The 72,089-nt window shown below is 38.9% G+C and overlaps 2 protein-coding genes across 2 annotated transcripts; both read left to right on the forward strand.

Annotated features, from left to right (window-relative positions):
• Positions 1–901: 901 nt before the first annotated feature.
• LOC116408313 (protein TASOR-like) lies at positions 902–6,384 on the forward strand. The gene is made up of 8 exons (XM_031895093.1): positions 902–1,057; positions 1,544–1,615; positions 2,029–2,194; positions 2,882–3,113; positions 4,054–4,191; positions 4,952–5,102; positions 5,791–5,956; positions 6,035–6,384. The coding sequence occupies exons 1-8, from the start codon at positions 1,033–1,035 to the stop codon at positions 6,132–6,134; spliced, it is 1,050 nt and encodes a 349-aa protein (XP_031750953.1). The 5' UTR covers positions 902–1,032; the 3' UTR covers positions 6,135–6,384.
• Positions 6,385–9,610: 3,226 nt separating this feature from the next.
• LOC105945872 (COP1-interactive protein 1-like) lies at positions 9,611–29,186 on the forward strand. Its single transcript, XM_031904400.1, has 14 exons — positions 9,611–9,951; positions 12,032–12,120; positions 13,637–13,886; positions 15,482–15,618; positions 16,183–16,306; positions 20,058–20,246; positions 21,351–21,574; positions 23,173–23,338; positions 23,744–23,811; positions 24,067–24,152; positions 26,275–26,357; positions 27,095–27,193; positions 28,367–28,489; positions 28,792–29,186. Exons 1-14 carry the CDS (start codon positions 9,949–9,951, stop codon positions 28,927–28,929), a joined length of 1,779 nt encoding a protein of 592 aa, XP_031760260.1. The 5' UTR covers positions 9,611–9,948; the 3' UTR covers positions 28,930–29,186.
• The last annotated feature ends 42,903 nt before the right edge of the window (positions 29,187–72,089 follow it).

Genomic DNA, 72,089 nt, shown 5'->3' on the forward strand with positions numbered 1-72,089 from the left:
ATGGATTCGAAACCTATGGCATAAGTTGCGCGATTAAACGCCCCATGTGTCTTCGCCCTAATTCACTAATATACCATTATTTTAATAATAATAAATTATTATTAGGGTTGAGATCTGCTGGAGTTATTAAAACACTTGGGCCATGGAGTTAATGGCTACGTTCAACAGAATTGCTGCACCAGGGTCATTATACATGACTAATGGAGTGTGATGTGTAACTCTCATGCTTGATTAGATTATAGATAGATAGATAGATAGATAGATAGATAGATAGATAGATAGACAGACAGATGATAGATAGATAGATGATAGATAGATAGATAGATGATAGATAGTGTATATATCTACTAAAACTTGTAATCTAAATGTGCTCACCTGTGCCTCTTCTATAGATACTTGAATCTAGTGCAAACAATACAAATAAATACTGTATATAAATATACATTTGCTCTTCTGTTCATCACCTTTGAGACAGATAGATAGATATACCTCAGTCAAACCATTAAAATCGTATATTTTACTTCCTTTATTTTTAATAGACACTTAAACCTATAGACTGATTTGTCAACGATCAAACCGAGGAATCCAGAATGAGTCCAAGACATGCGAATGAACCAGTTTAATTTTAATGTATCAAAAAAAACTTCCCCACGCCACTTTCTGCATTTGGGAAATGTTGGTTTTGATTTTGTAATGAAGTTATGTTATTCACAGCATCGCAGCTCTCTGGTTTATAGATTTGACTGTTACCTGATTATGGTCCACCTGTACGAATAAATAAGGAACAGAAAGGTCATTATATGCGCAGGTTAGTGTCCGTCGTATGCGATAAAATAGGGGCGATAAAATAGGGGCGTGGCCGGGCTTGTATCGGGGAAGCCGATTGGCCGGCATTATGATAGCTGCGGTACGGGACACGGAACCGATATAACGCAGACCAATGCTTTGAATCAATAGCGCGGTCATTTTTGAACACTACACCCACCTAGAGGCAAATAAATAAAATTACAGGTACTTGCTGGTACAACCGCAATGGAAACATCTGAGCAGTTTAAAGGTGGGTAGGTAACAATAACCCTACAGAGGCTTTTGGTAAAATAAGTTTTATACTTATTTTGTTAATTTATTCTTTCCCCTGGGGGTCCCTGATGCTTGCACTTATCCGGGTCCCTACATTGAGTAATGTGCAAAGTAAAATTGACATTGTATTTGTGTGTGCCCAATTTCAGCTCCAGCTGGAATTTCTATTAGTGGTCTTTTGAGGCACAGACCATAAGTTTGCTGGTGGGGTAGGGGGCAATATAATGCCAGTGGAACAGGCTAAGATTAACTTGAAGATGTATTGCAGACACACCTATGTGCCCCCCACCTTTCCAATTCTTTTTGAATGTGGAGTCTTAGAATGTGTTCAAAGCATGTCGCCTATGGAATTGGCTTATTATAGATTACTGAAATGTGATAAGACTGCTCTAAGTTGAAAGTTGCTATTTTTCCCTCTTATGCCATATTTCAGTGTATAGCTAAAACTACTGTTTTATTGCAGATAAAATGGAGGATAAATGGAAGTCCCTAAAAAGCTATGTCATTCCTAAAGTTAAAACAGCAGCTGAAAGAGGTACTTATTGAATTTGTAAATTTATTGATAATTGCTTCTAAAAATGTTAATATAATTTACAAAAGGCATTAGTATTCTGTAAATTGTATCCTTATAAAAGGTGCTTAGTGATGTAGTGATTTGTGTTACATGGCTATATGGGGATAATAAAAGTCACCTGGGAGTACCTTGGTGACTTATAATATCCTTATATTTTATAATAGGGTGTACATTATTCCCAATACAGTTGTGTATAATGTGTGTGCAAATTATGTATTTGGTACTGGGTCCTATAATTACATCTTTTAAGGCACTTCAAAACCTTGAGGCCTTGTTTCACATATATTTTTTCAAATTGTACATCAGCTAGCTATTTTCTGACACTATAGATGTGTATAAATATTGTAAAAGTGATGTACTTTATGTATTTACAGGATATCTTGCTCGTGACATGACCAGTGAGAGGGAATATTATGATTTTCTAGATATTCTTAATAAAGCAAGACTGAATACACTTTGTGAGCTAAAGTCATCATGGGACTTTGGGGAGCCCAAGATGATCTGCAATCCAGATTTGGAAAAAAAGTATTTTGAAAAGAGGTAGTGGTCAAAATGTTTTTTTTTTTTATTTAACTAAACAGCCTTTCTAACAACTAGTTTAATCTAAATTTAGCCTATAATATGTTCATAAGTGTTGTTTTACTAATCCCTATCCACTTTTATATTGTATAGAAATAGGTTTGGGGCAAGGACAAAAACAAATTCTGCCCATATGTATGTATATCTTTATTTTTTTATCCAGAATACTAATAGTAAATTACTCTTTGTAGGCCTTTGGAGTTAAAAGTGTTTTAAAATTGACATGTACTTGAAACACACAGTACATACTACAAATTGTGGAGGACACAAAAAAAATGCATTTACACACATAAAAACAATGAACAGTTATAACAAGTCCTGATACACGCATAGATACTGCCCTAGACCCTGAATAGACAATATAAGAATACAAATGGTAGACAGTATCATGCATGAAACATTTATTTCATGCACAAAGCAATCACATTTTCCAAAATTCACATGGTCCCTGAGCTCCTCCCTCCTAACGTCTTTTACATCATTGGATGCTTCATCATACATAAATAATATGCAACAATTTGCTTTTCCATATAAAGAGACAAAATATGCTTTCATTGCGTCCGTACATGTTTGATGTATAAATATCTGCACAGAAACCTAGATTTTTGTTGTAAAATCCTAGTTTTAAATTTTATTTTGATGTTTCAGGTCAGAGATTCGAGAATATGGGAAAAATTATTTAAAGGAACAGTTTTGCTTTCTTGTACTAACAAAAGCAGCCACAGTGGACATATGGCAAAATGGTTTAAGCATTAACAGTTCATCTTTTAATAAGCTTGGCAACCCTCAGCTTGGAGTATATGTTTTCAGGCACATTGACGTGGCCCTGATCTGGGCACAAATTAATTCTAAAAATTCAGATGTTGTTATAGTTTTCAAGGTAAGGATCATTCGTATACATTTATATTTGATACAATAAAATCTAACTACTAAACTTTTAGTGTAGATGATTATAAATTTTAATAATTTCCTTCCACTGTCTTTATGGTCTTCATTCAGCATTGTCTCTTAGGGCTCTGGCACACGGGGAGATTAGTCACCCGCGACAAAACTCCCTGTTCGCGGGCGACTAATCTCCCCGGATTGCCATCCCACCGGCGAAAATGTAAATCACTGGTGGGATGGCATACGCGTCGGCGCTATTTCACTGAAATCGCACAAGTTGCCTTAAGAGGAAACTTGCGCGATTTCAGTGAAATTGCGCCGCCACGCTTGCCATCCCACCGGCGATTTACATTTTCGCCGGTGGGCTGGCATTTGAGGGAGATTAGACGCCCGAGACACAGGAGATTTGTCGCGGGCGACGTTGTTTAGTGTCAGTAGCACTTTAGGTAACTGTTCCAAACCATATTATTACATTAAAAGGGTGCATATTTTTTATACGTGTTTACTTTTTAAACGTGTTTACTTTTTAAAATGTTTAAGTTGTATTTGGGTGGAGTTCTTATTTAATTACATGTTTTGCTATTATCCCTGGATAACCTAGGATCAATTTTTTTTTTAAAAAACCAAAGCAATAGCTTTTCCTTCAATATAATTGTCTTTAGCTTTAGGTCACTTAAGCAGTAGTGACATTCAGACTTCTGCAGTTGTTTACTGGAGAAATATAGCTATTAAAGTGAGTGACAAATGAAAGTTTAGGTGGCTTAATTACATCAAAATGGTATATGAAAACATGTATTGGTCAGTTTTTGTGCTTATATGGGCAGCACATTTTTGTTCTGTGTTTTTTTTTCTTGTTAAAACCATCAGCTTAGTGTTTCTCTCTGGCATGTATTCTATCATGGCATTTGGTAAGATATGATTTATTCTTTAATAAGGTGCTGTTTGGTAGAGTTAAAAAAATCCAGAAGATTGGGGAAACTGATCTGAAACCAACGTCAGAATTTGATAGTCACGTATCCAGCAATATACCTACTTGGAGTGATTCCTTTGATGCACAAATATCTAACTCATTGGTATGCTCCATTTTATCTCTGTTTTGTTTCTACATTTATGGTTTGACATTTTGTTCTGTACAGATCCATGTGGAATGAAAACTTTGATAGGCCTTAGGTAGCTTTTGCAACCTACTATTTCATAATTAAATGGCATCCTTTCTTAAGTGGGAGATTTGGGCAGTTCCCAGCTGAGCAGATCCATCCTATGTAGCCCATCTGCCAAGTCCCCTAGTGCCACTTAGCAGAGGGTCTCAAGGGTGCATGTAATGGGCAGAAGGCAATGTTCTAATTACCGAAGAGAGCACATCACAATAACCTTCAGAAGTAGGCACCTACTTTTAAAATCACCCTCATGTTGTAGGGAATTATTAATATATGGCTTCTGATTTCAATTTGGGCTAAAAAGGACCACCACCTTAAAGAATGACACCTTTATTGGGACTCTTCATAGATTTTCTGTGGTCCTGATTTGTTACAAATGGGTATTGGGTATGTCCTAATAGTCATTGCCAAGAAGCATAGTAACATGTGATTAGTAAGTCACAGCTCTGGTCTCATATGGGGAAAAATAGGCTGCAGTTTTCTGGTAGGTCTATTTATACTACCACATTTTGGGCAAAATATGTAATATTGTGCCACATTGAGTCCTACACTGCCTGTTGGTATATTAAATCTGTAGTACATATAAATCATTAGTGTATAATAATGCCTCATTTTTGCCACAGATTCGCTGTTTGAGTAGTAATTATCGGACATGATGTGTTTTTCTTCCTCATAGGTATATTTATATGAACATGATATCAATTGCAAGCCAGTGGACAAACCCAGGCATTGCCTTCCCTATGCTTCAGTATCTGTCAGATTTCTTGGACAGAAAACTGGGACAGATCTTGTTCACACACATGTAGCAAGACTAAAACTGAAGTCTGGTATGATCAAATTTCTTTTATGTTCAAAACAGGAAAATTGCACATATAGTATGGGAAGCCATCTTACACTATTACCTTGCAACCGGGACATTTTGGCTTTGCTGTACTTGGCCAATAAATATTGCTTCTGCCTATAAAAATTGTGCTGTTTCTTATATAATCAGAATTAAATGGTTATTAAATAGTGCACTATTGCATGCAAGTTGCATCCACAACAAGTTATGTATCTTGTGGCAGGACCATGGGCCCCTCAATGGCAAACAATTTAATGGGTACCAAAAGAAGGAAGCTGTACTGTACCAATTATACTCTTGCCACACTGGACTGATTATCAGCCTGCATATAAACACAGGCCAAGAATCATCCATTCCACTGGCCTTTGCTGGCTCCTGTGTCTGCACTCACAGATACTGCGTTGACCTGGGTGCAGACACATGGAGTGGATTTTGGTGTAAATATGCATACTCGTGTGTCCGCACTGCAATCCAGTTTGTGTGTCTCTGCCCAGGCCAACACAGTGCATATGCAGGCCAAGAATTAGCCTCATGTGGCAGTAGCGATAGCATGGTTTCTTGCAATAGATTTATATGCTTAAGTGCAATTAAAACACTGGCGCTAGGTGCAAGATAGGCATAAGAACATAATGCATGGTGTTGAAGATTAAAATTAACATGGTTACTTTTCACAGAAAGTGAAAGAGAATCAGAAACAAAGCAGACGTCCTTCAAGCATATTTCTAAAAGGAAATTCAGTTTACAACAATATGAGAAAAGTGGGGTACCCCTACCAAAGAAAAGGTCAACTGTGTATTGCAAAGATTACTTCTTCTCAACGAGAACAACAGGGATAAAAGGGTAAGTACCGTGTATCTCAAATTCCAGATTATTGTAAACATTTTGTGCATTTGCTAATAGCACTGTTTTATTTAACAGACCATTAAGTAATATATTATCCAGTCCTGAGAATGCAGAAGACGGTGTTGTGCCAAAGGAATTCCACCCAAGGGAAGTGATTGATCCCTCTCTAAATTAATGTTGCAATCTGAATACAAGATCATTAACCCTTATGCCCGCTGCAATATTCAGCTTGCATAAAAGGCATAGAAACCCTGGCCACAGAATAGGGATTGTTAGTGAGTATGAAAGCAACCATCAAAAGTAGACAGGGTGATAACCCTTTATTAATCATGGTCTTTGCCTCACTGAAGACACTTTTTTCACATTTTTGATAAATGTATCTACATATTTATAATAAATATTAATAAACCATAAAAACAATGTCACTTTATGGCATTTCTGTTTATATGTGTTTGCAACAAAGTCAATCTTTAATTTAAAAGAAAAGAAGAAAGAAAAATATTAGCAGTATTAATGTGAATGTATGCTAAATGCAGAGCATATATTCGGTTCTGGCCTGGTTCTAGGTTCTGGTTCTGGTTCACACTGTAGAGAAAATGATACATGTGTAGAGAAAATGATACATGTTTGCAGCTCCAGAATGTAAACAATATTGCCAACTTATATTTATTGCATTTTGAGCCTAAAACAGTGGCCAATGTTTAGTAACTATAAGTGTGCTGGGCAGTAACCCATAGCAACCAATCAGTGATTAGCTGCAAGTAGAACAGTAAAAGTAAACATGATTTGTTGCCATGGGTTACTGCCGGTGCAAATTTGCCCAGTGTATTTTGGGAGTTTATTTGCCTTGGTTCATGCTAGTTTGAAGGACACAACTGAGTTGAGAACCTTTAGATTTTTGTGTTGCTTGCATTCACAGTAAAGACTATCCAACCAATAAAGTCTCTTTGTGAAAATGTAAAGTATCAAGCAAGGGGGTCAAAATTTTATTGCACACTATTAAATTGGTAATATATTTTTCATTGTTTTGGCAATTGAGGGTAGGGAAAATGCAGCTGTAAGAAGATCTTAGGTCTCTAGTAGAATTAAGTCTAAAAACAACTGGACTTTTCTGAGTTTTTCTTGAAAACGTTTCACCACTCATCCGAGTGGTTTCTTCAGTTCAAATGACTGGTAGGGAATTCCCCGGTATTTAAACCTTGATGGTAGTACAGTCACAGACATCCAATCACAATGGTTCCATTGAACTTATTCAGTTAAGTGTTAGCTGAAACTGACAGGTGTAAGAAGGTGCAATGGTACCATACCATGATTCTCATTTATGCAGGTGTTAATCCTTCAAACTACATGACTGGAAGTGTGAACTGTTGTGAAACTGCCGGGGTAAGGATGTCAAAGCGGCATTGTATGTTGATGACAAGCGGTGTCGCAGGCCCCCTCCTCTGTTCAGGGATGGTTTTTCCAGGATGGCATAAATGGCCTCTTTCACACCTCTTTCAAACCATCTGTCCTCTCGGTCCAAAATATGCACGTTACTGTCCTCAAAAGAGTGTCCTTTTTCTTTGAGGTGTAGATAGACTGCTGAGTCTTGGCTTGGAGGACTTCGCCCGCCTATGTTTAAAGTGACAGGGTGTCTTATTTAGATGTATCTCAAGGCAGTTTTGGAAATGCTGAAATGAGTGACCCACCCTGACCAAAGCTCAAGAAAAGGAAAAAAGTCATACATGATGAAACCCAATTTATAGGGATAAAGTGCTCCAACATCTTGCCCAGAACAAAGATCTTTTATATCATGTTAATAGGAGGTGGAAGATGTGACACACAGACATGTACTTTAAAGTCATGTTGCTTCATAAAAACCAGAGAAAAAATCCTCCAGATGTTTTGGGCCTGGGTATTATGAAGATGTTAAGCAATAATGCAACTTTTCAGCTGACTGTTAAAGTCAGTTGTCAGTTCTCCTTACTGTCACTAAAGTCCCATTTGAGCTGGTTACCATGAGGTAGGTTACTTAATGAACACTGCTAGGGGCATCAAGTTGTGAGTGTGAGTTGAGAGTTACCAGGGCAAAAAGCTGCTTCAGGTAACTTTAAGAGTCAAAATTCTGATTTTTAAATTTCTGTTGCAATTGCACTTGTACAATATACTGAGGGGAGCACTCACCAGAGCTTCCAGCTGTAAATGGTTCCCGTGCTGCAACGTCTCCTGCGCTCCCGATCCAGACGCACTCCAATGGTCAGAAACAAAAATGCAGACAGAGCACTGGGACCATTTCTTCATTTAAAATATCACATTTATTGTTAGCATTAAAAGCATGGCAATCCTATGTAGCACGCTTAATGCGTTTTGTGGCCTCGTGCCACTTCATCAGAAGCTGCTACGGTGTCCCTTTTCCACCATTCTTAAATACACCCAAGTGCCCCCGCCCAGTTGTATATTAACCCCATATACACCAAATGAATAAAACAGTAGTTAAAAACATCACTATCAAGAAGCCATAATATGCATTAAGCAAGAAATAGAACTCCACATATATGATTTATAACGGTATCGTCCTAAATGCATGATAATCATTTAGTAAATTATACATAAAATACAATAATTATAATTATAATAAGTTAATACAAACCCCCCCATCCATCAAGTAATTGGTTCATACAGGAATGTCAACAAATGCCCCATCATCAATTTGTTGGACAGAAAAAGGTAAACAATTAATAAAATCTGTTGCAATTGCACTCTCTGCACTAGCAATTTGCCCCCCTCCCCTTGCACCTCTGCGGCACATTGGGTGCAAGGAGGGGAAGCATCTGAAAGGCCACCTCAGGGTGGCAAAAAACCCAGAAACGTCCCTGACATCAATGCATACTGGTAATATTAGGTTTTTTCACTCATATTCTAAAACTGTACATTAAAAAATACTGCAGCATAATGTTAGCCAAAGATCTTGTACAGCTTTCCAGAGTGGGAAATCCAGTAGAGATCGTGACTCATCAGGGTAAAATATCAATCTCAGAAATAGTGAAAGAGCTGTGTCCTTTCCTATGTATAAATCACTTGTGCACTTACATCTACCACCCTTAAACTGATGGCTTGGGGGAAAGATTAAAATCGCTAAAGCCATGTTGAAAAAATTGTGGTCTGAGATGAAAATAATGCAACTTTTTATCCATGGTCAGAGAGGCCCCCAAAGCCTCAACAGGGTTCTTATCATCTGAGTTACTGTATAGTAGATACCCCAAGGGTTTCCTGATGGGGCTAAGTAGACTTAACAACAGAGGATTATCTCACCTGTCTTTGCTGTAGTCAAGGGACACACTTTCCAAGCTCTGGAGGCCAAAAGTATGATATACAATATGTCTGCAACAGTAACAGTGAGAAGGGCTTGGCGTTAATATATGTCATAGTAAATTCCTGACCAGGTGTCAGGTTTCCCTGGAAGTAAATGACAAGGCAGAAAAATGAAAAATAACACACAACACCCTAATAATAAAATTAAAAAAAGCCATCCAGGTATATCAGGTAATTTTACTAAAGCATTTTTCTTTACATTTCTACATATTTCTAAGGTTCATTATTTCATTATGATATGATTGGAAGCCTGGTTGCTAATCCAACAAGAAACAGGAATACCTTTGATGCATATAATCTTTGTCTCTGTGTGCCTGTATGCATGTGTAGAGGAAGTTTGATTGCCAAGCAAATATTCTCAGCACTATTATTAAAAGCAATCATTCTGTACAATGTTTAACTGTGCCAACTGTGTTTGTAAGGCTTGAATGGCTCTCCCTTTAATCTCATCTTGTGTTTATGGGTGGAGTGTTTCTCTGGGAGACAAGGATTTTCTCAAACCAAATGAAATTAGACCTGAAGGCATTCACAGCAGTCTATGGAACAAGTAATTACAGACTATGCCATGAAAAGAGATTGCTTCAGCATAAGAACACTGAATATATTGTAATTTTTGCTTTGGGACAAAGATTTTCAGCATGGTAAGTTGATCAATGCAAAACAGATGTAAGGGTGAAGACACACGCAGCTACTAGTAGCAACTACTTGTCACTGCTACTAAAATAGACAATGCTTATCATTTACTGATAATGGTCTCTACATGTGTTTTAGCAGAGACAGTTCTCAGTATTATCTATGGCAGGGTATTTTCTGGCATTTAGTAGCCGTGACAAGTAGCTGCTACTAAGTAGCTCTGTGTGTCTTCACCCCAATTGTTATATGTGATAGGGAGATTTTGGATAGGTTACATAGCATAGTGGGATTCCAACTACAGGCCATGTGTCACATAGTGTAACAGGCTTCTCTCTTTGTTGCAGGGTTGGGCTAACTGTGGGCCTCCAGTTGTTAGTAAACTACAACTTTCACCATCCCTCACAGCAAATTCTGTTCCATTGTGTAATGCACAGCCATCTTCAATTTTTTTGTTTACTGATTCGGAGGCATGAGGCAGAGAAAGAGACAGCGTTGGGGTAACGTTTGTGATATTCTACTTGAATGAGGTGATGCTTTTGATCTATTCATTTTTGAGTGATCTTACTGGCAAGTTTGGGGATAATGGGATAATATCTTCAATGATTTTAATGTCATGAAATGCTGGTGCCGCAGTGTGTCATGGAATGCTTAGGGCTATGATATGAAATGGTTGGTGCCACTTTGTCTGTATTCTGGTGCACTTCCAGTGTGGCCATGACAAATGTTGAAAAGGGTGTGTTTTGGTTAAATGCGCATGGCATTTGGGGTGTGGCCACAAAGTGTGGTTTTGTCAGAAGTTTGGCCAGGTGCTCTAAGCAAAGAAAGTTTAGATAATTCAACTTAATTAAAGGAGTCAACTGTTCTGGGCAAAATTATAAAAATCTTCTGTTTGACTGCTCCCATAGAATAGTATGTGTTGGACTCCTGTTACCCTCTGGTAACACTGGTGGCACTTTGGGGAAAAAGTCCCCAAATTTTGAAAAACAATGCCTAGTGTGTCAGGTTCAGAAAGAAATTAGGAAACAAAAATTAAGGAAATGCCTGAAGGATTTTTAGATTACTAACCTTGCAAACAGAAGATGTATTAACTCTTGAGAGTAAAAAGCTGGAAGACGCAGTATGTGTAACTGTTCCCTTAAAAATGAGTGTGATGCTTTAAAAATATGTTGGGGCTTTATAGATACGTGTTAATAACTCAGTTTTTGTAGATGATGCTGAATCCATCTTAGAGGGATTTCTGATGGGAATTGATAATGCCAGAGTGAAGGGTTACAGGATGTGTTGTGAGAATGGCCCCTTTAATGTAAAGTGATTCTTTTTTTTAATAGTTTGAAACAAGGTGGATAAATTACACTTTGGGGGAAAACATGTCTGCATGCCCTGAAAAAGTCAGTTGAGGAGCTGTGAACGAAAGTGTAAAAGTACTTTGAATAGACTAATAACTGATTTTGTGCTCTGTGCCTTTTAGGGGGTATGTGTATAGTGAGAGAATGTAGTACTCAGATGGGCAGAAGTTATTTTTTGTATTTTGGGTATGGTGTCTGACAAGAAACTTTGAACAGCCTGTGCTGCTTCTGACCTGTAAATAAAGAGATGTCCTGTTACATGGCAATTTTGGTGTGCACATTAAAATCCTTACAGTGCTTTCACTTTCAGTCTGATGTGGGATTAGTGGCTCTTATTTATGAAATGGCAACAAATGATTGATCCTTAAATATAGTATTACAGGATTATTGCATAATTTAAGTTTATTCATTAAACGTATATTTACTGATAATATTTACAGTAACAAGGTGCTCTATGCCAAAATACCAGTTTCATTCAGGCTTGTGCCCATGTGATTTTTTTCCACTTGAGAATGCCTTATAAACTAGAATCTAATTTAGCAATATCTTCAGAAAGGGTCCTCATTGAGTAATGCGTATATTGCTTTGGGTTATCATCAGTGCAGTAAGTAAGAACTGACCAACATTTGAACTGAATTCATTGCAAAGCTTGTCATGTACTATGAAAAAAATGAACTATATAAATGCAAAAGGTGTATAATTAAGTTACATACTTAAAATGTTTTTTCTTTTCTTCATTCAGAGTTTGTTTGACCCAACAAGATACAGTCCTTTAGAACAGAGAAGTAATTACAGGTATAACACAAGAGAGGCAGACAGTGGTTTCCTAAGGTAATTGTGCAATTATTATGGTTGATCACCTGCTAAAGTGCATATTTCCTTTACATATCTATTGACAGTATAACAACGTATAACAGGCATTAACATATTTGTTTTCACAGTTTGGCAATATTAATCACAAAATGACAAGCTGCTGGTTGATAGCAGTACATAAAATGCTTGTGGGAATGCCTTTGTTGTAGTTAAATGGTCTGTTTCACATTTTGTTAAATGAAATTAAACTACTGGGCTCTTCCAAATTATTATAATGAAGTGGTATGATTATGTTAAACAGGGCATATCACCCTAAGAAATAGGGTTGCCATCAGTTTGGCTTTTCAAGGGGCTGTCCGGGTAAAAACCTTCTGCCTAGTTTTCAACATTCTTTCAACATTCAACATAACAGTGTCATAATACCAGTGCAAAAATGAAAGTGAAAGGAAATGCAGTGCCTTAGGCATAACAGTGGGGAATGCAATATATAATTGACATCTAAGATTCAATGTGAGTTTATAACAGATGTTTTACAAAATCATGTTTAATTTGAAAAAGACTTTTATTATACATTTGTTTCAGTCTGGATGACAGATCCTCTTAAGGGAGAACTAAAGCGTAACTAAAGAAGTAGGACAGAAATGTTGCACATTATGTTTTGGGGATTCTGTACCAGCCCAAGGCAACCAAAGCCCTTTAGCAGGGAAGATCTGTGCTTCCAAAGATTCCCCAGTAGCTCCCCATCTTCTTTTCTGCTGATTCACTGCACATGCTCAGTGCTGCTGTCAGTTACTGAGTTTAGGGATCTATGCACAATATACTGTATATGCAAAATATAAATGTTGCGATATATGGCAGATTAGTAATTTATTAAGATTTCCATTACGTGGTAGCTCTGAAACTAGTGCAGTTAGCACAGAATTTAGTAATCAGCCCTCTAAACTTATATTACAGACAAACCTTATTTTCTCTACAGCTGACCAGAGCCCACTGAGCATGTGAGTGTCGCAGACACTTCCCAAGATGTCATAGACCAAGAGGTCTATGACATGACAATTTATAAATGTTTTTAGTATCTATTGATATAAATGTTTTTAAGGGACCTTTCTAATAAAAATTCTTTGTCTTTAGTGGAGATTTTTTTCTTGTGGTGACTCTGTTTGATGAACACGTTATTCGCTACTATGGCGGTTGGTCCACAGTTAGTATCTAGACATCACAAACCATTTCTTTTTTGTCTCACATATTATATTTAACTGCATCTATTGTAGTATAGTAAAGCAGCCCTGGTTAGACCTTTTTTCATTTTTTTTTTTACTAAATAAAATAGGTTTCAGATAAATTGATAGCTTAAAACAGAATTGGTGGCTGAATTATACTTTTCCCTAAATGACCAATGTAAATTCTCCTTGATTTCTGAATTTTTGACTTAAACCTAGCTAGGTGCATAACTTAAATACAGAAATTTTGTTTACACCGCTTAATACGTATGGCATAATCAGTTTACCATTTTTCTTTTAAATACCCTTGTCAGTTTAAACAGCAGCGCATCTAACTTTTATGCGTCTCAGAGTAAAACTGGCCAGTGGTCTTCAAATTGCCTGCTTTTAAAGGACGATTTGACCTTCAAGCTATTAAGATCTGAGAACAGAAGATTGGCCCTTGATGAAAGCCTCCGGCGAGCATACAGTGCTCTGGAGCACCAGAGGAGGTATTTACAGGATTACAATTATGGCCTGCAAACCAGTGATACAAGAATTGAGTCACTTCTTCAGAGACAAAAGGTATTGTCTTTTGTACTGTTCTGTAGGTTCTGATGAAATTTGTTAAATTCTATCGCATGCTAATTATATGCATTTACATTTTTTTTCATTATGACTTTATTAGGATAATGTGGAATACAACTGAATGAGCTGGGGAGGTAGGTTTGTTTAAGAATGTCCAGTAAAGCCAGAGCTGGGTTTAGAAAAAAGGATAGTTAGGATGCCCAATTCAAACCAAAACCCCAATATCTTGGGGCATAAGTTGGTGGCAAAACTGGGGGAGTATGTTTTTTCAACTGCAGCTTTTTGCCAGCCCTGGTAATTTCTGAGGCAAGTTTGTTCAACTGGCATTATGGAAGCAGCACCCCTGTGTAGAAGATGTTCCTATTCAGTAAATTGATCCCAATCTGTACAGCTGGCATTACTCTATAACAAGTAGTTCATATACAGTTAATAGTTAAAATCAATAATTTATGTGCTTATAAATAAGTCAGTTCAAGTTTTTTAAATCATTGGAGGTCAGTGGAGTTTGCCCTTACCTGCCCCTGTCAAGCTTCTCTGTTTTGTCTTTTGCTTGATACGTAACTTACGCAAGTTTCTCGGCAAGTTCCGTATGTTTCTAGGCAGTTTTTGTGGAAGTTACATAAATTGCATAAGTTTTGACATTACTTTATATGTAATTTACACAAATTTGCAAATAACGCAGCCAGGCCACTTTTTGAACAAACATTTCACCATACCTGACACAACAGTACCCCCTCTCAGGCCATGATGGTGGCCCTTAATATAATCCATGAAATTAATAGATAAGGTATATTTTGGGCTTTGTACATGCCACACACTTACATATACCTATGCATAACAGGAATCAAACCACTGGCATTTTGGATTCAGGAAAATCTGTACTTTCAAAAAAAGTGTACTTTGCAAAATACAGTATATATGGTTTCCTGCGGGTAAACCTAGTGTTAGTTATTTGTCACCTTGAGATTTAAACCATGCTGATTCGTGGAGCCAAGCTATGGAAATTTGATAGCATACTGCTGGGAATTTTAGACCTTTACAAGTCTAAAACCTTACTAAAACTGTACACATAAAATAAAATGTTTTTGATCTGTGTCTTCTCCCACCCTCATGAAAATGCCCCTAAATTGAAACACCATAAAATGTTTAAAAATGGTCTGTCAGTGAAATGTTTAAAAAGTAAAACTGTTTTATTTACATTTAAAGTTTGTATCTGTTAATCCAGCTCCTACAAACAAACAATTTCTTGGCGACAAATGTCCATTTTATATCAGAGAGGTTTTTAGCCTGTAGTCCTGTAGAGAGCCATAACATCTGACCCCCTGTTTATCTTCTTGTGTAAGAACTTAGCCCACTGTATTCTACATAGTTTGTCTGTAATCTGCTCTGTTGATTCATTTTGCCTTATTAAGTTTTAATGGCTGCCCCCATGACTAAACAGCAGTTTATTGATATAATTAATAATGTTTATGAAGCAATAATGTTGCTGAACGCCAATGGTGGGAAACAGTATATTGTTTTTAAATGTATATAAAACACTTTAATATTTTGGTTTTGCTGATTCTTTAACACTTTATGTTACATTTGTATAGCTTTTGGAATCAAACGTTTCAAACCTTCAAACTAAGAACATCTACAGCAATGGCATAATACTAAATAAAATTAATCAGGATGAGGATCAGGGTTTTCAAAAACAGTTCTCAACCAGTCAAGAAAACCATAACAGCAGGTAAGGCATCTAATTATATAAGGGACAATATATTTTTGTTTAGTATTGGTATTTAATGTGGATTATATTGTCAGTGCTGTATAGATCTCCCTTTGTTTCTGTAGTTCCCTGGGTTAGAGCAGGCTGCTTCAGTCCCATCCTGGTTTAAAAGCAATGCATTTTTTTAGTATGATTTTTATTTATTTTGGATATGAAGAAATAAGATAACAAATAAAAAAAGAACATATAAAGTAAGCAATGCAAATAGTCTGTATCATACACTTGGTTAAAATTTTAACCAGTATGCCCAACAGGGTGGTACAGGGATCTCTATCCCTAACTTGTGCTTCTGCCACAAAAGTGGAGAATTTGTCACAATAGTGCATTTGGGATTTCCCCAGTTATTATTAAAAGTGATGATGACATTTAATATGTGACATTTGTTTATATTTGCACTCTATATAGCACCCAAGGACATAACAAATAGGACTTGTGCTTTATTTTTCCATGGCGTTGTCCAACAGCCAATTTGCTGTTCTTTGACAACTGGTATTCTGTTTGTGATGACAAATCTTTATATTTTAGAATTGCTGCTCTGGAAAGAGAAATTAATAACATGAAGAAACTGGTAAACTATGTTCCTACAAAGACAAATAGTGATTTATTTGGATTTGGACAGTGGGCAGAACAAAAAGATTACATGAAAGAGGTATGAAATAAAACACAAATCTTAGCAATAACTGAATGTTGTGCACAAGAGTAAATAATAATGCCAAATCCCTATTACCCCCTCTAGACAGAGGTGGGTCAACATAAATTTAAACATTGGCAGAAAATGGTTATTCTCTTGCCCACATAACAGAGGCCACACGAGCAAACAGTAATATTTACCACATAATAAGAAGTACATAAAAGTCTATGTGAAATCTTAAAATGTGTTCCCATGTGAGGATAGGGAAGGTCAGGAACACATAACAAACATCTTCATGTTAAGCAGTTAGGAGTTGGACACCAATAGCAACCCATTTTTTTGTGGTGAGCCAATTCTGGGCTTTCTCATTATGGATTCCATAGTTAGTTTTTACTAAAAGCCATGTTGATAGCCTTTCATGGGTTGTGGAGCCTTATGTCATCCATATTGATCATAGCCCAATTATTGAAAATTCCCTTAGCTCAACTCATAGTCATCAAAAGAGGATTTTAAATATTTGAAGCTTGATCAGTGTTGGTGTCCCCTTGCAGCAAATATCTTGTGCAAATTGTGTTGCATGTTGTAATTGTTGTCCAAGTGCTCCTTATCCAGAAACCTCTGAATGTGTCTTCCAGTTGAATTTTATGAAATTCTGAGTATGGAATGCTTGGGAGAGTGGAAAGGGGTGGTTAATGGCAGCATGCAAAAGAGTATTATGATCAGTGGATTTGCAGAAGTGCCTAGAGCGTAATCTGTTTGCTGTTCTAAAGATATGTAGATCTAGGTGTTGGTCTGATAGGACTGGCAAGATGATTAAGATTATAATAAAAGGCAGTTAAAGAGTCCACATCTCCATTCCAAATCAGATGCTGCTTTTGGTATCAATACATTTCATAATTGACTATAAAATTACTTCACTTACTATAGTCATCCTGGACAATTATAGGAAGAAACTATTTTCAAAATGGAATTCATTTCTAGTAAGTGCCAAATATTGTAAATCAATCAAAAATGTTTTTGGTACCAATTTGTCAGGCCTACACCCCAATGCAAGTCTACATGCTTGCATTCCCATTTCATGGAGAATCGCAGCATACAGACTGCCTACGTCCTTCATGGCCAAAATACATTCCTAGGGTAGATCAGGAAAATACCTCAGCATGTTCATTACATGGGTAGAGCCCCTTGTAAAGGATGACATATTGCTCACACAGGGCTGGAGAAAAAACTCATTATAAGTGGCCAAATGTTGTAAAAGAGAACTAGAATAAGTATTTCCTTTTTATCTCTAAAATTACTTTGTGTCCAGAATAACATACCTTTCTCCCAGTGCATTCAGTCTAAAGACCAGAGTCTAAAGACCCTTCCAAGTGAACTCAGCACACACAAACCTATACTGATTATATCTATACACTCACATACATAAACTATACCTACATCAATACTAACTGTAGATTTTAATATCACAATAGCCCTGGCTTGTTCAAGAAATCACCCAAGCCCCTCATAAAGTGATACTGACACCCATGCCACTTAAATAAAAAAAAAAAACTGGCATTGTGTTTTTATTGTTAAAGGACAAGGAAAGGTTAATATAAATTAAAAGTAAGTCTAAAGGCATTCTTTTTAAGTACTTACTGCATATCTAAATTCCCAGATCCCTGCTTGCTTCTCTGAGATATGGTGCCGGCAGCCTACAGCAGTGTGAAGACTACAGTGACATCACTGAAATCTCTCTCCCCTTCCTGTAGGCTGCCAGCGGCAGCCTTCCTATTCTCTGAGCATGTGTGTAACTTGATCCTGTCTCCTGTTCTGAGCTACACATGCCCACTAGCCAATCAGAAGCAGATCTGCCAGAGGGGAGAGGGGGGAGGGAATGAAACACATGTGCAGTATGAAGCAAGGAGCGAAAGGAAGGGAGAATACCTTTTTAAAGATGGCTGCCTGTTCTAGAAAACAGATAGAAAATGTGAAGTAAGTGTGAGTAAATATTTGATTAGGTGAGCCAAAAGTGTGGCGTTTTTACTAAACAATAGGAGGACTATTGGACAGTATGCTTTTTAAATATTGACTTTCATTCTCCTTTAAAAGCTACTATACTATATAAAGAACCATTCAAACATGTAGTTACATTTCCAGAACGAGTGTATCAACTAAAGTTTAACAGGGCAGCCATCTTTCCTCTTTCTCGGTTGCCAGAACATTCAGAGCAAAAGCTCAGCATGACCTGTAGGTAGGTTTGGATGCAGATTCATTTTTTAAAAAGTACGTTTTTGGTGTCAGTTTCTCTTTAAGGGCATTAACAGAATCTGCCATTACCACATCACTCGGAAGGGCATTCCCCAACTTCACTGCCCTCACCGTGAAAAACCACCTACGCTGCTTCAAATGGAAGCTCCATTCCTCTAATCTAAAGGGGTGGCCTCTGGTACACTGATAGTTTTTATGTGAAAAAAAAGAACATCCCCTATCTGCCTATAATCCCCTCTAATGTACTTGTACAGAGTAATCATGTCCCCTCGCAAGCGCCTTTTTTCCAAAGAGAACAACCCGAACCTTGGCATTCTAACCTGACAGTGTAAATCTTCTATCCCCTTTACCAGTTTCTCCAGCTCATTAATATCCTTCTTAAGGACTGAATCCCAGAACTGCACTGCAAATTGAGGCCTCACCAGAGACCTATAAAGGGGCAAAATGATGTTTTCATCCCTTGAGTCAATGCCTTTTTTTATGCATGATGCACTTTATTTGCTTTAGTAGGCACTGAATGACACTGCCTGGGATTAGACAACTAATTCTACAGCTAATTCTACAAAAATCCCCAGATCCTTTTCAATTAAGGATACCCCCAACACACTACCATTTAATGTGTAACTCGCATTAAAATTGTTTCAACAATGAACCTCATTTTCAATTTTGCTGTCTAGTGTTTACAATTTTGTCAAATCATTCTGGTAGCATCCTGCATAGAAAAGTTTTGCACAATTTAGTATCCGTCACCATGTGACTCTACCTAAGCTGATCAGACAACCCTGCACTACACTGATGAGCCTCAAGAAAGGTGAAATCAGTCTGTAGTTGGGAATCTGATCAGCTATTATCCTGGGTTCTGCTTTAAAAACCTAGTGGGTGAGCTTTAGCCTATAGGATAAACCCATGTAAATGGGATTTTCTTGGAGCTTGTTTGGAATTTATTCCCAGAATTCCTTTTGTTTATTTGTATCTGTATGAGGCAGTCTCCTCAGCCCTAATAAATTGTTTGTATAAATTGTGAATATCTAAAAGTATATTTAGAGGATCTGGAGCTCTGTGTGGTGCTTCAGAAGAGAGGACTTGTTTACTATGGTTACTTTTCTTGCTGTTGTTGGTTTCCTTATTGTGTTTACATAAGTCCTTCCTGGTGAGGTGTCTTTCTTTTTCAAGTTTCAAATGGGTTTTCATCCCTAAGGTTCATTAAGTATTTTTTTAACAGAAACTGTCTGCCATGGGTAACTGACCTGGTGTACTACATGGTAAGGAAATTACATGATTGGGGCCAGTAATGCCTTAACCATTTGCAGTGTGACACTTCTGGAGGGACTGCATATCCTATTTTTGGAAGGAGAATTTTATGTTGTTTGCAATCCTCCCCACATCCAAACCATGCAGATCATAGTGCTGTCCCTATATTACTCACTGCATATTACAAAGGTGTCAGCCTCTTTTGAGGCAATTGTTGTTTTTTCTGATAAAATCTTTTTATAATATATTTGGAATCTTCTATATACAGATGCAAGATAATCTGAGGGAATATGCTGAAGAGATGGCGGCTAAATGCAATAATGTAGAGCAAGAAAAAGATGCACTGGAACTCCAAATAACATCTTTGCACTCAGGTCTCCTTCAGGCCAAAATGGATTCTAAAGGATTAGAAAAAGAATGTGTAAAGCTTCAGTCTCAACTACTGGCCAACAGAAATGTAAGTGATATTTAATAAGCAACAAGACTTTTGCTCTAATGCATGTTACATTGATGCATCGCCTGGAGGCTCAAAAGCTCAGTTACGTGGCCTGCATTATTTGTAACCAACCTGGGAAGTGGGAAGGCCTGATTACTTTAACTATGTATAACAAGTCACCACTTTTTTTACTGTTCTAAAACAGGGATATCCTGAAAACCTGTGCTGTTTTTAGAGAATTGGAACCTGTAGAGTTGTGGGGTCTTAAATGTGTAGAATTAAATTAAAATTGGCAAAATACTGTGCTATAATATCCAACATACCACATGGTAATGAGATAATGTCCAGAGATAATGTCCAGTATGTTGTACTACCCAGTACAGTACATAAAAAATACTTGGAAATCTCCTTATACAAATACAAGACTATTGTCATGATGACTCCCAAACTAAAAGCCTGATTTGTATTTTCTTTATCTCCAGTTCCACAACTCTCCTCCGCTTTCATATCACTACATTTTACATATCTGTTGAAATGATTGCACATAATATGTTTATGGTGACTGTTTATCGTTTTGTTTTACAGAAAACAAAGATATAAGATAAAAACGGATAAAAATAAAAAATAATAAAGGTAAAATTAACTAAAAGAGATGAAAAAGATACAGGTGTTTCAGGTGTTAATTTCAGTTTATGACCTTACTTGTGTGGGTTTGCTGAAGTTTAATTGATTAAACTAACCAAATACAAACATAAGCATGGTAAAAATTTAAATTGCAAGCTCCTCTGGATCAGGGACTGATGTGAATGATGTATAATATCTATATAATATCTAGTGTTAATATAGTACGAAGTACATTACAAAGAATAATAAAAAAGATACATTTTCACAGGCTGCAAGACAATATACAAGCTGGCTGTTTCTCTAATACTTTTGCCTTACACTGCTTTCCTTTTTTAATGCCTTTATAGGAAAATCCTGTTCAAGAGTTACTTTCAAGGCATGATCAAAACAGGAGACTATTTGTTTATATATTCTATGAATTACTGATGAACACGCAGATGGTAACATTAATACTTTTCAGAGTTCCATAATCCACTCTGATTGCTTTATTACTTTCAACAGATAAACGAGAGTCTTCATCTTAAAGTGTCTTCTCAGAGGCAGCTTATGCAGCAACTGGAGAACTCTGTTAAAGGATCCAATTGTGAAATGAAATCACTTAACCTGCAAGTTCAAAATCTGGAAAGAGAAAAGCAGTGTTTATTATCCCAAAAAGAAATGCTGTTTGGAATGCTTCAGCGAAGCAAAAAAGCTAGACCGCATCCTATTGACAATCAGAGTGAAAGGTATGTAGTACAAGCCAAGTGGTTTCACGACTGATGGCTGATGGGAAATAATTATTAATCTTTACCAGTACAGCAAATTAGTGAAGGTTAGTGATGGGCAAAATGTGGCGCCAGGCATGGATTCACCGCACGTCCAAAAATTGTCGCAAGAATAGTCGCGCGTCCAAAAATTGTTGCAAGAATAGTCACGGCGTCAAAAGAAAAGTTGCGCGTCCAAAATTTGTAGCAAGAGTAGTCGCGGGCGTCAAAACAATAGTCGCGCGTCCAAAATTTGTCGCAAGAATAGTCGCACATCAAAAGAATAGACGCCGACGACAATTTTTTGTTCCCCTGCGCAACATTTTCGCCGTTTTGCGAATTTTTCGCCATTTTGCAAATCTGTTGACAGATTTGCAAATTTTTCGGCGAAGCGAAACGGGACAGATTCGCTCATCACTAATGAAGGTAAATAAATGGAAAATAGAACACCTTACCCACAGGGTTCAGGTAGTCTATAATGTAACCTTGTTTGAAATTACTAAATGTAGTCTCTGCAGTAAATGTGTGATATAAGTATTTACCAAATCATATGTTGCCATGAACCAGCTCATAATTAATATTGTGCAAAGGTGACCAAAAAGTATTCAGCCACTTTTAGTTTAAAGGAGAAGGAAAGGCTACCAAAGAGTTAATCTCAAGATGCAGGATTACCTTCAGTTGTCTCAATAGTGCCCTTAAGTCTCCCCAAATTGCAATTGTTCAGATCAGAAGCCAAATAGGAAAAAAAAAAACGCTGAGCTGGGTAAAGAGGATTCCCATAATGCATCACTCCTGCAAGGACATCATGACCAGGACTGTAGGCGGCGCATGCACAAACGATCCTAAGCAGCACAAGCAGGCACCCCCCTTCAGCCCCCGCTCCCTGCTCCTCGCTCCTGCACAGATACCAACCGGCACAGTCACACCAACCCCCCTGCTCCCCTCCCGTCCACGCACCTGCTTGCTGCGTCCCTGCTACTGCACAGACTGCACAGAGTTTCTTCAGTCTGTGCAGTAGCGGGGACGGGAGGGGAGCGGGGGGGGGGGTTGGTGTGACTGTGCCGGTTGGTGTCTGTGCAGGAGCGAGGAGAGGGGAGCGGGGGCCAGGGGGGTGGGGCGGCGTGGGATCACAAAGACACAGCCTGCAAGTGCTTCAGGAGGGTGGGGGGTGCTGACAGACACAGCCTGGCTGGGGACACATGTGCAGTAAAGAGTAGTGAGGTAAAGGAAGTGGGCATCCCTATTAAAGATGGCGGCACTGTTCACTGAAAATAGTCTGTAGTATGTAGTAAGTGTATCTCAGTAAATCTTTCACTAGGCAAGCCAGAAATATAGTGTTTCTACATAGCGATAGTAGTACTATTGAATAGTGTGCTTAATTGATTTTTACTTTCCTTGTCCTTTAATGGTTAGCACAGAAGTATAAGAAAAAATGAATTCACTTTAATATTCATAAGGTATTAGTCACATTTGTGATTGAATGTGTCAGGATTATTACTAGTTATTCAGGTGCCTCTCAAATAAGTCCTGTCAGCTAGAATCTTAGCCATAAAGCAATAACACTGAGCAACTTGTTGCAGAACCAATGAAGAGATTCTAATTCCAGCAAATAAAGAAGGTGTTTCAGAGGACGACATAAATGTAAACAAATTTGTTTCTGGATATATGGGAACATTTTCAGAAAAGTCGTCACAAACTTCATCAAGCACAAGTTCTAAGAAATCAAAGAGGCTAAAGCAAAATAGGGTTTGTATTTCACTTATTTATAGTAAAGCAATAATCAAAGGCAAAAGTCATGGACATTGTAGATTTGTGCTCATTGCCCCAACAGCCTTTACCGTTGTTGTGATTTGATTGTTTGGCCCCATATTCCCAACCTCAAGGAAAGAAATAAACTTTTTGGTGACCTTAAGCCAGACAGAGGATTCAGGGATCATTTAAAAGCCTGGCCTGGAGAATGGGCCTTATGGCATTGTACTTTTTTAACTTTTAACATATCAGGATATCAGCTCAGACAAAGGGAAACCATATAAAATGTACACAGCACAATCCCTAGTTATGGAAGTCATTTTAAGCAGGGGGTATACTGCCCCTTTATTGTGGTAAGAATGCCAAATTTCATCTATTAAACTCCCTCTTGTTCTTTTCAAGGCTGAACATGAATCTTCTTCACAAAGTGAAGTGTATTGTTGCAGACCTGACCAAATCAATATATCAAGGTACTCCTGTGATAATTATACTACTACTTTTATGTATCTTTTTTTGTACTATTCTTGCCCGGTAATGTCTAAAAATAGCTTGATACAGGATATCTATCTAGAACATCTGTGAGTACCCTGTACAATGATATATGTCTTTTGGTCTTTTAGAAGCACTGGTTTAGAGCATCCATATTGCCATTGTGCTGTTTTTAATTATTGAATTACTGTGTTTTTGGATCAGACTTACTTTTTAACCGTGAGTATTTTTTTTAGTAAGGGATCAGACATGAACAAGAGGAACTTGGATTTTATTGCTGCATGTCACCAACATCTGGCAGACTTACTGGTTCAGTTAGAATGTAAGTAGGCAAAAAAATTCAATAATTTAAATATTACTTTTATAGCTATTTCTGAAGCTTGTTGATTTTTTTGTTAATTAAGTCTTCCTTGTTTATTAACATTATAGGGTTGATTCACTAAAGTGTGATAAAACGAGCGCTATTTATAGCATGCGTTAAAATTTTATCTCGTCTAATTTTTCACATCTTAACGCACGATTCACTAAAAGGATATTTGCGTTAATTTAGACGCGATGCTGTTTGTGTTATTTAAGTCGCAAAGACGGTATTTGATGCAACGCACGCTTATTAATGCAGTGTGCTACTTGTTGCGCGCTAATTAAAGCACGTGCGCTACTTATCGCGCACACGCCATATTAGCCATACAGACCAATACATTCGGAAAACTACATTTTTTGAAAATGACCATTTCCCTGCAAACTGGAGGCTACATCACTAGGGCCAACACATACTTGAATAAATAACACTGCAAAGTCCATATTGTGTTGCCAAAAGCTCATTAACTGTACTTTTCTATAATTACTGCCTGGCCCAAGTAGGTGTTAATTTTCGCATAGACTAATGCGATATTTAGCACGTCTAAGTGTTTGTGAATCATGCGTTAGTAATAATTATGCGTGAGAATTAACGCAATGCGCACGCGATATGCGACTTAACGCATGCGATAATACTTTAGCGAATCGTGAGTTTTTTTTCGCATCAATTTTAACGCAAAAAAGCATGCGATAAGCATTATCGCACCTTAGTGAATCAACCCTATTATTTCTGCGCGAGAATTAACGCAATGCGGTTGCGTGCTAATTAACACACGCGATATGCGACAACGCATGCGATAATACTTTACCGAATCACTCGGGTTTTTTTCGCGTTATCGCACTTTAGTGTATCAACCCTAATGTGCATTAACGGTTACCAGTCTTCACAAAAGGAAGCCTTAAATAATTATTTGCACAAGGCTGCTTTGGAATCTAGGCATTCTTTCCTAAAGCAAATATTGGTATCCATAAAAGGTACCTGTTGCCAATAAATCTTACACTTACTGTGGTATTAAAAGGAACATTAAAAGCCATTGTGAGGGGTTTTTTTTGTGTGGTTTCCTTGCTGAGTAAAAAAAAGAAACTATAAGAGATACTTATTTCAAATTATACAGTTTTGTAAAGCCAATGTGCCTGAGGGTATAAGGCACAGGAGAATACAGGCTTTCTAGCCTGCATGCATGAAAAACATGATGTGCTACTTACTACCTGTTCTATCTGGAAGCACTGCTGCTTAAAGGAGAACTACACCCCCCCCAGCTGTAAAAGCCCCGTCAGGAGGGCACAGGAAGTGTAGATCTCCTTTAACACAGGCTTTAACACAGGCACAGGAGGTGTAGTTCTCCTTTAACACAGACATCAATGCATTTAGAGCAAAGTGCAGCCTTTGTAGTTCATTGAAGTTGTGCTTTGACCTTATTTTTTTTCCACTTGACTCCTTGTTTTGTAACTGAGGCACTGGCAAAGTTGATATGGTAGGTCTCCACATCAAGTGTTTTTATTTGTGTGAATAGTGTTTGCCCATAAGTAGTGATGGGCAAAATGTTTCGCGAAACAGATGAAAAAATTTGCCACGCGGCCACGTCAAAAGAATTATTGCGTGTCAAAAGAATAGTCGCGGGCGACAAAAGAATAGTCAGGAGCTTCAAAAGAATAGTCGTGAGTCAAAATAAATAGTCGCAGGCGTCAAAAGAATAGTCACGCGTCATTTTTGCCGTTTCGCAAATCTTTTCGGTGAAGCGAAACGGGACAGATTCGCTCATCACTACCCATAAGTAAGTATGACTACTTATTTTAAGTATGTATAAAAATAAATGTGTCAAAATAAATAGTTGCGCGTAAAAAAAAATTTAGTCTCGAGCGTCAAAATAAATAGTCGCGGGCGTCAAAAGAATAGTCGTGCATCAAAAAAAAAAGTCGCGGTAGACAATTTTTTTTTACGCACGTCATTTTTGCCGTTTCGCGAATCTTTTCGGTGAAGCGAAACGGGACAGATTCGCTCATCACTACCCATAAGTAAGGAAGACTACTTATTTTAAGTATTTATAAATAATTCCATTTGTAATTTATTATTCATTTAATTCAAGGTCTTCTTAAAAGCAACACAAGATTAGATAAAGAAAAGGCTCAAATAGCGGAGTGTCTGTTAGGGACACTACAGGAACTAAAGGTATTTATTTATTAATTTCTGCATTCTAAGTTTTTCCTAACAAAATATTTAATTATTTGCATTTTTTATTAAATACATTAAGTCAGTTTTAAGGCAGGAATGTATCCCTAAAATATCACGTCACCAATGTAACTCAGCCTGCTCACCTCCGCTCCATGAACTTTGGTGTTAAAAAAAGTATTCTCTTATGCTATAGCTATCTGTTTTGTGTATTTAAAGCTTAAAGCCTTCAAGATCATAAGGGCATTGACAAACTATGGCAGACATTTTTTGAGAACTTTGCATACTTTTGTGAATGGGTAAAGCCTTTCCAAAGTCTAGTCTGATACATATGGGTGCCTGTTAGTCAGGTCAGACTAAAGGTGGCCACACACGTGGCGATCTGAAGATCCACCACACACCGTTCAGGGCTGAAACAGCAGATAAGGAGGTAGAAACAATAGGATTTCTACCTCCTTCTGCCGATTCAGCCCTGACGGCAGATTTTGGTCAGGCGCCTTCTATGGCGCCCGATCAAAATTTTCTAACCTGCCCGATCGGCGAGTCGACCAATTTCAGCAGCTTCCTACGATATCGGTCAACTCGCCGACATGCCATACACGCACCGAATATCGTACGAAACGAGGTACTAAGTTAGCCCAGGACTTAAATGTAAACATTTAAATAAAACCCTTACAACTCAAATTTTATGTACAGTATAAGATTTATAAATGCTATTTTTATTCATTGTATAAAAGAATGCAAAAAATCTGACTGAAAAAAGTAGAAAGGAAGTTGAGGAACTGCTTACGGAGCACATCACGTGGAGAACAGACTGCCTAAAGAGAGAAAATCAGGTTTGTAGAGCTATACTGATTTATGAATATAGGTGCTAAATTGCACAGGTGCAAATGCCAATAGCAAGTGTTCCTCTTTAAAAATAAGCTGTACCTTGTTCTGTAGCAGATTTTACCCAGGCTGGCTTTAGGGGACTAACAACTCCCTGAACTCCTGGTAGGTATGAGTTACATAGAACTTTTCCTTTGTCAGGTGGACCCTCACTGTATTTTTGGAAGAAGGACGCTGACTCCAAACACATGCTGACTGCAAACACAAACCTGATTCTCTTAAATAACTTGGGTGCCGGTGGTTTTTTAAAAATAGATAAAATATCTGTGGTGGGTGCTGAAAGAGATAGTACACAATCAGTCAGTAAATGCTTCTAACAATAGTCATCCAGTAGATACTCACAAGGTTTAGTATTCCCAACACCCCAGAGGTAGCATTGCCTGCCTTTGGTACACAATACCCAGCTCTAGGTGAAGCTCACAGTAGTCTCACACTCCAAGGATCCCTCTGTTTCTGAGACGTACCGCTTGAATCCCTATCCTAGTGGCATTGTCACTATGTGGTACTAACCCTCACTGGCCTCCTCATTAGAGCCTCTTGCTGCTTTACTAACAACCCTGTTAGTAAAAAAAAATCCTTTTTTTTCCACTCCTAGGGTCAGATATTAAAAATTACCCTTACACTCCCTCCTATACTGGAAACGTTCTCCGTTCCAGGCACTCCAGCACCACACCACATGTTTTACAAGTGGGTGAACCAAAAGAGGCAGAGCAGGTGGGCTTCTCTTTTTATCACATAAGGGAAACTTGACACACTCCTTGATTTAACTTGATTTAATCTCCCTCCCAACTGTATTTCAGGATCCAGTTAGCTTGCTTAATATTCCCAGGGGACTAAAGAACCTAAAGCAACTAACTAGGGTTGCCACCTGGCCAGTGAAAATGATGCTTAATGCCAATGTTAATAGACAGGGTTAAAAATATAGGAAAGCCGGAAAAAAGATGGCAACCCTGCCCATGTTTTGACTTTCCTTTTCTCTCCAATCAGGGATGTTACCCCTTGTAAAGTTCCACCTCTGCTCCTAAGCATGCATGCACTTTTACAAAGAATACTCTAAATGTAGATTTGGTGATTTTGTTCATATTCATTTTGCATTATTACAATAACCACTATTGTAACAGATCACTGCAGTTGTAATTGAACTGAAGCACTTAAAACAAGCATATCATGGAATTATCACACATTCTGACAACCCAGATGACAAGAAAGCCATTTTGTGGATTAGCAGAGTGCAGGCAATAAAGGTCAGTTTTTTTTATGTTTATTCTTTACACAGCAGGTGGTTCATTTGTATGCTTACCAAAAGGCAATCTGAGTTACTGTTTAGAATGTAACTGATTCAAATAATTTTCTTTGGGCACTTTCTAGAAATCCATAAACACTACAGTACACATCACTTAAATGCATTAGGATTTGTACCAAGTAAAAATATTTTGTGGAATAGCTACTCTTTAGAAGTGCACACTATATTAGATGCACAGGAAATAATATATTTAGGTGACATTCTTTGATTTACACAAAGCATATTTGTTTTACTTTATTTCAGAATGCCCTCAAAAATCTTGAAACTGAAGAGCAGAAGACCAAAGATATGAAAAATTGCCTACTGAGGAACAAATTCGAGGGAAAAATGCAGAGAAAAAGCAATGTCACAGAATTTTTTAAAGAAAATAATGTATTTTGACTTTATTTCTCTTAAATATCCCTTTTTAGTAAATGTTATTGCTTGCAAAAGGCAAATACAAAATACCCTTTTGAGCAACAAGTGTAATATATCACAGGGACGTCAGCCTAAAGGGCAGTAGGAAACACATTACATTTATTAATACTTATGTATATATATGTCAGTAGCTTAAGCTGAATAAGCCCTGCCTCAATATTTGCACATCACTAGGCTACCATTGTGTTTGTTGTATAATAAAATGTTGTTGTGAATTACTAGACTATTGCTAAATCCATGGACATAAATACTATTCAGGACTCCCAGGTGTACAAATATGCTTACTGCGAAATAGACAACCCCATTATATATACTGTTGCTGACAGTTACAGGAATGCACTTCAGTGGCAACAAGTTCAATTTCATTGCTGAACAATCTCCTTGTGAAATCCAGACAGGGCTGTGGGGACATTTCTTAAACCAGTCATCCAGGGAATGAACTCATGCAGACATGACTGCCACCTTTTGGGCCTATTTGCTGCATAGATTGGAGATGGGTGAGCATTATTTCAGCTGAAAGCAACTCTTACAGTGTGCAAGAACCACATTAGCATTACTTTCCAGCAACCTTTGTTGATCTCGCTGCAAGCTTAATATTCAATTGAAAATTACTTTTAGCAGTTGTCATCCCCTAGGAATCATCTCATTGCCTCATTAAACTTTGTGCAAATATCTTCATACCACTTTGTACATATTCATATATAGGGCTTGTCAATATGCTCTCCTGTAATACTGATATTTTGTTATAAGTTTATAGGGTTGATTCACTAAGGTGCGATAATGCTTATCGCATGCTTTTTTGCGTTAAAATTGATGCGAAAAAAAACTCACGATTCGCTAAAGTATTATCGCATGCGTTAAGTCGCATATCGCGTGCGCATTGCGTTAATTCTCACGCATAATTATTACTAACACATGATTCACAAACAATTAGACGCGCTAAATATCGCATTCGTCTATGCGAAAATTAACACTTACTTGGGGCAGGCGGTAATTATAGAAAAGTACAGTTCATGAGCTTTTGGCAACACAATAAGGACTTGCAGTGTGATTTATTCAAGTATGTGTTGGCCCTAGAGTGATGTAGCCTCCAGAATCTGCCAGGGAACAAATGGAAACCATGTTAGCAAACAAGTGCATGGGAGGGGGTGCCTGTGTTTTATCAGGATTATTACCCTGTTGCAGTGGACTGTAATATTACATTAATTACAATTGAGAAGACTAATAGTACACAGCCAGTTTCTCCCCTGGCATATATATATGCCAGTGGAAAAAAATCAGATCTGCTGCCTTAGCATAGATGTCAGCACAAAAACACAGAAGTAAATATTTTCATGTGGAAATCCACTCCGTACCCAAACAGGCTGATCTTGTGTTTATTAGTGCAGATATAAGTCGGCAGATCTGCTTTCTCTGGTGGCATATATACCCCAAAAAAGAAGAAATCAGCCATGTGCCATTAGTTTTACTCCTCAATTGTAACCCAGTAGTTTGCTCTTATCAATCCACTGCATTATCCTATCTCTGTTGTACAAAACAAAGTGGCATCTGGTAGGGCCTACCAATGAAACTGTTATCCTGGGCCTTCTGGTACCTTAAAGTCGCCCTGATGACATCAACCTTTCACAATGCAGACAAGGCACATTTCAGCCTGAAAATGCACACTTGGAAGTTTTTATTACCAAAAACCTGGTCCTTGCTCTCACTAAGAGACAAAGGTCACTTACTAGACTTAAGGTGGCCGTACATGGGTAGATTTCAGCTGCAGATTCAGGTCCTTCAGACCAATTCAGTAGCTTATCAGTAGGGATACACCAAATCCAGGATTCAATTCAGGCTTTAGCCAAGATACTGCCTTTTTCAGCTGGATTTGGATACGCCAAATCCATGCTCCTGGCCAAAGCGAATCCGAATCTTTAAAGCAGGGCCGCCATCAAAAATCACGGACCCCTCACAACAAAATTTTCTGGGCCCCCCTCCCACATGGGCCCTCCCATCAGTACAAAGGACACACAGACATAAAAATTATCAGGGCCCCCCTAACAGTTCCCCCCATACACAGTCCCCCTCTAATGCTATGCTGGCCAGGGCCCCCCAAAGACAGTGCCCCCAATTGCCCCCATACACAGTGCCCCCAATTTGCCCATACACAGTGCCCCTAACTGCCCCCATACACAGTGCCCCCCGGGTTCCCTCATCACGCACCGTCAAAAGATGCAGGTTAGTCAGATGCAGCACAATTGCTGCACAATTAATGAATTCTTAAATAAAAAACATGGCAATGTCCAAGATTGTACTTTGTCCACTGCTTTTGGGTAAGTGAATGTGCCCTCTAATTCTTCTGTACTTTACTAAGCATGGATTACTGATTATTATGAATATACAGTAGGCATTGCTGGGGATTGCTGTATATCAGATTTTGCTTGTGCCACCCTAGCCTATGTCCAGATAAGCCTGCTTGACTAATCGGTCGTCTTTAGTCCACTTTATATTATCAGTGGAGCCGAACCTACCATATAGACATCTGCAAGCCCATCACTAGACTGGCACCTTTAAGGTGGTGACCAATGTGTGTTTATATGATAAATACAAAACCCCCTCAATAAAAAAATCATAGAACCCACCGCCACATACTTGCTGCTAAATCTGGCTACAGAACAGAGTGGGGGGCAGGGTGATCTTTCCATACAGTCCTTCCTTTGTAAATGGTTTTACTTTTTAAATTGTCTTCATTTTATTATTGTTACACTTATTAACGTGTATTTATGAAGCACCAACATGTCCTACTGTGCTGTACAACAAATAGGTGTGAAGACACTGAACATACAAATTAACATACAAGGTAACCAATAACCATAAGGTAAGCAGGGCATTACCCAAAAGAGCTTACAGTCTAAAAAGAATAGAGGGTTGAGACACAATATTAAAAAATATTTTAATCTTATTTTTTTTAGCCTTGGAATTCACAATTGCAGCAAGAAGACAGTTGCCATTTTGTGGACACTGTTTTTAAGGCAAGCTTTGTATCTTGCTAAAAACTTGTTTCTGTGCCAGTATGGGGGGACCTGATGCTCATGCCAATCCACTGGTTACAAAATTAGATGGTGAGGAGGGAGGGGGAATGTGAGGAGGGCAGCAACATCTAAGAAGTTCTGAATTTAAAGTGAAAGTAACAGTCTGCCCTGCATAGAGGCAGGGCAGGCAATATATGATTGACAGCTGGGATTTTTAAATGCTTTTATAATGGGTATGGATGTGTTAATAAAAAAAAATGGGTTTCATGTTTAATTTGAAAAGGATTTTTATTATACAGCTTTTTATGCCTGGGTGACAGGTCCACTTTAAAGCATAACTATTCAGTAAGTTGTCCCTTTCCAATTACTCTATAGACAGTTTACCAATAAACCTGACATGTATTGCTATTAGCACGTTTATTCTATTGCCATTATTTATTGGCTTCAGCCAGCCCCTTAATTTCTCTTGTTTAGCCTCATCTGTCTCTCAGTGTAAAGTGCTTGCTACAATGTTACATTTTTTTCAGTCCCTGTGTAGCATGCACTAATTCACATGGTTTTATAGAAACAAGTTCTGACATTAATAGTATTTCCTTTCCGTCCTGCACAGCAGCACCAAAGGGGGATATTGCATGATGCACAGCAGCTATTGTAAAAACATTTAAAGGTTCTTCTGACTCCAAAAGGAAGATCTCCAAATGTGCAAAAGGCAATGTAAGGCTCTATCATGGATTTTTGTCTTGAGGGAACTACCACTTCCTGAGAGGTTCAAAGAAATCTTTTCCATGGTGCTCCTAGTTACAAAATCATTCATTATGGCACATTAATTTATGAAGAAATTGTTCTATATCCAGTTCATGTAGTCAGTTACATCAATGCTAGGGCAAAGGCATTATATCTACACTAACCATTTCAAAGACTCATACCTTCACATGCCATTTTTTCCAACTTAGTGTAGCTGTTCCAATAGGCAAAGAATTAATACATGTCCACTTCAGGGCTCTTCCTTTTGAAGTCTTTTGTGCCCTAAGAGTATTTATGAAAATGTTGACATCAGCGGTGGCAGCACTGCATCTGTTGAGGGTTACACAAAAGCATGGATTGTGAACTAGAAGAACACATCTCTTGCTCACAGCAGACAGAAACAATTAGTCTGGGCAATGCTAACCTTGATGAGCCTTATTTCTTAGATCCAGAAGATAAGGTGCTCTCAACAAGTTTCAGACAAGCAGTGAAAGTACTGGGTCTAAAGAAACGTTATATTCAGGTGGTTCAGTGAGCTTAATTCCATATAAGACCTTTGCAGCAGTGGAGGGGTCTGGCTGATGAAAGCAGTATTCTTAGCCCTCTGGCATTCCAGGAAAAATTAGAAAGGAAATCGATAAAAATTTGCTCGGACAACACAAAGTTGGTTTATTACATACTGCAAATGTCTAGAGGGTCGAAAGAACCTCTCTCCTTTTCCTGTAGAGACTTTCACACTAAAAGAATTCAGCTTTCACACATTACACATACCTAGGTGCCTGAAATATCTATTTGGATAGAACATAATCATTTAGAACATATAAGCAGGGCTATATCTATATATAGGCGCCAAAGGCCTGTGCCTAGAATAACCTAGGGTCAACCTTATGGGAGGGGGCGGCCCACCAGGTGCCTATATAATCGATCATGTAAAAAAAAAACCCTCCCCAGCAACTGCCCCATGCTTCCTGGTCAAATCCGGTGGTGGACACTGGGGGGGATAAGGATCATGGGTGCATGTGACATCACATCCGGTGAAACCCGAAAATACACATTCTGATAAATCCAAAAAGGGGTAAATAAATATTTTTTACTCCAAGCTACCAAACTACAATGCCATGCCCAAAGCTTGCATTTTGCAGTAGTTCTCCTAGGTCATTAGGTACCAATATTGGACATCATAAATATCAATGCCTTCTAAACTGTTTCATGGTAAATATGCATAGGATTACACCATGTAACTATTAACTATGTAGCCTGTACAGGCCCAAAAATGATAATATTGCACACACCATTTTCACTGACAAAAACAAATAATCAAGAATAATGTGGAATACAATGAAATTAATACAATCCAACAAAAGCAATGGTGGGATCTGTGGTCAGAATGCGCTATGGAAGTGCACAAACTAGTAATCAGCATCAATGCAGAAATAAAATGCAATACAATGTCAATAGCTGGTATAAAGTCTCTTACAGTAGACCTGTCACCCAGACATAAAAGTATATAAAAGTATAATAAAAGTCATTTTCATATTAAACATGAAACCCAAATTATTTTTTCATTAAAACAACCATACCTTTTATAAATGTAATTAAAACCACACATAGTTTCAATTAATGCTGAAGTATCTATAGTTGCCCTGTATAATACCTTTGGCTAAATGGTAAATGGAACTCTCTAGGGTCCTGTTTAATACATTTGGCTATAGAGAATACTTTATAGGTGTAGGATATTTTCAGTCAACTAATATAGTGGTAACCAGACCCTTAGCATGTTTTATAACTTCTTCCTACATGACCTTAGCAAACATACATTTTGCAAACAGTTTATTTAAGCCTAATTATATTAAGTAGTTAATTTGGAGAAGTATAACTAATAAGTTATGTTACACTGTAACATAATAAGTTAGGTTGCAATAAGACAAATGTCCATCAAGTTCAACCATAATGCCTATATATAACCTGCCTAACTTCTAGTTGATCCAGAGGAAGGCAAAAAACCCCATCTGAAGCCTCTCTAATTCCCTGCAGAGGGGAAAAAATTCCTTCCTGACTCCAAGATGGCAATCGGACCAGTCCCTGGATCAACTTGTACTAAGAGCTATCTCCCATAACCCTGTATTCCCTCACTTGTACTAAGAGCTATCTCCCATAACCCTGTATTCCCCCACTTGCTAAGAATCCATCCAGCTCCTTCTTAAAGCTATATAGTGTATCAGCCAGCACAACTGATTCGGGGAGGGAATTCCAGAACTTCACAGCTCTCACAGTAAAAAACATTTTTCCAAATATTACGATGAAACGTCCTTTCTGTTAATCAAAATGGATGGCTCGTGTAATTTTAGTGTACTTTTCCTTTAAATCTGATCTGTTGTTGACCCCGCCCACTTTTTCTAATTTTGGACCACAGTTATAAAGTAAAAACCACTGTGCAAAGTTTGGGGACCTTGGTTTTAATAGTGTCTGAATGGCAGCAATATAAATTTCCCCACTGAAAGTCAACGAGTGACATCTGATTGCGGTTGGTGGCTCCGCCCACTTTTTCTAATTTTGGACCACAGTTATATAGTAAAAAACCACTGTGCAATTTGTAATAAGTGGATATATGTTCCCATTCCTTTCTGTCTTCCTACTTGTTTATAAAATCAATAAAATTCATATTGCAAAAAAAAAAAAACACTGTGCAAAGTTTAGGGACCCTGGTTTTAATAGTGTCTGAATGGCAGCAATTTAAATTTCCCCACTGAAAGTCAACGAGTGACATCTGATTGGCGGTTGGTGGCTCCGCCCCCTTTTTCTAACCTGGAACTACAGTTACCCAGTGACTAACTCTGCAAAGTTTAGGGACCCTAGGATTAATAGTTAAAGAACAGCAGCAGTTTAAATTTAAACCATTAAAAATCAATAAATTATGATGTGAAATGTGGTGGTAGGTGGGTGTGCCCACTTTTTCTAACCTTGAGTCAAAGGTGACAAACAGTGGGCACCCTGGCATAAATAGTCTGAGAATGACAGCATTTTAAATTTAAACCAATAAAATTCAATGGATGAAATCTGATTGACTGTTAGTGGCCCAACTCACATTTCCTATTTTTTTAACTGCAGCCCCCCAGTGACCAACTTTGAAAGATTGGGGACTCAGGCATAAAAATTGTGGGACTGACAGCTTTTTACACTTCACCATTGAAAGTAAATAGAAAAAGTAGGTGGAGCCACCAACAGCCAATCACATTTCACCTAACTTTGAACAGCAAATACCAAGTGATGACTGTGCAAAGTTTGGGAACCCTGACATAAAAAGTGTGAGAAAGGCAGCATTTTAAATTTAAACCAAAATTCAATAGGGGAATTCTGATTGGCTGTTGGTGGCTCCATCCACTCTTTAAAACCTAAAGATACAGTCCCCTAGTGACCCGGGTGTTATTACTAGGAGGTTGCAGCAGGTTGAATTTCCCTTGAAAATCAATAGTTAAAATCTGATTGGCTGTTGGTGGCTCCACTCACTTTTTCTATGTCTGAACCGCAGTTTCTTGCTGACTATCTCTGCAAAGTTTGGGGACCTTAGTATTAATATTTAAAAAAATGGCAGCAGTTTAAATTTAAACGTATGAAGTCTATAGGTGAAATCTGATTGGCTGTTGTTGGCCCCACCCACTTGGAACGTAGTCACCCAGTGACAAACTGTGCAGTTTGGGGACCCTGGCATTAAACATGGCAGCAGTTAAAATTTCCCCTCTGAAAACAATGGAAGAAATGGGATTGGCTGTTAGCGGCCCCGTCCACTTTTTCATAACTAAAACAGCAGCCCCCTCATGACCAACAGTGAAAAGTCTGCCCACTTTTTCTAACCTTGAACCACAGTCACCTGGTGCCTAACCATGCAAAGTTTGGGGACCCCGGTGTTATTACTGTGAGACTGGCAGCAAGTTGGATTTCTGTCAATAGGTAAAATCTGATTGGCTGTTCACAGCTCCGCCCACTTTTGGGCATCCAACAATCATCATATTTTCATTCAGGCTGACCCCATGACTATGTGATTCAAGTTTGGGGAGTGTAGCCTCAAAGCTGTAAGATTGGCAGCAGTTTCAATTTCCCCATTAGAGTCAATGGGTGAAATTTGATTGGCTGTTGCTGGCCCCTCCCACTTTGGGTCATCCAAGAAATGTCGCTGTTTCATTCGGGGTGACCCCATGATTATGTTATTCAAGTTTGGGGGGTGTAGCTTCAAAGCTATAAGTGTGGCAGCAGTTTGAAAATCTTCCCTGTCAAAGGGAAGGGAAAATTGGGGTGTTCAGTGCGGTGCCACAAAAAGTTGGGGGGGCGAGAAAGCTTAGAAAAGCACAAGTAACCTGCTCCGCTATAGGGTGAAGAAGTGTGGAGAGTTTGGGTGTTGTACCCCTAAAACTGTAGGAGGAGTAGCGTTTAGAAAATAGGGGGTGCTAAGACAACAAATAAGAAAAAGAGGAAGAATAAGCTGAAGTCGAAGAACAGTAGGTTGGGATTTTCAACCCAACATAATGATACGGTTTCATGACAGGCCCTGTAACTAAAGATCGGACTATACCATTTTGACGGACAGGGGGGTTGGACTGTACCATTCTATTGGAAGGGAGGGACTGGGCTGGGCCGTATCTTATTGTTGGAAGGGGGGTTGGACCGTACCATTTTGTTAGAGGGGGGGTCAGATCATACCATTTTATGGGGGGGGTCGGAACGCACCATTTTGTTGGAGGGGGGGTTTGGATCGTACCATTTAGTTTAGGGGTTAGGCTGTACCATTTTGTTGGAGAGGGGGGGTCGGGTTGTACCTTTTTATTGGAGGGGGGGTTGGATCATACCATTTTGTTGGAGGGGGAGGTTGGGCCATACCATTTTATTGGAGGGGGGGTTGGTCCATACCATTTTGTTGGAGGGGGGTCAGACCATACCATCTTGTTGGAGGGGGGGTCGGGAAATACCATTTTGCTGTAGGGGGGGTTGGACAGTTCCGTTTTGTTGGAGGAGGTGGGTCAGACTGTACCATTTTGTTGGAGGGGGGTTCTAGCGTACCATTTTGCTGGAGGGGGGGTTGGACAGTTCCATTTGTTGGAGGAGGGGGGTTTGACTGTACCATTTTGTTGGAGGGAGGTTCTACCGTACCATTTTGTTGGAGGGCGGGGTTGGGCCAAACCATTTTATTGGTGGAGGGGTCGGACCGTACCATTTTATACTATTTTGTTGGAGGGGGTGTTGGATTGTACCATTTTGTTGGAGTGGGGGGGTCGGACCATACCATTTTTTTGGAGTGGGGTTGGGCCGTACCATTTAATTGGAGCGGGGGTCGGACCGTACCATTTTATCGAAGGGGGGGAGTCAGACAGTACCATTTTGTTGGAGGAGGGGGTCGGACCGTACCATTTTGTTGAAGGGGGGAGGTCAGACCATACCATTTTGCTGGAGGGGGGGTGTTCCATACTGTTTTGTTGGAGGATGGGGGGTTGAACAGTACCATTTTGTTGGAGGGCGGGGGTTGGGCCATACCATTTTGTTGGAGGGGGTGTTTGACTGTACCATTTTGTTGCAGTGGGGGGGAGTCGGACCATACCATTTTATCGAAAGGAAGGCAGTTAGACCGTACCATACCATTTTGTTGGAGGGGGGGTTGGACAGTACCATTTTGTTGGAGGGCAGGGGTTGGGCCATACCATTTTATTGGAGGGGGGGTCGAACCGTAACATTTTATTGGAGGGGGTGTTGGACTGTACCATTTTGTTGGAGTGGGGGGGTCAGATCGTACCATTTTGTTGGAGGGGGGTTGGGCCGTACCATTTAATTGGAGTGGGGGTTGGGTCCGTACCATTTTATCGAAGGGGGGGAGTCAGACCGTACTATTTTGTTGGAAAAGGGGGTCGGACTGTACCATTTTGTTGGAGGGGGGAGGTTGGACCATACCACTTTGTTGGGGGTGTGGGTCGGACTGTACCATTTTGTTGGGGAGGTTGACCGTACCATTTTGATGGAGGGGGAGGTTGGGCCATACCATTTTATTGGAGGGGGGATTGGGCCATACCATTTTGTTGGAGGGGGGGTTGGACCGTACCATTTTATCGAAGGGAGGGGAGTTGGACCATAGCATACCATTTTGTTGGGGGGGTGGGTCTGATCATACCATTTTTGGGGGATGGGGGGGTGATAATGATCATATTTTCATTCATGCTGACCCCATGACTATGTGATTCAAGTTTGGGGAGTATAGCCTCAAAGCTGTAAGATGGGGGGGCGAGATCACTTAGAAAAGCACAAACAACCTGCTCCGCTATAGGGTGAAGATGTGTGGAGAGTTTGGGTGTTGTACTCCTAAAACTGTAGGAGGAGTAGCGTTTAGAAAATGGGGGGCGCTAAGAAGAAGAAGAATAAGTGCTAAGAAGAGGAAGAATAAGCTGAAGTCGAAGAACAGTATGTTGGGTTTTTCAACCCAACATAATAAAGCAGTAGAGAGATTATTATATGATCCCCTTAATTATACATATGATCCCCTTAATTATACATAGTTATCATATTATCCCTTAAACAGCCCCAACTTGGCCAGTCTTTCTTCATAACTAAGACTTTCCATAATCTTTACCAGCTTAGTTGCCATTACCTGGACCCTATCTAATTCAATAATGTCTGGGTTGAACATTGGAGACCAAACTGCACAACATATTCTAGATGGGGCCTTACCAGCGCTCTGTAAAGTGGAAAAATAACCCCCTCCTCCCACAAATCTATGCCCCGATTATTACAGCTCAAAAACTCGTTTGCCCTTTGCAGCTGCTGACTGACATTGCTTGGTACAGCCAGCAACTCATATATACAGTATCAGATGTTTATCCTCAAACGGCAGACCAGGAAATGCTGCCTGATGCCATGGAGTACTAGAAGAAGAACAAATGCACCAGTTCTTACAGTGATCTGCAGTGATCTGTAGTGATCTGTAGAGATAAAGTAGGTATATTTCTGCTTTCAACCACTAGGTGTCAGCACGTAGCTATTCAAATTGCAACTGTGGGAAAGGAAAGTCCACCGGCCAACTCTTTTTTCATGCACAAGTTTACTTTGCATGTATTGCAGCATGGGGAGGCTAATTTATCAAAATTCAAATAGGTAAATTTCAAGAGTCTTTTTTTATCGTTTCAAATAAACAATTTGTTAAAAAATAGTGCGTAAGACTATGAATTTTCATGGCTGGCAATTCAGCTTCTGGAAATAAAGCCCCTGCCTGCATGTTATGTACTGTAAGATCCTCTAACAGTATGAAGGCTCTATTTTTGTAAAGTACACATTCTAAAAAATCCAAAATTGGTATATATATATCATTCTAGTATCTCTACCAAGCCGAAAAGCTCTGCTGAAGTAATGAAAAATGATGAAAGAATAATAATGCAGTAAAATCACAAAAATCAAATAAAAATATTCAACAAAAGAACACAATAAATGATATGACTGGATTAATAGTCTAATAGTCTAAATACCTAATCTACTAATCACACTGTGAAATAAACATTTGTTGGGGGGGGAAAAAACAATAAGCAAAATGGTAAAATTAATAAATTAAAATTAAAAGCTAACTGTAGTGAAATCTGTGTTGTGTATTTGTGTAAATGAGTGCTGACTTGCACAAAAAAGGGCATGGACTCAAGGGATGAAAACATTTTTACCTCTTTTTAGGTCCCTGGTAAGGCCTCGCCTTGAGTATGCAGTGCAGTTTTGGGCTCCAGTCCTTAAGAAGGATATTAATGAGCTGGAGAAAGTGCAGAGACGTGCAACTAAACTGGTTAAGGGGATGGAAGATTTAAGCTATGAGGTGAGACTGTCGAGGTTGGTTTTTCTGGAAAAGAGACATGATTACTCTGTACAGGTACATTAGAGGGGATTATAGGCAGATAGGGGATGTTCTTTTTTCCCATAAGGCTGATGCCAGATGTGGCGTAGGGCTGATATTTTCAGCAAGCAGAAAAACGCTTGGCGAAAATACAGCCCTATGCCTGCTACTTTTGCCTGCACCCGAATGAATGAGATACTCTCGGGTGCAGGCATATGTAGTCGATATCCGCATGAAAATGCGAGACTTTGCATTATTTTCGTTTTTATGAGTATATCAATTACTTGTGCCTGCACCTGAGCGGATCTCATTCATTCTGGTGCAGGCACAAGTAGCAGGCGTAGGGCTGTATTTTCGCCAATCGTTTTTCCGCTTGATGAAAATAACAGCCCTACGCCATGTCTGGCATTAGCTTAAAAAGGATCAGCGTGCCAGAGGCCACCCCTTTAGATTAGAGGAATGGAGCTTCCATTTGAAGCAGCGTAGGTGGTTTTTCACCGTGAGGGCAGTGAGGTTGTGGAATGCCCTTCCATTTGATGTTGAAATGGCAGATTTGTTTAATGCCTTTAAGAGGGGCCTGGATGAGTTCTTGAACAAGCATATTACCCAAGGCTATTGTGATACTAATATCTATGGTTAATTTATATACAGTATAGTTTATGTATGTGAGTGTATAGATAGGTAAGTATAGGTTGTGTGTGCTGGGTTTACTTGGAGGGGTTGAACTTGATGGACTTTTTCAACCCTATGTAACTATGAGTCTGTCTAACCTCTTTCTCCAGCTGGAAGGCCACAGGCAGCAACAGAGGGTCCCAGTCTAGCAGAGTGTTGCATGCGAGTGTAAGGGTAACACTATATGGAGATGTTATCTATATAGAGAAGAAGCAAGAAAAAACGGCTCAAAGAACCGAGCCTGCTTAATTTATCCAAAATCAGCGTGTGAATAGGTGGCCAGAAAAACCAAAATAACAAGTGAACAAACAAACGGGAATAGATTAAGTAAATGTAGATAAATCAGTCTCCAAGGTAAATACCCAATATAGTTGATAGGCTCAGGTGTCTAAACCCCGAGCCTGCCGCTCAGAATTCTCAGTTTCTATGTACCTCTTAGTCTGAATGAAAGCAGGAAAACAGTGTGCTCACCGATATCCAGAAGTGGTCCGGGTGCTCAAGGCCCCGAACCCGCAGCTGAAGGGTAAATATCATCAGAAATAGATGTAGGACATCAAACACTCCGGACTTCCAGGGTCTGTTAAAACTCGGTCTTTATTTCATCACATTAAAACAAACAAGCGCCTGACGCGTTTCGTGCGAACTCTTTGGTATCCTTTCCTTCTCCTTTAAAGGGGGCTTTTATATCAAACTAAAATAATCAAATATGGCATATAGGCATGTGAGTATCTGGTCAGGAAAAAGTTATGAATCTAAATATTTAGCATAGTTAACGGTGGGATAGATACATTATACATACTTCACATACAACAGAAAAACACAATTGGCCGACAAAGCTAAAATAATAAAGATAAAATAATGCTCTCCAAACTATATAGCGCATAGATCACATAATGTGGAGACTGGTTTACAAATAAGGTGTAGGTGAACTACAACATCCAAATGTAACTGCAGCAGCAATTATGGTTCATTAACAGCTATGTGCATATACAAATATATAGCTTAAGGGCTGTGGCACACGGGGAGATTAGTCGCCCGCAACAAATCTCCCCGAAATGCCATCCCACCAGCGCGAATGTAAAGCTTCCTCGCAAGGCCGCGTAACCCATCCCACCAGCGATTTACATTCTTGCCGGTGGGATGGCGACTAATCTCCCTGTGTGCCCCAGCCCTAATAGCTGGAGATCCACCTCTTTATATACCTGGACAGTATCCAAAGTTCAGACACATTTTTCAGTGAAGCAAAAACAGGGCAGGTTTGCTCATGGGCAGTAGACACAAGTAATATTTATCTAATTTTGTGGAGAACTTTCCAAATACTAACCTAAAATAATAGATCATAGATTTGCAGGGATAGTGCCACTATAGTATGTCAATTACACTTAGTTCATCAGCTGTATTCATGGTTGAATGATCAGCTGGGAAAAGTTCATAAAGATGCCGATGCAAAGTACCACCTCGCTGTCCTCAGGCCTGAACTATGTAAAAGCAGAGATCCAGGGCATCAAAAACTGTTCTCATGCACAAAAGTATTTGTATCTTTTGCCTGTAATTGCATCTCTTCTGAGTTTCTTAACTTTGAGTTAAGAAAAAGTAATAAGACTGCATAAGAAGAACAGCCTGTGCCCTGCACTTTTCTTTTGGTTGGAACATTTAGAGAAGTACTGAGTGGGTGTTAAGTACAGGAATCCACTTGTGCTCCTTCCTTTCTCTTCCTAAATAACACACAAAGAAGCTTTGTGGAAGGGGTGGTCCACCTTTAAGTTAACTTTTAGTATGTTATAGAATGGACAGTTTTAAGCAAATTGTCAAATTATCTTTGTTATTATTGTTTATGAATTATCTGCTCCCCTCTTCTGACTCTTTCCAGGAAGCCCTGAAGCTATAAACGCAGGGGCTGCATGACAAGGGATCCGAATGACCAGCAGCCAGATTACACTGGTTTATGTTTAAAGATTGAAAAATCAGATGCAGCTGTGATTGGGTGAGAAGCAGTATGTTAAGGAGGGGGAAAGCTGGGCTGGGGGTGGAGAAGCATAGGGATGTGATGTCACAAGAGAAGGAGTTCACTTCCTATCTTCTGAACAGGTAGAAACATGAGGCAGAGCTCTCTCTGTAATATAATGTTATTAGCTGCAGTATATACACACTAACTCCTCACTATACTGCTGGCTTTGGGGGTAGAACTATTTGGGCAGGCTGTTTGTTAGTCTCTTGCTGTTTGTTTGCAGCTTTACAGCAGTTAATCTCACTGTAGTCACTCAGGCAGCATGGAAGTCAGCCTGGGCCCAAAAATGTACCCTCTCTATTATATAGGAATCCAGGCTGGGACATTGAGCTGCAGCTACTGCAACTCATTACAGTATACAGAGATAGCTATAGTTGGAGTATACAGAGAGCTGTAGTTGGATTATACAGAGAGCTGTAGTTGGATTATACAGAGAGAGCTATAGTTGGAGTATACAGAGAGCTGTAGTTGGAGTATACAGAGAGCTATAGTTGGAGTATACAGAGAGCTATAGTTGGAGTATACAGAGAGCTGTAGTTGGAGTATACAGAGCTGTAGTTGGAGTATACAGAGCTGTAGTTGGAGTATACAGAGAGCTGTAGTTGGAGTATACAGAGAGAGCTGTAGTTGGAGTATACAGAGAGCTATAGTTGGAGTATACAGAGAGCTACAGTTGGAGTATACAGAGAGCTACAGTTGGAGTATACAGAGAGCTACAGTTGGAGTATACAGAGAGAGCTGTAGTTGGAGGTGGGGCTCAGTTGGTAATAAGGCAAAGCCTGAATTCAGTAACTTTCCTGGGCTTTGTTTTACTAACACTACGTATTATACAGTAGTTCTATAGATATAATTATTTGATTCAGCAGCCTGCTGTCAGAGTTTGACCTCTAAATTTACTGGGCCTTATCCAGTTGCGGATGTCATCTATCTATATATTATTAACCCATGCAGAACCTGCCAGATAGCCATCTAGTTATTTGGACAACATTCCTGTAGAGGCTACACTCAGGCTGTGTACCTAGGGCAGAAGTAGTTCTACTGTGTTTCGGCGCACACACACACATATATATATATAGAGAGAGAGTGAGGGAGGAGGGGATTACAGTACAATTGCCCCTGTGAGTGTATCATGGACCATGTACAGACCTCTCTCTCTTTTACATAATGTTATTAGTTGAAGTATATACAAATGTACTCCTCATTATACTACTAGCATTGGGGGTAGAACTATTTGGGCAGGCTGCTCAATAGTCGTTTCCTTGTTGTTGCTACAGCAGTTAATTGCACTGTAGTCACTTGGGCAGCAGGGGAGTCAGCCTGAGTCCAAAAAGGCATCCTCTCTATTAAATATAGAAATCCAGGCTGTGACACTGAGCTGCTGCTACTGCAACTCATCAAAGTACACAGAGAGCTGTAGTTTGAGTTTACAGAGAGGAGCTTAGTCAGGAATAGGGCAAAGCCTGAATATAGTAACTTTCCCAGGCTTTGGTTTAAGAAGTCTGTACATTGCATGGTATTTCTATAGATATAGTTCTCGATTTAGCAGCCTTTAGTAGGTTCCTTACCTCTAATTTATTGAGTCACAGATTTCAGGTCATGCTCAGAGGACAATCCGCTGCTACTGCAGACAGAACCTACATATAGTATAATCCTCTATTAGTACAACTAGTAGGAGTCCAGATACTGATGGGTAAGTATAAAAAACAGAGCCTGCCTATTGTAACTTAGCTGGGATGCAGCCGACTGTTAGCGAGGCAGGTGCTTGATGGGCTTGGGTCCCACAGGAGTGTTGACAATTGGCTGCCTGGTTACACTTGCCCACCCAACCCCTAACGGTTGGGTGGCTGGCATGCCAGGTAGTCCATGAAGGCGGATGGTGGTTTATTACTGGCAAGCATTCCCTCTGAAAAAAGGTTTGTATAAGAAAGCCACAGCGCCTGTGAAAATACCATACGCTTAGCACAATGTCGCTTGCAGTTTCAGGGCACTCAGCTTGCAATTGGGGGGTAGATACAATTTCACCATATCTGTGCAATTATATAGAATTAGCAACCCCAAGATTATATGATAGAGGCCTGCTTACTGTAGCTTATATGTGTATATATATATATGTATGTATATATATGTATATTTAAGCTGATCACATAGCTCCCTGGCACAATGCTAGCCTTTAATTCATAGAACTTATTTTTAAATTTTCTGGGCAGAAAGCAGTTCCCCACTGTCAGTATATGATTTGATCACCTGGGGGGGAGGGCGTACAAGCAGGCAAAAAACTAATAGCCCCCATTCTCGACAAGGTTATTATTTCTTTCTTTCTGTGGCTAGTTGTCACTACAGTGACTATAATATCAAAGCCTAAGAAAAAGTGGTTGGTTGGCCTTTTTCCCTGAGCTGGGCCCTTATGAGCTAGGCTTGCAAGGTTGGATGGAGGTCTCTGCACAAAGGGATGGGCTGTGGCAAAAAGCACAGTAGTCTGTACGGGAGCAGCGACAGGAGCAGTTTGGCCTTACCCTCAAAGCTGGGCATTCACAACGTGGAAGGGCTGCTACGGAAGCAGCATGGTGGAGTGGTTGGTTGGCCTTACCCTCAGAGCTGCGGCAGTGTGTACAGGAACAGCGAGTGTACAGGAGCAGCAACAGGAGCAGTTTGACCTTTTCCTCGAAGCTGGGCATCCACAACGTGGAAGGGCTGCTACAGAAGCAGCTTGGTGGAGTGGTTGGTTGACCTTACCCTCAGAGCTGGGGTCTCTGAGCTGGGTCTCCACATGTGTGGAAGGGCTGCTATGGAAGCAGCATGGTGGAGTGGTGGTTGGCCTTAACCTCAGAGCTGGGGTCTCTGACCTGGGTCTCCACATGTGTGGAAGGGCTGCTATGGAAGCAGCATGGTGGAGTGGTGGTTGGCCTTACCCTCAGAGCTGGGGTCTCTGAGCTGGGTCTTCACAGTATGGATGGGCAGCTACCGGACCAGTATGGCAAAGTGGTTGGATGACCTTACCCTCTGAGCGAGACAAGTACAGCCGGAGGGAGGTCTCCACAGAGAGGACAGGCAGCTATGGAGCAGCTTGGTAAGTGGTTGGTTGATCTTACCCTCTGAGCTAGGCGTGTACAACTGGAGGGCATGGTAAGTGGTTGGTTGACTTGTGCTCCATTGTTATTAATAGAAGTGCAAGTTTGGTATCCAGGATGGAATCAGATTGCCTTTGAAAAGCCGTGTTTGCATCCTAGTCTACCACATGGGCAGAATACATGGTAATTTGCAGCAAAATAATGCTACAAATTTTTAGTCTCTTGGCCAATAGAATGCTCCAGTGGGAAGTTTTGCCTTGCTGTAACGTGTCCAAAAAATATACATCCATAACTGGCCATGTTGGTAATTGCACATGGTCATGGATTTAAAGGTATTTCAATAAAGGAAAGTATTTATGTTTTGCATACACATGATATTTAAAAAAAAAAAAATGATTTATATTTATACCATAGAGCTAATGGCCAATTTTATTCTATCCTGTGGTACAGTATGTGTGATACAAAAAGAAATGTTTTATAACATAGTTATAAATTTATGGTGGGGACGAACCCAACTGAAGGTTTTCAGTTGGGCTCGTTGTGGCGGTAGGACCTTGCCAGAGTACTGCACAGGAAATTTTAGAAGAGGGAGAAAGGAGCTTCTCTCCTTTGACTGCACGGTGGGTTGATTGATACAGACGCTACTACTGCTTGTGCTAGGTGACAGCCTGCTTGGATTTCCTATCATCGAGGCACTGCAGATTCAGGACCGGCAGCAGGGCTGCTGAACTTCTCTCATGGTGGGAGATGCAGCTCCTGCTGGTAGCAGAGTTTGGGGCCATCCTCTCTGTAGGTAGAGGCAGCCTAATACTCAGTGGTGGATATAATGACATAGTGCTGATCTCAAGTCTTCAGTAAGGAACAGCAGAGCATAGTAGCGATCTCTTATGGAATTCTGGCTTTGAATATTGCCTTGGGGTGAGGCTGGCAAGGTCCTATTTATTTGATAAAATGTAAATAAATGCTGTGGCCTCTTTTTACCCATTTCCGTCTCCTGGTGTTTTATTAATGTATGTAACAATGGGGTTCAGAGGGATGGCTGAAGGCGAAGGGAAATTGAGGAGTCCCCTTGTCAAGCTTTTATAAGGGGATCATTGATCCAAGCAGCCAATAAACTATTGCTTGGTTAGGTTACAATTTTATTGTTATTGTTACTTTTTATTAATTATTTTCTATTCAGACCCACTCCTGTTCATATTCTAGTTTCACATTCAAACCACTGCTTGGTTGCTAGGATAATTTAGTCCCTAACATATAGCTGCTAAAATTCCAAACTGGAGAAATCTAAAAGACGTTTCACTACTCATACAAGCAGCTTCTTCAGTTCAAGTGTGGTATGGGAAGTCCTCAGCATATAAACTCTTCAGCTAATCCAATCACAATGGCACAATATACTGTTTTATTATTACAGAGAAAAGGGAAATACATTTTAAAAATTTGATTTTTTTTTATTAAAATGGAGTGTCTGGGAGATGGCCTTCCATAATTTGGAGCTTTCTGAATAATGGGTTATGGGATAACAAATCCTATAACTGTACCAGGACAGTTACCATACAATAATCCTGGTTTTTATTATTTCTAGAGAAAGTTTTATTATTTCTGTAACAAAAACCTGTTGTTTGCAAGGAAATATGATTTTGTGTGAAGCCTTTTGTATATCTCCCCCTCTCTTTTGCATCTTCAGGCTGAACAATAGAAATCCTAGTCTTTTAGACATATTGTTCTTGAAATTAGTCTTGTAAGGGCACTGCTCTATTTCATTGAGATACTGAAAATTACAGGCATAAACGTTTCTGGCAGAGAAGAATTACTACCTCTAACAAGAATACATTTATCCATACAAGCAAAGAAGGATTATAGCTTACAAAGGTAAATCCATTTTTTTCTGCACCACTCTGGGATAATCATAAAGTTACAGAAAGTAACAGAAAATACATTTTCTGCATTGATTACATTCTACAAAACAAAAAACAAATTAGTGTAATCTGATGCAACAGTCTACATAAAGCACCAAGATTTAAAACCAACCCTGCCGAGAAAGCAAGCAGGTGAGCACCGCAAAAATGTGTTCTGTTTCAGTTCTCCATAAAACTTCATTATACTGTATCATTGTGTGTGCCACAAGCTGTTGCCCATTTTGGCATGTTTTGAAGAAGCTTTATCGGTCTAAATTGTTCCCTATTTTGATTATTATTGGCATTTAGGTGTATTTTTCTAGGTGGCTTTAGAGGTTTTAGGATTTCTTATGGACTCTTATTAGTATATGTTCCTATTACAATGTACTATATTGTACATTTTGTACAATTTGTGTTATTTGTGATTTTGTGTTATACTGTGGGTTGTCTATTTTGGATACTAGTAAAATATTTTTAATTTGGAATTGTTTATTCCCTAGAAGAGCTGCAAATTCATACAGCATATAAATTGTAAATTTTACGTGATTGTGCCAGTAGTCCCACAGTGAGGAGGCTCCTGCAGGTCCCCAATATATTCATAAAGAGGTATACACAACACAGCATTAAACTATATTGATGTGTTTTTGCCCACCATAAGCATTGTTTTTATATTCACATTTGATAAAAATTGCATTATATACAAACTATTGCTTTCTGTTGTCCAGCATTTTAAAGTTACATGACTTTCAGGGTTCTGATTGATTTAGCCAGGCCCAGAGGATAAGGCCAAATCTGAATCTTGCAATAAATGTGGAGATTTGGCCAAATCCAAATCATGGATCTGATGTATCTATACTTTCTAATAAGAGAAGAGAAGACATATGCCACATCAGGCTTTGTCATTTTCCATTAAAAAAAATCACATGATCACATGTAAAGGGGTTTTGCCTGCTTTTACTTTAAGTAGCCCCATAATGGTTAATTTTGCCAAGGGCTAGACCTGTTCACAGCTGGGAGGGGGTGGTGTTTCCCTTTAAAGCAGGGATCCCCAACCTTTCTCATTTGTGAGCCACAGTCAAATGTAAAAAGACTTGGAGAGCAACACAAGCATTATAAAAGTTCATGGAGGTGCCAAATAAGGGCTAAAATTGGCTATTAGGCAGCCTCTATGCACACTATCGGCTTACATGAGGCTTTATTTGGTAGTAAATCTTGTTTTTATTCAACCAAAACTTGCCACCAAGTCAGGAATTTAAAAATAACTACCTGGTTTGGGGGCACTGAGAGCAACATCCAAGGGGTTAGGAAGCAACATGTTGCTCACAAGCCACTGGCTGGGAATCACAGCTTTGGAGGTTTTCACTTGTAGTTCTGTAATTGGCATGGGATGTCAAGTGTCCCCAGTCATTAAACAGGGGGACACACCATGTGTTATCTCTTTGGACTTCACTCCAGGGGAGGGGTGGATGGTGCTGGAGATCCTGAAGCAGAAGGCCTAAGTTAGGGCCTTAGGTGGACCAGTTGGTAATAGCCTAGCTCCTGGTATACTACATCCCACAGGTGTAAGATAGGCAGGGCTAATGACTAAGAGCTAAGGGCTAGTGACACCATGAAGAATAAGTAGAGTTAGTAAGGACTCCAGTGTTTTTTGGGTTCATGGTATTGTTTGTATGTTCCTGTGGAGCACCACTGAATAATCCAGTACACAAGGAGTTATACCTGTGCTGACATTAATGTGCTGTATGGTGTATTGCTGAATTTATTAGGTTAAAAACCACGGGCACCCTTCATGTTTAATGTCACAGTACCTACGGTTGTAGGTCAACTGTATCACCCTTCTGGCAGGGGCCATCTGAATGGCTGGTCGAAATGTAATATTGTAAAAATGCTTGCAGGCATCCTAGTCTAAGTGCCATGTAAAAGATCATACATATCTGCAGCCCTCCACCATTCATATTTGCTATGACTCAAACAGTATTAGAAAGGTCCCCATAGTCACAGGATTCTACAGTCTTGTAGTGACATTGATATCTGAGTCATCCACATTGCTCTTCTAAGCAGTGAGTCAGATATCCTGTGTTACTACTATGAATAATGTGGAACAGGTAAGATAAATAGATCATTAGCCTTACTGGTTCCTCTACAATATGTTTTTCTGGTTGTTACAAATGGCTGCTCCTAAAATTATGCTCTAAAATTATGCTCTAGGCTATAGCGAGAATGATTTAATCTGAAATGTAGTTTTAGATAATTGATCTGACTATTTCTACATTTATACATACTTTCTAGATAATGTGTCTAACTATTTATATATACTTGTTTAACCTATGCATTACTTATATATTTGTGTCTAACTATTTATATATACTAGTTTAACCTATGCATTACTTATATATTTGCCTTAACACATGTGCATTTGTTTTATATCGGCCCGTTTTTATGTGCCTGATTTTCAATTAACCATCCAAGTTGTTGATTGGTTAATTACATTTACATCAGCTAATTACTTTTGAAAGAGGATTGGCTCTTTATGTCTTAAATACTTTGTGTATGTCCATTTTCATTTAGCCTATGATTAAGTACCGTGAGGTACGAAACGCGTTAGGCTCTCTGTATCATGTGTTAGCTTAATAAAAGTTTTGTGATTTTACTTCAATCTCTCGTGAACAAGCGCTATTCTTCACTTACAATACCGGAGTGCCTGCCTTTTTCTACGTTTATGATTTATCCATGTTGGCTCCCTCTAGCTGAAGGTCTGGGGCATGAGCACCTGGGCCCATCTGTACTACGGGTGAGATTTTTGTGATTTCTATGAGCATGTGTTTTCTTTCAGTGGTTTTTACATCAAATGACCACCAAAATTCCTAAAAGTGGACCGGTACCATAACAGGTAATACAAAGGCCCACATAGTAGCCCAGTGCCATAGTACAGTCCAGTTTCACTTTTAGTTAAGTAACATAGTACAGTCCATCTTAAATTTGCATCTAAAGGATATAATATTCCTCATAACTTCAGTAGGACAATTGGACCAGTCCCTGGATCACCTTTGTGCTAACAGTTAATTACAGTTAATTTCTTGAATATTTAATGTCAGCATAGCTGCTTCAGGAAGATAATGATCCACTTTCATTATAAAGTCATCTTAGCTGTGGTTGTGTTTGTATGTTGTGTTTTGCTTGCTTTTAGTTACTCCTGTGCTTATGTGTCCTGCTCACTGTAAGTCGTGTGGATCTAAGGTCTCTGTAACTGCTGTAGTCACGTCTATATTACCTTTCTTAGCTCAGCCAATACCAGGATGAAGCTCAAACACTATTTGTGGCACAGAACAGCAGCACACATAAATTCATGCTTTTTAACAGGAAGTTGTCTTGACATTCAATGTAGCTTATCTTATATACCTCCTGTCTCTATAACATCTTGCCTTTGCCTAAGTTGGCATATGTGGAAAAGCATTATTCTCACTATTTATATATACAGATATGGGACCTGTTATCCAGAACTCTCAGGACCCAGGGCTTTCCAGATAAGGGATATTTCCGTAATTTGAATATCCATACCTTAAGTCTACTAAAGAATCATTTAAACATCATTTAAATCCAAAAGGATTGTTTAGCCTCCAATAAGGATTAATTATATCTTAGTTGGGATCAAGTACAAGGTACTGTTTTATTATTAAAGAGAAAAAGGAAATAATTTTTAAAAATTAGATACATTTTCTGATAATGGAGTCTATGGGAGATGGCCTTTCCGTAATTCAGAACTTTCTGGATAATGGTTTTCCAGATAATGGATCCCATTCCTGTATTAGATATTTTGTGTTCCTTTTCTAGAGGTTCTGCAATAAATACAGTTTTACAGCATCTCTGACATTTTTCCTTATTTGGATTTCTATTTCATTGAGCATGAATGCTCTATTAGTAGCAACAATCAGATTGTCCCAAATATCTTGGCTTGCTATCAGAGTTTATTATTCTGCTGTTCATAATATAAGAATAAGCTTTTTTGTAAATACATACAATCAGTGGTATTGACCTGATTTTAAAGGAGAACTAAATGCCTGTTAGTCACGGACTTGGCTTTGATTCTATATATTTAACATTCTAATTTTCCTTACAATGAAATTACATGCTCAGTGCTTTATTGTTTGCAGTGAATCATTAATCCAAATGCATGTTTATTTTACACTATGAACTCATTTGTACCTTTGTAGATATAGCCATTATTTTGCTATATCTGAATATGTGTGGGCAAGGAAATTAATCATTCTTTTCTGTGCTATGTTGTAAACTGGCACTGGTTTTTGTACAGCTCCTGCAGTATTGAACATGACTTCTGAGATGACAGTAAAAAGAAGTTATTATCATAAATCCTATAAATAATAAACACAATGAACCAGCAGTAACTTGTTTGCGACAGGCCCCACTGCAAAGAAATATTTTGTGGGGGCCCTCTCATGCCTCTCTTAATGTCCCTGACCATACCACTATGTTTAAATGTAGGAGAGGGGTCGGGGAGAGGGGATTACAGTCCAGCAGACCTGTATACATAGTTATGCCACTGCAATGCACGATCCTGTTGGACCAGGCGAATATTCAAATCTGTGCAATTTGGCCCACACATGGAGGGATAAAAGGACCTTTAAATGTATAGCCAGTTTTGCAGAAATCAATTATTGTTATTGTGCTATTATTATTATTATTAACATGTATTTATAAAGAGACTACATATTCCGCAGCGCTGCTCAATATTTTAGGAACCAGTTAAAGAATCTTGTTTATCCTAAGGTTTGTGGAACTGTGAGTTAAGCAAACATCAATTTTAAAACTGGAGGGTTTGGAAATTATCGTACCTTGTGATAGCAACCAAGTTGTGTTATTTTATAGGCAAAATGCTAGTCTCAAATACTTTATTTTTCAATCTTGGCAGTCATTTAAACCTTCCCAAGTCAATCAACACAATCTACTGCTTTTTTTATGACAGTGAAGAAGTGCCTTCTGTTCCAATCCCACATCAATTGCTTTCCCCAATAAATGAATTGGAAGGCCTGCATCTGTTGTACAAATGACTGTGACTCAGACATCAGTCATCAGCCAGCCGGCTTTCATGAAGGACAAATGTATGCGCTGTGCTGATAAACAAATAAAAAAGCACAAAACCTGTGGCATTAGAGGTTATCGTCAGAGAAAGGGAAGAAAAATCTTATTGTATGAGTAGAATAAAATCATAAAAATTGAGAACAGTCTAAAAAATGGACTGCGGGGTGTTGAAAATATCTGTTGGCTGCGTTATTTCTCATGGCGCACTTTCTGCTAGTTTCGGCTTAGATCTTACCTGAACCAATTTACATAGGTACATAGGGTTGAAAAAAGACCATCAAATATAACTGGGTTTAAAGGAGATGGAAAGGTAAAAACTAAGAATTTTTTATTATTTTATTAAGTACAGCCATAAGCATTCACAGAAAAGCTGCACTGAGTCCTCTATCAAAAGAAACAGGATTTCTTGTCTCCTTTTTTTGTAAACATGATCTTTGGTATCAGACTTCCTCTCTTAGAAAAAGCCTTCATTCCCAGGGGCCAGAGTCTGCGCGGCTCTTTTCTCTCTGCCTTCTTCTGCTCCCCCCTCCCATAAGAATTCATAAAACTCACTTCCCCCTCCTTTAGGAATGTGTAATCTGAGCTATAACAGCAAAGCTGCAAGCAGAAAGCTAGGAAGACCAAGCTAAAATGGCTACTGCAATCTTAAACAAACCGAAGGAGCTTCTAGGGCATGGTAAAGCTTTCTGCAGAATAAATATAGCGTTCTAGGTGGCACTAATGTGGTGAATCTATTGGCAGTAAAATGCCAAAATGACTTTCCTTCTCCTTTAAAGAATGAAATGAATATTGGAAAGAGCTTGGCACCTGGGGTTTTCTGGATAAGGGCTCATTCTTTAATGGGAAGCACCAGATATTAAAGCTACTAAAACATAATAAATAAGAACTAACCACTAGGATTGTTTTGCCATTATCGTGGATTTGTGTTAGCTTTAATAACATTAGTTACCATAAAAACTGTTTGGTAAAATAGAGAACTGTGGAAAATAGCATTCCCGTATTTCAGAGTTTTCTGGATAACAGATTTGTGGATAAGAGATCCCATACCCGTACAAACAAAATTATGTTCTCTGTAACATCTGATAAATAAAGAAAGCATAGACAGACATGTAAATGCAGTTTTATTGTTCATTTAGTAAAGGATAGTATGTTTAATTATTTCTTAACACCTGTAGAGTTCTAATTTACTGTTAGAGACTCTCCCACCACCTTCTCAAACTTGCTAGTCACATAGTTACTGTTAGGTGGTGACTTCTTGGTAAAGGTAGACTACAGGATACACAAACAATCTTCTTAGAGCATTAGCATTTTTTTCTCACCTAATCTACTTATAGACATAACTTCCCTTACTTTTAATAACAATTTTCCTTTGCTTACTGAATTTTGTATTCTGTTCTAGTAATTCTAATGAATGTAATTATTTTGTGCTATTTTAAGCACAATAAAATCAGAAATCGAAATCCAAAAAAAACATGATTTCATTTAACAGCAGACTGTTGTTTTGGTAAAAATGATGAGCAGTTGCCAATACCAAATGAATGTACCATTTAGACTTGGTCAGTAGGAAATATTTAAATTAGGTTTAAAGGAGAAGGAAAGGTATTATTACTGGGTATATCAATTTGCTAGATACTCCCCAGTGATTCTAATCACTTACCTGAGACCCCAGGCCAGTGCTCCCATTTTTCAGGGGACCAGAAAAAAATGTTTTAAAATCTGGGAAACTGTAAAATCAGGGAAACGTAATAAATAAATAAATGGTATAATAATAATTGTAAAACAGGGCTGTCCAACTTGTGGCCCGCGGCCCCCCACCTGTGTGGTTGCTATGACTGCTTACCTTTGTGTAAATACTGGCCCCCTGCATGGTTCACACCTCAGATTCATGCTGTAATAATCCCTGTATTGTTAATTCCCTGTACTGTTCACGCCTTTTAATATTTAATATATACGCCTTTTGTATTGTTCACTCCCTGCATTGTTCACACCTCAGACTGTAAACCCCCCCTTTGTTCTCCAGTTCATAACTCAGACAGACTGCAGGAACAGTGCCAGCATTGTGTCACTGTATGCTGCCTGTGTGTGCAATACTCTGCCTGCCCTATGCTGCCTGTGTGTGCCATACACAGGCAGTACTCTGCCTGTCCTATGCTGCTGCTCTACCCTGCCTGTATGTGCCATATTCTGCCTGCCCTATGCTGCCTGAGTGTGCCATACTCTGCCTGCCCTATGCTCCCTGTGGGAGGTGAATCTGGCAGGGGTTTGTTCTGGGAGTTTGTTAGCAGGCACGGATTTGTGGCAAGGCCACAAAGACCCGGGCCTAGGGCGGCATGCCGCCCAGCCGCACCAGAATAATTTGCCCCGATGCGGATTAATGCGAGAGGAAGAGCTGAAACTTCAGCGCGTCCTCTTCCCACGGCTCCGAATGAATGAAGTAGCGCACATGTACAGTATGTATGTATGTATAACTTTATTTATAAAGTGACAGATGATATAATAAATAAATACAATAAATATATATATATATATATAAGTGCCATGTGGTATGAGACACAGTAGGAAGGAGGTCCCTGCCCCGTAGAGCTTACAATCTAAGCACATGCGTGCCCGCGGGGGAGGGGGGGAATTGCGGTGCTCATGCGTGAAGCTTGGGTGCTGAGGTGGGCGGCAAAAGGCGGTGGCCTCGGGGCGCCCTATAGAGAAATCCAGCCCTGGATTTAGGCAGCATTTGGAAATAGTCATTATATGCTCCCTAAGGTGTGTAATTATATGCTGGGGGTCACTGTGCTATCCACAGGGGAAGAGGAGGCATATGGATTTAAGGGTGTGTCTTAACATGACATAATATAATTCTTTATACCACAGAAGTTGGACAGCGTGGGTGTAAAACAAGGAAAAACTTTAAATCATTGCATGTAAAATTAGGTTTTACTGTAGATTCATTTTTATTCTATACTAAGGCAACAGGTCTGTAGGAGTCTACTCCTTTTACTCTCCTCTACTGTGCTGGCTGACTCACTTTCCTAGAAAGTGCTATGAAGTAGATAACCTGCTCTAGCTAACCCCATTCATGGGGTCCCTGCTCTCTGACTTCACAAAGGGTGCTGGTTTCCTTAGGGCCTAACACTTTTGGGCTGGTGTGGATCCCAGGCTTCCTGGAGCACATCCACACAAATCAAATGCTGCAGGCCAAGAAGGAAGTAGTGTGGTTTACCTAAGGGCCAATAAATGAGGCATATGTAACTACCAAAATAGATACATGAATCCTGGCCCAGTAACAAGGACAAAAGGAAACGAAGGGTTTAAAACCATAGGGGCACATACTACACAAGTATACTAACCTTAGATCACAAGCAATTGTAACCCTTTCTTGGCTGTAACAAGCCAACAGCACGGCTAGAAAGGCCTTGAGCATGGGGTACACGTGACTCAATCCTTCAGGATGGGCCTTCGCTATGTGGAAGTAACCAAACGGAGCTATGGTGTAGTGCAACTACAACCCACTGTAGCTGTGTGCAGTGCAGAATAACAAATGGGCGCCAGAAGGTTCTTGCAGTTTAACAGTAGAACTGGTTTATTTTCAGCAACAAGCAACTTGCAGGGTTTTGCAATATACTCACACATCAGTTAGCATAGCTTTCTCTGAGGACAGCACAGAGAGGGGGCACACCCGCTCCTCCCAACTCCCCTTGAGCCAGGCAGGATCAGTGCCACCGGTTCAGTTGCTCACTCTGTGGAACAGCTAGCTGGATACCACACTCCTCAGGCCCCACGGCAACTTTGGATCAGGGTTCAATCTACCTGCCTCCTAGGTCTAAACCGTGGCCCTACACTAAGGCAACAGTGCCTGTCTGGAAGGGTACTCCCACAGCTACTTTCCTCTGAGCCAAACTGCTCGTGCTCTCTTCCCTCACTATCTCACTTTACTAGAAAGTGCTCCACAAAACTTGCTATCTAACTGGTCCTCATTCACGGGGTCCCTGTCCCCGACTTCACCAGAGTGGCTGACCACACTCTGGGGCACATGGCTTTACTGGAGGCCTAGTCTTCTCCCTCCAGGCTCAAGGCTCCTCTCTCTCAGAACACAGGCAGCCAAAGAGGCAGACCCACCCCCTGCTAAGCACTATATCAGAGTGCCAAGGGAGTGGTCTCCCTGTGAACCAATAATCACACATCTGAACTCAAAACTGATACAGGGGTCTTTGCCCAGTAACAGCACAAACCCAGGAAGCTGCAGGGTTTAAAGCCATAGGGACTAGTTAACCCTATGGATCCCTACACAATCTTTTGAACTATGTCTTACAAAATAGATAATGTGTAAGGAGGCTGTTAATAGCTGTCACATCCTCTGTGTTATTTCTGTGTAGGGAGGGCTATGGATAGCTGAAAGTTACTCACATTCTATTTAGTATTTCTCTAAATCCAAAAGTTATGCATTGGGTGCATTCCTACTGAAATTACATGTACAAGTACGAATAGGAATAGAAAGCATTTGCCTTACTAATTGTAGAGTGGAGAAGATGAACACCCCAGAGCCCCATAAATATCATATCAATACTGGTTTGATAAAATAAGACTTTTTATTGTTTTATGGGCACTATTTCCTATGTAATATTGATAAAAATCTGTCCAGTACAGACCCCTCCACTGCTGCAATCATGGCTTCCCATAAAACAGAAAATAACTTCTCATAACTTTCAAAGCCCTTTATTCTTCTTTACCTCACTATATTTCTTCTCTTATGTCTTCATTCCTTGTTGACTCCTCTGCTCCTCTCAGAACCACTGCTTGTATGACCTCATTACAGCTGCTGTTTCCTACTTTAAACATTACTGCCTTGCTGCTTCTTATCTCTAGGAGCACTTAGATAGCACATGACCCAGCTCTGGCATTGGGGCATGAAACCCGCACTTATCATGTAAATCCCCACTGAAGTCCTATTGTCTTATTGTCCATTGGGTTTACAACCCTTGAAACAAAGATTTGTCATGCACCCCTTTGGAGTAATTTGTGAAAAATAGTAAAAGTCTGACAGAAAAACATGGTTCATTTCCCTTAGATTTGTACTTGAGCTAAAGCCTCACTTAATAAATGAGATACTGCATATTATATAAAAAAGATATGTACAAATATTGGCATATGCCTGACATTGCTATGATATTTATTTTTTTGACAATATAACACTAAATGCAAATAGTATCAATATTAAGATGACAGACACAAGTATGGCATAAATCTGCTTCCTTTTGTACAGATTAGTGAATGACCTGGATATATGTAGCTGCCCAGCATGTTGCATTTTTTGAAAGCATTTTTTCTAATGACATTACAGAATTTGATTAAAAAAAAAAAAACACTTGCTTAAATCACATTGTACACTCTAATTACAAGGGGGGAAAAGATATTATAAGCAGCTGGTATTGTACTTTATTCATTAGCAATCCATGGTACACGTTATCAAGAAGAAAAAAACACAGATTATTCATGCCCAATCTTATTATATTCACTTTACCTCTCTAATGTTTTTCTTTCTCCAGAAGGATGACTAACAATCTGCTGACGCAATGGCTCCATTGATCTTTCTGGCCTGCATTAGACAATGTATCTCTCTGGTATCTTGTGTTTATATCTGACTTTTACAACATATATTTTTTATCAATTTCTGCTGAAAAAAGTAAACAAAACCATACTTTTAATGCATAAAATAAAGAACTTTAACTTCATTCAGTCAGAACTGTAAATGGTTGTAAAAGACTAAAAGCTTGTGTAAAAGAAATCATAATTGATTTTTTTAGATCTTAAAGGGAAAGTTTCTCTTGTTATGAAAATACTTTTTAAAAAAAAATGATTGAAATGAAATAGATACTATATGCCCTTATTGCCAACTTAAAAAAATGCTTCTATTTCTGGGAGATAGGTAGCTCAAAAGTTATCATACCTACCCTTTGGGTTTACGCTTGATTATTAATAACCTGCCCTTTCTTTATGCTGGGTAAGGGTGAGAAGATAAGGGTGGCTGGTGTCTTATGAACCCAAACAAAAAATATTTATTGTCAAATTCTTGTATAATGACACACTGGGGCCGATTAATTAAAACACGAGTTTGAATCCCGAATGGGAAAAATTCGGATTGGATACGATAATTTCTGAAGATGGCAAATATCACGAAAATGCTTACAAAAAAAACGTATTAGTCACGATAATATTGTGTTGGTGATCCGAAAGTCACAAAATTTTCGCACCGAACAATTGTAAACAGTGGCAGAACCTTTTCGAATTTTGTACGCAAGCCTACAAAAAAGTTGCGCAAGCGTACGAAAAAGTTACGCGGGCTTATGAAAAAAAAATCGGCGAGAATACACTCGAAGCATTCGAATAAACGCTCTGAGCGTTTGTGTCTCAACAAATCTCCCCCACTGACTTGCACAACATGTTTCAAGCAAGTGAGACTCGATGTAAAGTGTGACACGGGTTGACAAAGAGTTCACTAACTGAAACGCTGTGGAAATTAAACTTTTTAGATACTAGTTCTGCATTGTGGGCTTTTTCTTTTGAAATGTTATTTTGATGCTAGGCATGATGGCAACATCATATCTTAAAACCTTTAGAATCCAATAAGTTTTAGGATAATGGCACTTACTTTATTTATTGTATCTGCAGTAGATAGTGTAAGGGTAAGGGAACATGGCTCAGTCTTCACTTTCCACCACACCAAATACTATTGAATGTAATACCCCCGTCTAATGCACTTTGACAGTCTCCCTGTCACCTTTCAGTGTGTGTCCAAGGAGCAGTGACAGATGCAGAGGGGTGTTTTGACTGATGCTGTTTTCCAGTGGAGGGTGGCAGTATTCAGAATGCAACAAAAATGCACCAGCACACCCTGTGTCAGGAGCAGCCACAGGTGGGTGGCTGGCAGGTAGGAGCCTATATGCTGTGTAATATGGATATAACGGGTACTGTTGTATATAGGCAGAAGACATATTGAGATGCAGAGACATTTATTAAGGATTCAGCAAGAAATACAAGTCCATAAAACAGGCCAGTGGTCAGAGGCAGGCGGCAAAACAATACAAGTCCGTTAAGCAGGCAGAAAGTCAGGACTGGCAGCAGGCAAGTGGTCAGGGGTCAGAGGCAGGCTGAAGACAGAGAGCAGTCAAATAAACAGGCCGAGGTCAAATACCGGGAGATCCAACAGAAGTCAGGGACAGGAGACAAGGAACGGAACCAGGCAGGAGTCAGGCAGGTATGGTCACAGGAACACGGGCAGGTACGGGTGCAGGAACCAGGTAGGAGTCAGGCAGGTACAGACACAGGATCACAAAAAGGGCTTAATGAACAAGCAACCAGGGGTTATGAACTGGCTTATAAAGCCCGATAATTGTCCAATTGCAACCACCTGGGCTTACTAAGGGAGGAGGAGGCGACAAGTCTGAACAATGGAGCAAAGAGGGGTGAATATAATGTTTTGGGCTGGATGCCCAAGGTCTCAAGTGGCTCAGTGGAGTAATGCAGAACCTGCCTAACAGAGTCCAGAGTTCGAGTACAGGCAGGTCCTGACACCCTGCCCGGTGCAACGTCAAGCCTACAGCCCCCTGTCTTAAACTTCACTTTTCCTTGTTCGTTCTGCCCATTCCCTTCAGTAACCCCCCCAATAACACGACTCTCAGACATATTTTTGGGATGGAAAGGCCACAGCTTTTTATTACCATTAAGGTATTGTTAACAAGAAAAACTGTTTCAAGAACTGGATGTAACTTTTACATTTTCCCATGAAGAAAAAACCCACCCAGGAATGCTTGCCACAATAACACCATACCAGGTGTAACTGCAGTGCCAGCCACCTTCAGCAGCCGCCTCAGATGGGCACGTGTTAGCAGGCACCTTAACTCCACCAACTCCCGGGATCCACCCCCGGAGAGTTCCCATAACAGTCACCACTGGCTTGCAGCCATCTTACCACCGGGCCCTGTGCCCTCCTTCGCAAGCATTCGACAGCTGTGACAGGAACAAAATTATACCTGTTGTCAAACAAATAATACAACGCAATTTAACATTTTTTGGGGAGGGTGGGAGGGATGCTGCTGGTCCCGATGCTGTGGAGAAGAGGTGTGGCTCCTCCCCTCTGGTGACGTCATCTTGCTGCGCTGCGCGCCACTTCTCCCCCTGCCTGATCCTATCCAGCCTGCTCTCCCTGCTGTCTGCTTCCTCGCACCCGGCAAGGCTCCCCCCCCCCGCATGCACAGGTATGGAGCGCCTTACCTCCTCCAATCCTTATGCCCAGTGCACAGCCCAGGGAGTCAGCACTCCCAACACAGTCCAGCAAAAATTAGACCGGCACAACAGGTGTAGTGCAAGCGGGGCTCAACCCCTGACTCTTTATTGAAAAGAGAGCAGCAACGTTTCGGGGTCGTACCCCTTTGTCAGGCAGTATTCAGAATGCCCCATGTGCCACTACCCTTCATCTGTACTGCACGTACAATAAATAAATAATTAAATCTCATCAATTTGTATGGTTTTCCACACTGATCAAATCTGATCTGTGTTATGAAATGAGACCCCCTGTCCCTTGACATGTCAAATATTACATTAGTGTCCTAAACTATTTCCATTGCACGCATATTCTTTTTTTTAATAATATATATATATATAATATAATGTAATATAAATGGGTTAGCTGCATACTTAAAATGAAAAGGTACTTTACCATGATGTACAGTAATCAGACGTAGATAATGAGCAAACGGCATAGCATAATGAATATACAGACACTTAAAATGAAAATCATGGAAAAATAATTGCTTTTCTTAACAAAGGTTGGACTTTCAAAACAGCGTGAAAGGTGCTGGTAGACAGACTCATAGCAGGGAGACAAATTACCAGTTTAGAATTCTAATTCCTAAAGCAGTTAGTGTTGAATCTGACATTACTGAATTCCAAAATAAAATCTTAAAATGACTCAGTAATTCGGTAGGCATTTTTATATTCTTTTATATATATATTTTTTAAAGTTGTATATAGCGAAAAATACCTAGTGGCAAGTTACATAAGGATTGATTCACTAAAGTGCGATAAAACGAGCACTATTTATAAGCATGCGTTAAAAATGATATTGATTCTTATTTTTCACGACAACGCACGATTCACTGAAAAGATACTTGTGTTAATTTAGACGCTGTTAGCGTTATTTAAATCGTGAACACTATTTTTGTGCGGTATTTGACGCAACGCGCGCTAATTAACGCAGCGCGCACAAATTGTCACCGCGTGTGAAAAAACGCGCGCCATATTAGCCATACACGCCATTACTTTTGGAAAACTACTGTTAACGGATAGGATAATATTTTAGCGAATCGCGTGTTTTTTTGTGTCAATTTTAACGCAAAAAAGCATGCGATAACGCTTAGCACACTTAAGTGAATCAACCCTATAGTTTTCAAAAAAGGAAGAAGGCCAAATACAAAGGTAGTGAAAGAAGAACTGGAGAAGTGCAGAGAATAGATTTTCCCTAAAGCAAAGCATAACTGCAATGTATTTATAGTCTAAGGTTCTCTCAAAGGGGATCCCATGTGTACTTTTAGTCAGTAAGTATAATGTCGCTTTAACAATTTTTCATCTCATACAAGCTTTAAGAAGAGTACCCAGGAGTTGGTTAGTACAAATATTATATCGTTTATAAGCCTATATAAACTCTGCGTACAGTAATGCAATCCTCTTGACATGTCTTCTTGTGACATACGGATGGAAACAATCTAAGCCTAAATAAATGTATAAAACCTGTCTCCTGAGGACCCCTCAGCCACCTGCACATACTGTACAATATTCTGATTCTCCTAAAGGATAATCTTGCATAACCTGCTAAAATGAAAAGCTAGGAAATCCAGGTACAATATGAGACCCTGGTGTTCAAGTTCCCAGAATACTCCACAAAACAGCAAACCTGGATGCCTGCAACCTGTTCCCAAATGCTGCAAAATCTTAATGGAGAAGAAAAGCTACTTGGGCATTTTATTGCCAACAGAATTTTCATAAAAACCTTAATCCAATAAACCTTGGCTCCTGAGGATTCTGGATACAGTCTCAAATACTATTTAGCTAAAATATTGTATCACAAATATAATTTAGAAGGGAATATAATGTATTCACACTCTTTCCAGTCATGGGATTCAAGCTGTATTTAGTTCAGCAAATAGGAATAAATGTAGTCCTTAAATAAATTATCAATTTGTTTTACAGCATGGAAAAGAGGGATACTGTAAGGGCAAAGATACATGGGGCAATTAGTTGCCGTGACTTTGAAAAAAAGTCTGTTGCGGCGACTAATCATCACTACTTTCTTTCCATTGGGTACTGTGTCTGTCGCTGCAATTAATCTCGCATGGGTTTGCGCTGTGAGAATCTTTTTAGTGTGTCTTTGCCCTTAGACTGATGGCCAATCTAGTACTTTTCAATTGATTACTTTTAAAAAGATACTGACACCACAAATTAAACCTTCTGTTACATCTATCATAATATTGTCTTTGGATGCTGTTTATAGTTTTGCCTTAAAAGTATTTACCCAGTGCCTCCACATTACCAATCTGATCCCCCATGTTTCTCTATGAGGGGGCTGTCATATTTGTACAGCAGTAGAAGCTAGAAATGACGGGTTGAGAAGAGACAGTCAGGTTTAGGAACTTTAAGTAACAATTACTTACAAAAGCAGCCCTATCAGTAAAAACGAATCAACGTGTCATATAGGTAATTATTAAGGTATATTAATATTTTGAAGAGTAGATTTTTAGTATCAGTATAATTTGAAGTCTCTTAAAAAGCACACTAAATTGCCTCCAGCAGCTCCTATTGATTTGAATGGGAATTGACTGAAAGACACACAATTGAGTTTGTTCAGACTGGAAAGTCAATGTAAGCTGCAGGAGACGATATGGTGCACTTTGAGGCACCTCATGTGCCATCAGCCTGAGCTAGAATCTCAGCACTGGAAGAAAGCAGGCAGGCTGTACCAGGAAATATACAAGCATAAAAGTGGCCATAATTTCTTTAGAGTTAATATAACATACAAATATTCAATGTCACTGTCTGTTACTGAACCTTGTACATTGTTTTTAGAGAAAAAACAAACATAAAACTATATAAATATCAGATAATAAATAAATGTTTTACACTAAGGGGCTCATATACTAACCATTGATTTTTTATTTTAAACTCGGTTCGGATTTTTTTTTTTTAAATGTCGTAGAGGAAAAACGCTTCAACTTTTCCAAATAGCTAAAAATCAGAATTCTACAATTCACCAAATTAAACTTGCCGAGTTCATGTAGAAGTCAATGGCAGAAGTCAATTCCCTTTCCTTGAAGTTCTTTCTTTTGTCTTGAAACTTTAGGGATTTCGCTGGGTTTTATCCGAAAATCACGAGAATCAGACATTCGGGAAAACTAATTTGACAATAAAAAAAAATAAGAAATTATGGAGTTTCTGTAAATCTACCCCTTAGTGTACACTGTAAGGATGACAGACCAGAGACCTAAAAAGTTGTCACTTGCTATACCATAGTAAGCAAAAAGCACTCTGCTGCATTGACCAACACATCCTTTTAATAAACGAACTTATATTTTTTTGCAGTATGATCAAGGAAGTGTCAGTGAGATCACCTAGCCTTTACACACCTATTATATATATATATATATATATATATATATATATATATATATATAGTATATATATTTTTTAAATTGTTATTTTTTGATTTTCAAACATAACAAAATAAGTAAGGGGCAGATAGTACCCCACATTAGAGGGTAACAAAGAAAGGAAGAGAGAAAAGAGAGAGGGGGGGGAGTAAAGAGTATATTTATCTTGCCCATTCATTAAAGCACAAAATTTCGCCTATGAAAAGCACGATTGAAAAAAATTCCCACGAGTAACCACGATAATTTCTGATGTGCAAAAATTGCGTAAAAATTATTTTCTTGGTTGTACAAAAATATTGCGGTTGCGATCTGAAAGTCACAAAATTTTCGTATCCGAACGATCATAAATGGCACAAAAAACTTTCTGGCTTTGAAACTTTAATGCATGATTTTGGGAACCTTCCACAGGACTCAATGGCACTCTCCAGCTCCAACCTGGCCAAAAGAAAGTCATAATACCAAAGCTTGAATGAATTCTGAAATCGTTGTAGTCTTTGCAAAAAATACAACTTTTTCATGGAATTTAACAAAAACCACAAAAAAGTCATACTATTTTAACAATATTATTGTGGTCAATACAAAAACTTCTAACAATTAGAAAAAATAAAAAAAATTCTCATTTGGACTCAATTATGCTTTAATGAATGGGCCCCTTAGTGTGGTGGTTCGCAAGTATTGCCTATCTCCTTCAATCTCCAACCATTGTTGCCATACTCAAATTTTGTTTGGCAGCCTCTAGTGAGATATGTTAGTTTGATAGAGGGCAAAACCCCATTAATTAACTTAGTCCACCTAACTATTATATTTAATATGGCAGATGTACAAGCATATCAGTAGATGAAATGGTATTTTTTTACTTGCAAGTGAACAGCAAATAAGTTCTAATAACAGAATTAAAATGCTCACTTTTACATTTGTATAGTAGCTTGAATTATAAAAGAAAGCAAAAAGAAAAAAAACAAATAGCTCAGGGGAAATAGGGTCACATTAAGAAATGCAGACAAATAAGACTTGAATGTATTGAAGTATTCCTGGAAGGGAATAACTGTATTTTGAAACAGATTTTCCAAAAAGCATATGCTATTGGGCATAGGCTTTTTGTATTTAATTGAGTCTGTTGTACCATGTTCCATCTACAAATATTTTCCTCCTCAGTGAATATGCTTTGTCGAGGAAATGAATTCTATTGTGGTGTAGTGGACAATCTAGCTTATTGGTGCTCATCCAGGAAGTCATTAAATGCCAGGGGGCAGGATCAATTCCATTATTGTGGATTTATGAAAAGAAAAACAGTGCCTTTAGGATTAAAACTGACCTTGAAATGCATTAGGAAGAGAAAACATAATATAACCAAAAGCCCAGCTTGTAAAATATCCATTATTTTGTTCTATAATTCCTGAGCTAAAAATAGATGAACTGTTTTTCTTACCATTTCAGCTACTTTATATTCATTTTATTAAAACCCAGTAGAAAAGTCATATTTGGCAAGTATTCAGGCTCCACAAACTACAACTACAATTTTTTTGAAGCGTCATGTATTACTAATGACAAACTGTACCCTTAAGCGCTGAAATAAAAGTTTTAAATCCAAAGTTCTTGATACTAGCATCAGGGTTAACTGGCTGGTAAAAAGTATGCATAATGCCAATATTATTAATAGGGAAGAAGGATGAAAATATAGGAAGGCCATATTTTTTCAAAAAAAGGTAGCAACCTTAGCTGACATTTGAGCACAAAAATACAGGTGGACCTTGGCACATGACTGAAAGAAGAGGGTAGCGCATGGTGGGCGGGCTGGAAACTGGCTTTGGATGCTCACTAATAAGAGATGACATATTTATTTCTTTTTTAATGTGCTATTATGTATAACAGGTAAAATGTCTATAACTCGCACACACCAATATTCTTATAAAATACTGTAGCAGTACTGTAACAGTACGTTTTGCACAAGCCTTATTTCTCTGAAAAGAGGAATAATTGCATGTACAGGTATGGGTTCTAGTGATGAGCAAAATGTTTTACCACAAATTTCTGGCCAAATTCCACATTTCGCCATCAGTAAATATTGTTGTGAAAAATTTGTCCATGAAAATTTTTACTGCAGCAAAATGCTCATTGACCCCAATATATTTTGCATGAAAAAAATATATTTGTCATGAGAAAACTCCCATTTCACAAATTTTTGGGACAGATTTGCTCATCACTAATTGGTTCACTTATCACAAAACCCATAATCAAGAAAGCTCAAAGTTACAGAAAGGCCATATCCATTGTATCTTATACTTGATCCTAATTAAGATATAATTAATTCTTGTTGGAGGCAAAACAATCCTGTTGGGTTTATTTAATGTTTAAATGACTTAAGACAGGGATCTCCAACCTATTTTTACTCTTGAGCCGCACTCAGATATAAAAAGTGTTGGTGAGCAACACAGGAATGATAAAAGTTCTTTGGGGGTGCCATTGGCGATTTGGTAGCCCCATGTGGACTGCTGGCCTGCAGGAGACTCTGCTTGGAGTAAAACTGTGTCTCTGTGCTTCCAAAACTTGTCTCTAAACCAGAAATGTAAAAATAGGCACATACTGTACTTTAAAGCCACTGGGAGCAATATCAAAGGGAGTAGTGAGCATCATGTTGCTTACGAATTTGTTGGAGATCACTGACTTAAGGTATGCAGATCCAAATGACAGAATATACAATTACAGAAAGATCCCTTATCTAGAAGGTTCAAACCAATACAGGGTATGTATAACAGATCCTATACCCGTATAATGTATGGTTACAACTAAAAAAAAACATCTGCATGGACAATGTGTAAATTCACAGAATTACTGTTTACTGAGCACCATCATTAATTTTTCTTTCGCCAGTCAGTAGTTTACTACCGGGTATAATTGGGTCAATTACAAGCATTTGTTTTAAAAATGTATGCCCTTGATTAATCCTGCCAAAAAAAAAGGATTTTTTTTGTAGGCGGTGTCATTAAAGGAAACACGGCGATATTTGAAAAACTTCCTGTTCAAATGTTAATACATTTTACCCTGATGCCCTTTAGTCACATCCACTTCAGAATATGCTTGCAAGTCGGTATGCAGTATAACCTCTAGCCATCCTGTTTAGAGGTTAGAAATGTTTGTTTTCACATTTATATGCACATGTAAATAAAATGACTAGTCTATATTATAAGTGTCCTTATTTTCCTTGTTTTTACTTTTTCCTGCATATCCTTGATTTCTGTCTTGCATTTATCTATTAATCTTTGTTTTTCCATTCATTTTCTATCCTCTCAGGATAGCCTTGTTTTTTTTTTATCTATTTTTATGTGACTGATTCACATTCTTTCATGTTCTTTCTTCTCTCCCTTGATTTATTTGCTTTATAATAACATTTGCCCCATTTTTGAGCGATGTCCTGATGCTTTTGGGAATACCTAAGAGTATACAGTCAATTATATTAAAACAGAGATGGCACATGGAATTTGTGCAAATGAATTTTGCTGGTTACTATAGCTTATCTGAATCTCTTTTTGCTCCATTTGCTACTTACATTGACACATGGTCTATAGAGACAGCAACAAGGGAATGAGATAAAGCAAAGCGGAAAAGGAAAGCAGAAACAAGAGAAGCACAGATGGCAAACCAAATAAACCTAATAATGTCTAGTGTTCATGCAATATTATAGATGTTTAATCAAATATAAACTCATAACATGAATAACCCACTTGGCAGTCTTTTTCAAAGTAAAACAAGGGAATGAATACCCTTTACAGTGAAATACTGTAGCTAAACAACACAAAATAATTTGGTCATATGCTTACATTCCTTTGCATGGTATCAATAACTTACCAATATTTATTTTCAGCGCACCAGAGGAAATGACAAACACACAGCATATTATCATTTGAAAAGATAAACATAGTTCACCCAGATTAAAGGCAAACAACTTTGCCTTTGTGCGAATGTCATATACCTTTTTGTGAACCCTTTGCCCCTCATGCGACAATAAGATAGAGATTGCACCAATGTACAGTATATGTAATAAAACTTCTTAATGAAAAAGTCATTACTTTCACAATAACAATTAAGCCATCTTCAAGCATGTCTTAAACATTCGCAATGTGCAATTACATTTTGCAATGTAATAACAGTCTGCAATAACAGCAACTTTGGGTGACTTCGGAAAGCCAAAGCGACATGTATGTTTTCCCCCCAGTGATCACATCATTGCTGGTGGGAAAGCATTTTCGGAATGTTGCCCACAGTAGCATAGATTTAACCACGGGCGGCAAATCTTCCCATGTTCCATCACCCTAAATTCCAGGACCTCCTTCCTACTGTATACTCTTTTAACATGGCACTTTATCTCTGTATATTCATTATTATTTGTTACAGTGCTTACCCTCTTTCTGAGTACTTTTCTATACTGTAAACCCTCCTATACCAAAGCCTGTTGGTGCTGTTACAGACCAAGACTTTTGGTAACTGACAGCAAACCTATATAAATCCGAGTGCCACTTCATAGCTCAAATGAAATGCATTACACCTATGCTCAGTGCTTACATGGGCTTATGTGAGTACAGGCCGGAGAATCTAGGAAAACTCCACTGCAGACGAATGCAGGCTGAAACGCCCATCAGTATGAACCCTAAATCAAAGAAAATTTAAATTGCTATGTTGTCAATCTTCTGATGGCATTGTCAGTTCTGGGGGGTACATAAGTCAAAAGTTATACCATAGGTTCTGAATGGGCACCCTGTACTGGAGTACACTGGGCTAATACCCCTTTTTAACAGCACTGAATGACTAATGTCTATATAAAGTCTATATAAAGCTTTTAATACTCTATAAATAAATTCATACATACACAGACAAGAGAAATCTGTACAGACCACTTGTATGCATGTACAGTTTGTAAACGTGTATTTTTTTTTTTTTTTTTGCTGCACTGTTTAACTTAATGGAATACCCAGGTGCAGCAGCTTAATTGCGCTATAAGGGAAATACACTCGATATTGCAGGCATTGCTAATTCTAAATCATTCTATAGCAGCATCTAGACACTAAAGCTCTTCAGCTCATCTTCCTCTTGCAACATTTTGTCTCTAAAGATGTGATTAAAGCCTGTGGTTAATCTTTCTGGCTTCTATAGGCCTTCGCCCCTATGCATTATTATTTTCTTTTCTGAGTTGTGTGACTTATACTTACAAATTATTCTTTTTTTTGCACGTCAATAATGATTGCAAATGCATGAAAGTCACTGTTTCCTTCTGGCTCACTGGGGCGATTTCACAGTTTGTGCTTGTCTGCTTTGATAAGCATGAAATCACATTTAAACTCTTCAATTATTCCCAAGATTTCTAAATAGCACTTCTTAATAGCTTGCATGAGAACAGCAGGATATTGTTCATAAAAAAAAGAACTTTGTTCTGTTGTCATTAGTGATACTGATGAACTCAGCCCTGTGTAGCCAATGACAGTGCAGGATACACACTGTTTTAACTACTATATGTTCCCCTTCCAGCTAAAAATCTTTAAGTAACGATTGCTTTTGTTATAACAAATCCTGGATTGCTGGATCCTCATGGTCATTCTCATAATTCCCTATTACTGTGGGAATGTGATAAGAATCAAAGGGGCTGATTCACTAAAGGTCGATAACGCTTACCGCATGCTTTTTTGCGTTATAAAGCATGCAATAAATAAGTACAGATTCATCAAAATCATTTTGCATAATCCGCATATTGCATGTGCAAAAAAACGCATCATCGCAAAGCGTTATTTCTAACGCATTGCATTAATTAGCGAATAGAAATAGTACTAACGCATGATTCACAAACACATATGAAGCGTTAAACGCGCTAAATATCGCATTAATATGTGAGAATATTAACACCTACTTGGGGTAGGCGGTACTTAAAGAACATTGCAGTTCGTGAGCGTGCTGCGGAAAATAACGCAAGAAAATCACTCATCGCGCACGGCGGGAAATAACGCGTGCGGTGGAAAATAACGCAAAGAACATCGCTTCTTAATTATGACAAGTGTTAAGTCACAAAAATTAAGAAGTGATAAAATTTTTAAAGCATGCTATAAATAGCGCTGGTTTTACCGACCTTTAATAAATCATCCCTAAAGACAGAAAACATTATTTTGCAAAAAAAATTTCAATATTCTAAAATCTTAGTTTATTTGTCACTTAAATGAAACATACATGTATATATGTGTTCACATACAGTATTACTGGCAAACATGCAGACACACTCTCACATATATACACCCACACAGACACACACAACTGTGTATGGATGTTTTTATAATCCCTAGAACTGGACACATCTGAACTTGTGCAGGCAGCAGATGTTAGCACAGGTGCTAGTAGAAGCATTACTGATAACTGGGAATCATTGCTCATTAGACAAGAGCAGCTGCACTCTGTACTCTTTCCTGGTTTCCTAACTTAGGCTTAATCTATTCCCATTGCCGTATGTCAGTGTTCATTTAGTTTTGGGCCAGTAATGATCTTACTCTTGTTTTTATTGCAAACATGTTAGTTCTTGTTAATTTTTGCCTCTGCAGTGCAAGAATATTTTCTCTATTTAATCTTCTACCAATGGCGCTCTTTATTAAAATAGGTAAAATGGTGCACAATTTCATTTTCATAATGAATGTGTTCCTTACCACATCTAACAAAGAAGGAAACAGAAGTAATGTCACCACAATTCTGAGACTTTGTACCTGCATATCTGCTGGGGGATCAGTATACAAACCCTTGAGTATTATCAGTCTGCCCACTGAGACATACATATAGAAAATGAAAATTCATATATACTATAAGGTCAAAAGTATGGCAACACAATTTTAGCCAAAAGTATTCTTCCTTCTGCAATAACCTGTCCTCAATTGGAAAACACTCGCTGCGGCATTCCAAGCTGCCTCTAAAAGCAATATTAGAACCTTGCCTCAGGGGACAGTGAGTGGGCAGTTACCAAGGGTGGCATAAATCCTCTGGTAACTTTAAAGGGGAATTATCGTGAAAATGAACTTTTTCATAAGCTTTATCCCATGGAAATTACAAACTTTATAAATATATG

Source organism: Xenopus tropicalis, chromosome 1 (assembly GCF_000004195.4).
Source record: "Xenopus tropicalis strain Nigerian chromosome 1, UCB_Xtro_10.0, whole genome shotgun sequence".
Lineage (NCBI taxonomy): Eukaryota > Metazoa > Chordata > Amphibia > Anura > Pipidae > Xenopus > Xenopus tropicalis.

Excerpts from the sequence above, each read along its gene's own strand:
- LOC105945872 (XM_031904400.1), top strand. Across the intron at positions 20,247-21,350 it reads AACTACTGGCCAACAGAAAT|ATAAACGAGAGTCTTCATCT; the intron begins GTAAGTGATATT and ends TACTTTCAACAG. Across the intron at positions 26,358-27,094 it reads GGACACTACAGGAACTAAAG|AATGCAAAAAATCTGACTGA; the intron begins GTATTTATTTAT and ends ATTGTATAAAAG.
- LOC116408313 (XM_031895093.1), top strand. The coding sequence starts at position 1,033 with ATGGAAACATCTGAGCAGTTTAAAG. Across the intron at positions 4,192-4,951 it reads CACAAATATCTAACTCATTG|GTATATTTATATGAACATGA; the intron begins GTATGCTCCATT and ends TCTTCCTCATAG. Across the intron at positions 5,957-6,034 it reads AGAACAACAGGGATAAAAGG|ACCATTAAGTAATATATTAT; the intron begins GTAAGTACCGTG and ends TTTATTTAACAG.